Source organism: Astatotilapia calliptera, chromosome 20, assembly GCF_900246225.1.
Source record: "Astatotilapia calliptera chromosome 20, fAstCal1.2, whole genome shotgun sequence".
Lineage (NCBI taxonomy): Eukaryota > Metazoa > Chordata > Actinopteri > Cichliformes > Cichlidae > Astatotilapia > Astatotilapia calliptera.
Window position 1 is genome coordinate 12,276,185 of NC_039321.1, and position 62,500 is coordinate 12,338,684.

The window sequence follows — 62,500 nt, forward strand, 5'->3', positions numbered from 1 at the left end:
TGCTGTATCATGCATGTCATTTTAACTTTGACACTTTACAGAATCTAAATGCCAACTAAATTTTACACAACCTGAATATTTATTATTATATTAGGTTATTGTTGTTGTTGTTGTTGTTGTTGTTGTTGTTGTTGTTGTTGTTGTTGTTACACATTTTCCCAAGTTTTCCAAAATATAGATAAACAGTTTTACAGGATGAATATAACAGCACCGCAGATGCCAAGAATTTGATCCTGAGACAGAAAACTGATGAATCTGTGAAGTCATTAAAACAGGATGCTGTTGCGCCACGGTGTGGGCAAGCGTCAGAAGTCTCCCCCCAGAACAGGAATTAAAGCACTTTAATAATAAAGGCGTCATTCACGATGAATGAATGTGTATGAATTAGCACCACAGGAGAATATGCAGATTTTTTAAATTCCTTTTCTTATTATAAAGAAAAACAGCAGAAGAAAAAAATAGAAATAGACTCCATCCATCCATCCTCATCCGCTTTGTCCGGGGCCGGGTCGCGGGGGCAGCAGCCTAAGCAAAGAAATAGACTCGTTTGGCATTTTTCTATTCTTACTGAACAATTTACACTACCAGCTTTAGCATATCTCCTTCACTGTATAATTCTCATGTACATGGCTAATTTACAATGACAAGTTGAACTAAACAGCTGTGGGATGAAGCCAGGAGTGCCTGTAGGAAACCCACAAAGGTACAGGAAAAATCCACAGAAAAAGGGCCCAGCTGATCAAGAGGTTCAAAAACTTTTTTCCTGAGAGGAACTAACCGAACCCCACTGACTGCATGTCTTTGTACTGTGGGAGGAAGCCAGAGTGCCCGGAGAGAACAGGGGGAGAAAGGTGGAGTCACACTCAGGATCTTTTTACTGTGAGGCAACAGTGCGACCCACCGGGCCACCTGCTGCCCATGTAAAAAGATACGCAGACAAATGATCAAACAAAGACTAGACAAAGATAACCTGCTTCTCATCCTGTGGTAGCTGGGAAAGGTTTTAGCCCTCGTGTGACTCTGATAGGTGATTGGATGGACAAAGTAATTGACATATGCCATCCTGGAAAGCATCACAAAGCCATTTCTAAGGATTTGGAGCTCCAGCAAACTTTAGTGAGATTCATTTGTGGTTCACCAATCTCACAGATGGAGAAAACTTGGAACAGTGGTGAAACTTCCCAGGAGTGGCTGTTCTACCAAAATTACTCTGAGTGCATAGACGAATCATCTGGGAGGTTATAAAACAAGCCAGAACAACATCTAAAGAACTGCAGGTATCACTTGGCCCAGTGGAGGTCAGAGTTCATGATCCAACAGAACGAAAGAGACTGGAGAGTTCCACGATGAAAATCACGGTTGGCCAAAGAGCATCCTGATGATCCAAGACTTTAGGGAAAATATCCTGTGCACTGATGAGAAGGTTTGAGTCCCATTATATTATACTAACCGGTCAAACATGGTACTGGTAGTGTGATAGTCTGGAGTCACTTTGCTGCTTCAGCACCTGGATGACTTTCTGTAACTGATAACAGTGAATTCTGCTCTTGATCAGAAAAAGTCCAGCCATCAGTTTGTACCCTGGAGCTCGAGCACATTTGTGTTATGCAGCACGTCCACCTCTGAATGCCAAAAAACCCCCAAAAAGTTTTACACTTCTTTATTCAAAACTCAAACTTGCATCAGAATCAGAAAAACTTTATTAACCCCAGAGGGAAAGTGAATAAATTGCATGACCTTAAACAAGTGATTCATGAAAGAAACCCTTCAGTGTGGATGAATTAGAACAATTCTGCAAAGAAAAACAGACCAATGTTGCTCCACAGTAATGTGAATGACTCAGTGCCAGTCAACAGTTGATTGCTCTGTCAAGGGTAACACAACCAGTTCTTGGGTTTACAGTGCAATTACTTTTTTCTCATAACAGAAGACTATTTTCTAATATTAACATTTGTTCTATGACTTGAAATATGTAAGTGTGCAAATGCAAAAACTAAAGAACCTGCTGCAGATCTCTTCTAGTTAAGAGTTCCATCCGATGACTGGGGCTCATGTCTAAGTTTGGAATGACTGCTGCAATCTGCTGCTTTGCTTATAAAGCTGAAGGATTTACTCATAAACTTCATGTTCTGGGGGAGAATAAAGCTTTTAATGCAAAGTAGGGTCACAAAACTTTAACGCAACAAGAGTAACGATCAATTAAATACCTGTACATTTGCTTTCTTCAATGTGAAGTATAAATAACACAAAGTTTTTGTAATTTACATGTTAATGCTGAGTTCATGATACATACTCCAGCCAGCATAAGTCATGTACTGGTTAAGCTTCACATAAATGTTTTTTTACCCCCATTTTAAAGTGTTCTCCTGACCACACCCAGTGGTCAAAGCATCCCAAGAACAGGAGGTGGAGCAGGTCATCTACTGGAAGGTTGGTGGAGCTAAATCCCAACATGCTATCGGATGCATGTGTCAGAGGATGGATGTTAGACAGAAAAGCATAAAGCATGTTGTACAAAGTGCTTTGAGTGTTCAAGTAGAATAGAAAAGAACGATATAAGACCCAGTACATTAACAGTGTTTTATAATCCAAGTGAATTTAGAATCTATGAAGCCAGTAACATCACAGCAAACAGTCGTCCAAGGTCGGGACAATTCAAAAATCCTTCACTCTTTTTTATAAAAATACGTTTTACAAAAATCCTCAAGTCCTGAACTTTTCTTTAAAAAAAACAAGCATTTATTATCAAACTAAACAATCTTCCCTGTGTGGAATAAACAGACAGACGTGATACATATTTTATTACGGATGAAATATACAGTCACAACACCTGTTCAGTTTCTAAATGGAGATCTATGGATGTCTTGAATGCATGAAATGGTGTGGAAAAGGGTTCATAGGCCTTCACCTCCACCTTCAGTCCACTCCAAACTGAAGCCCAATCAGAAGCCAGACGAGGGAGCAAACAGCCAGGCTGTATTTCACTGCTTGCTGGTCCTGCTGGTCCCCGTCCTTCCTCTTTACCTGCTCTGGCTGACCTTTATCATCATCATCTAGCTTGGTTTGCCTCCTCGGAATCGTCGGCAGTGGCTGCCAAGGCGTCGACAACACTGATGGTGCCAACGCTGCTGTTGGACAGCGGCGCCCTGTGTGGTGGCCAGCCCTGCAGCGTCACCAGCTGGAACTGAGGTCCCACCAACTTAACGAAGGCCCCGGAGGCTGCTTGGCTGCTGGCCCCAGCTGCCCCTTCCTGACCGGCAGCAGTGGACAAAACTGTCAAGTTAGAGCCATCAGCTGAAAGCTCTGACCCACAGAGCGAGGAGGTCAGGAGGGTGTACGCGCCAACATTGGTGCTGGGCTGGGCTCCTGCCACAGTCAGCACCTTCCCCAGTGGGAGGCTGGTCAGCTGGCTAAGAGGCAGGGTGATCTGGGTGGGTGCAGCATTGACTGCGGCAGGACCGGAGACAGCACGCGTCAGCCGGGGACGCTTGGGCCCGGGAGGCGCAGGCACCGGCGTGAGGGTCATCAGGACGTTGTTGAGGTGCTGTGATTTGCTCTTCAGCTCCTTGGCTCGCTTCCTGTGCTCGTCACACTGCTGCTCCAGGGCTACAGGGGGAGACGGTGAAGTACCACAAGATTGCTGTTACTCCTTCATGCAGAATGCAGTCATTTCTACAAAAGTTACACCAAATCACACGCACAAGGAGACCACTTAGGATTCTGCACTGACCGGCTAGCTGCGAGTGTACTGCTCTCTGTAACGGTCCATCTGGCTCTTGGACTTGCCAGAACCTTTTTCACAAGGTCCAGCATTCCAAAGTTCTGCACTATGTTGTTGAGTAAAACAGCATTGAGAAACAGAGCAGTCACGCTGCGTCATTTCACGATCAGTATTTTATTAGTCGTCTGTGGCAGGTGACTAACCGACCCACAACCTGTGTGTGTTTCTAACCTTTGACCTGCAGCGGTGGGTCACACACTCTCTCCTGCAGCCCCTTCAGCACCTCCTGCAGCTCATTCTGGAAGTCCTCTACCACCTCTTCCAGCAGCCCTGCCTCCCTTCACCGCACGCCAGAACGCGATGGAGTCCTCTGTGCACCACAAACACACACATCAGTAACATGATTACCTCTCTGAGTCAGGTGACTCCACTTGATGGTGTCTGTGTGTATGTAGGTTGTTGATCACCTCCGATGGCTGTGACCCAGCCTGAAGCTCCTCCATCACCTCTGGAAATGATGCTGCAGCTCCATTCACTACAAACAGAGACGGCACACGTGGTTGCAGTGCAGACTGTGGTGCTGGTTCAGAAGCTCCACTCATCTGTGCTGCGCGTGGCTTCACTTTATATTTATTTATAACAATGACGTACTCCTGGATGCAAAGTCACTCACACTGTGACTGAATTACTGCCAAATGGGATTTTTCACAGGTAACATGTTTCCCAGTCTTCACTAAAACTAGCTTGGAAATAACAAGTCAGGTTTTCTGTTTGCCTGTGACTATACTGCTGGATGAAGGTTTTAAAAAGCTCTTAAAACTGTGCTCACACTCGTACATGGGGCCAAAGCATCGAGCTAAATACTCTCATATTACACCTGAGACAGACTCATCATATTACAGCCCACGCTGGAAGGAATCATATGATGGCTAACTTGTGTGAAAGATTTTAAATATCGAGGGAAAATCGAGCCATCAGGCCAGATCCTGGCTAGATCTTTCATATGTAAGCGTCAACATGTCCGACCAGTGGGTGTGTTGGGATTCAAACCTGTGCACGATTTTTAGTGAAATCACCTATGCCGTCAATTTGAAGCTCCTACGTCGCCTCGTTTTCCAATTACTGCATTCACAAACTTAGGTGTCCACGGCACCCGCCCGCCCAGCGAGGTGACGACAGTACAAAGGGCTGATTTGAGATCGCAAACTAACACACAATGTAACACAATCAAGTCTGATAAGAAGTCCTGCACACAAGCACTCTGAAAAGGTTAAATACTGGATTCTCTCAAATTACATTGTGTTGAAAAATATACTGCACAGTGGGGTTTGTATCCACTACAGTTACCGTCTATTAATAACTAGTCCAGACCTGAGCATGGTGCCATTGGTTTTCTGTTTGCCTGTGACTATACTGCTGGATGAAGGATTTAAAAAGCTCTTAAAACTGTGCTCACACTCATACATGGGGCCAGAGCCGAACCTAAAATCTGTGTTGGCAGGATTACATTAAGTGAGGCTAATGCAAAAGATTACTGATTAATCTTCATGATTCTGACCTCATCATGTTTGCAAACCTGCACATGGAGATGTAACACACTCCAAGACTCTGCAAAGTTATTTTTGTTTTCAGTATAGTGTATAAATGGTAAATGGTCTGTATTTATATAGCGCTTTACTAGTCCCTAAGGACCCCAAAGCGCTTTACATATCCAGTCATCCACCCATTCACGCACTGGCGATGGCAGCTACATTGTATAGAATCTGTTAATTTTTACTGTTTAAAGTGTTTATTTTTGCTTCATCACAGTCATTATTTTTTATGTAGTGTATTTGATTTGCACCAAATCATTTTGTAAAAGGACTTACAATCAGCTGATGAAGGCGTGGCGGGAATCACATCGTCTGACGAATCAGTGCTGATGGACACTTTAGTTCCCACCAGGTCTATTTTAGTACTGCGGCAGGTGTTGGAGCAGACCTTTGTGTGGTGATAGAAGTCCAGTTCACCAGAGTCCATGATCTTCCTGTGAAATTAAATATGATGAAAGGCTGTTAGGCACAATTTGCTGTAACTGTCTATCATGTCTGACAGAAGAGTGCCATCGTGACGCAAAACATGTTGAAAATAAGTTACAATGCAAACCAAAGGCCAAAAAAAATATCTAGGGGAGAGTTTAAGTATAGACAATAAATAAATAAATAAATAACCAGAGAGCGTGGGATTCTCTACAAGTTTATGAATAAATTAAATGCAAACAGGGGAGGGAAGAAAATATACACACACAAAAAAAGTACATTTAAGCACTTTAAATTACTAGTTTGAATGAAAAAGTTCTTTTTTAATGCATTGCACCCAAGACTGTGAGACCACCAGGCCCTCTACTGGTTGCTGTCGGGAACAACAAGCCGGCTTGTCTCTTTTTTCACTCGTAAATTCTCAGATATCTACCGTCAACTTAACTCTGCAGGAGCTTCTGACTCTGAAGTAGACTTCCTGTTTCCCCCACTGTCTTCCTCACAGTTATTTTCAAGCTTTACTCTTCCCTCCATAACTGATTAGATTAGATTAGATTAGATAGAACTTTATTAATGTATCTAATCTTATTAAAAAAATCTACATCCTTCACCTGTCACCTTGACCCTCTTCCCACTGTGTTAGTTAAAGCCTGTCTTCTGGATTACCAATGACCTTCTGATGGCAGCTGATTCTGGTCTCCTATATATCCTCATTCTTCTTGACAGCGTTTGATACCATTTCTCACAATATCCCCACATACACCCCCCCCCCCCTTGCTTGGATAGCCTCGTATCTCTCACTCAGTTTATCCAATTGAAATCACGCTCTTCAAGTCTCTATCCTGTTTCTGCTGGTGTGCCCCAGGGTTCAGTATTAGGGCCTCTTTTATTCATTATTTACATGCTCCCTCTTGGACATATATTCTGAAAATATAATATACATTTTCCCTGTTATGTCGATGACACCCAGCTCTACATTTCTTCTAAACCCAATTCATCCGTCCCACTTACCTCCCTCTCAAACTGTCTTATCGAGATTAGATCCTGGTTCTCCTCCAATTTTCTTAAACTTAACAGTAATAAAACTGAAGTTTTACTCATTGGCACGGCCTCTATCTTAACCAAATCCCACAGTTTTTCCATTAACATTGAACGTTCTCCCACCGCTCCCTCCCCTCAGGTTAAGAGTTTGGGTGTCATACTTGATAATACTCTTTCATTCCAGCCTCACATTAGTTACATAACCCTGTCTGCATACTTCCACTTACGTAATAATAACCGACTCCGCCCCTTCCCTCCTACCCATGCTGCTGCCATCCTTGTCCATAGTCTTATTACGTCCCGTACTGATTACTGCAATTCCCTCCTATTTGGTCTCCCTAAAAGGTCCCTTCATAAACTCCAACTTCTAACTCGTACTCCGTCCAGAGCTCATATTACCCGAGTTCTTCAGCAGCTTCACTGGTTGCCCATAGAAGGATAAACTTTAAAATCTTACTTCTCACGTATAAGTGTATCCATAAATCTGCTCCTTCCTATTTGTGTGACCTGCTCCATATCATCACTGTTTCTCGCCCTCTCAGATCCTCATCTGCTATTCATCTTACTGTTCCGTCCTCACGTCTCAACACTCCGAGGAGCAGAGCCTCCAGCCATTAGAAATATAAACTCTCTTCCTGTATTTAAGTCACAGCTCCAAACACATCTGTTCAAACTGGCTCATTCGCGTTAGTGCTGATTTTTATCTTTTATCAAGTTCTGTTTTGCAATTTTAACTTTCTTTATGTATTTAATGACTATTGCTCCTTTTATTAATGTTGTTCTTTGTAAGGTGACCTTGGCTTTTTAAAGGCGCCCTCAAATAAAGTCTATTGTTATTATTATTTTTATTATTATTATTAAAGTCAAAGTTTTGCAGAAGACATGATGATGTTAAAGGTGGAGTAAAGAGACTTAGCCTTTGTATGGGTTGAACCCAGTTATGAGAGTGAGAGGAAGTTTAAGCCGCTCAGTGATGCCACATGATTTCAGGCAGCATTCATTTTACCTAAATACTCTCATATTACACCTGAGACAGACTCATCATATTACAGCCCACGCTGGAAGGAATCATATGATGGCTAACTTGTGTGAAAGATTTTAAATATCGGGGGAAAATCGAGCCATCAGGCCAGATCCTGGCTAGATCTTTCATATGTAAGCGTCAACATGTCCGACCAGTGGGTGTGTTGAGATTCAAACCTGTGCACGATTTTTAGTGAAATCACCTATGCTGTCAATTTGAAGCTCCTACGTTGCCTCTTTCTCCAATTACTGCATTCACAAACTTAGGTGTCCACGGCACCCGCCCGCCCAGCGAGGTGACGACAGTACAAAAGGCTGATTTGAGATCGCAAACTAACACACAATGTAACACGATCAAGTCTGATAAGAAGTCCTGCACACAAGCACTCTGAAAAGGTTAAATACTGGATTCTCTCAAATTACATTGTGTTGAAAAATATACTGCACAGTGGGGTTTGTATCCACTACAGTTACTGTCTATTAATAACAAGTCCAGACCTGAGCATGGTGCCATTGAGTCGGATAGCTCTCTTCCAGTCTTTCAGAGTGGATTTCCCTGCTAAACACACAAACTCCTTTGGGCTGATGAGCTGCTCATTGAACTGATCAGAGAGGAAAGAAAAACAAGTCAGTGTAGATTTAGGACAAGCTAAGTGCTTTAAAAACGACTGTGTACCTGGACACATTTCACATTTATCCCAGGGCAGACGAATTTCTTCCAGATCAGAGTGGCTTTGACGTCTCCGCATGTGATTGGGTAGAACACGTCAGCTTCCACATCCACCTCTTCACTTAATTTCACTGCAAAGACAGAGATGCAAACATCTTCATAAGGACACATAGTAAACTGTAAAGTAAACCATCACTTACACGTTCTTTTATTTACTTCTGAAAAATTCAGAAGAGTGAAAAATGGCACGGCAGTTTATTCTTTACAGAAAATTATGCAAACAAAGTGGAAAACAAGAAAAATTAATCCAGCTGAAGCTAATAAAGAAAAGTTCAGTTCAAATTACCAATGACTGCGTCTTCCTTTGCCAGTGAATCTGCTCTGATGGCCTCTGCTTCCATTGGTGCTACTGTGAGGACATTCTCCCTGAGGGGGAAAAAACAGCAAACTTCTGCATATCAGTACATCTGCTGTATGTGATTTCATGTACAATATGTTATTTTGTATATATATGACTGTCAAGTAAGTGGAGTTGGCAGTCCACCTACAGTATTTCTGTTCTTTATGTAGCTATTCTGCATCCTATTACAGTTGTTTGAGTTTATTTTTAATGTTGTATCTCTCTCACTTTGTATGACAGTCATTTTATTTTATTTATTTTCCATTTTTGTACATGTTCAGTGATTTTACATTTCTGTGTTTGTTGCATTTCTTTGTAGCGTGCACTTTTGCATATTTTTATTTTGTGTTTTTGTCGACATCTTGCTCATCTTTGGACCTGTTTGTCTCTTTATAGCAGTTTTGCATTTCTATCTCACTATTACTCATCTTATATCTTTCAGTAAATTTGCCCCTTCCCATTTATTTTACATTTTGACCACAAGGCCATGTGTGCAGTGAGTATGTGTTACCCGGTCTGAGGGGTCAACTCTGCAGTGACCAGCACTGCTTTATCCTCCTCTGCCACAGAGGGGAGGTCCTCGCTCCCCGACTCCGGTAAGGTGACGATCACAACCTCATTCATTTCCTGCATGTTTACCTCTGATGAAGCCATGAAGACTCGGAGGAGCTCACCTACAGACAGGTGACAGCAGGGGGTGGACAGATGTTACTGATTGTATAATGTTGTAAAAGATTTAGTAATTAGAATAAATGATCTCCTGACTATAGCAAAAACACACCATAGTTCAGAGAAGGGTGGGAATGTGCAGAATTATTCCAGTAATACTGGGAATGACTGCAGAGCGTCCGTAACTGTATACGGGGATAAATGGCTGCTAGCTGTAGTAAACACTGACAGCATCTACTGTGTACTTTGTCTACACTGGAAAAACTACAGGAGACATCACTATTTTGTGACGGAATTAAATTGTTGGGGTTTGAATTTGTTTGCAACAAACTAACTAACATATTGAAATGAACTGAACGTGTTTGCTTTCTTGGCCTGATCGAACAGGATGTAACGACGCTCCCGCAGATTAGAGTATTATAGAGGGAGCTGAATAAGCTTACCTTGGCCTTGGGACGTAATGTTGAAAACGGTGTGTTGGTGTCGTCCCGACAGAAAGGATGCTATCTAGTAAATCTGAACCTATTCCAGTAAATTACTGTCAAAATATAAAGCTGATGATATCCGTCTCCTTTCGTCTTCATACAGAAAACTGTCGCTCTATTTTTGAAGCCTAAATTTGAAAACAAATACAATTAAGATTTCCTGCTCGTACCCAGCTAGCATGAATAGTTTTCTGTATAGTTCTTCTTCCTTTGTTATTTTTCTTGGTGGTTGGCGCTCCCAGATGGTACATTACTGCCCTCCATTGGTGTGGAGGCTGAAATGCCACAAAATACAAAAAACAGAAGCTACCTAACAAATTAGGCTGTCTTAAAAATGAAATATAGCCTGATAGTTTTCACGTCTTCAGTTCTTTATAAATAAATCAATAAGGTCCAGTTTCATTTCAGTTTTTGGATCAGTTGTCTATGCATACCCTCATATTTTCAGCATTGCAATAAAACATGTTCTATGGTTCTCCACTGCAGACACATTTTCCTGTGTGGTATTTTTCTGTTTAAACCAGTGTGTCCAAGTCTAAGTCCAGATATGACTGTCTCCTCTCTGCTGTTCTTTCTTGTGCTTCTCGTTTCTCTGTTTTCCTTTGAATTTTGTAAAAGCACTGTCCCTTCATATCTTCCTTTCAGTGCTCTCACCACCTTTCCTATATTCCTTGTCTTGTTATGCCCTTCATCCTTGTCCTAACAGAGTCTGTTTGGCGAGATCAGCTGAAAGACTCTTTGTGGCTTCCTTTGCAGTCCTATCCTATGCGTGCGTGTGTGCGCGCGTGTGTGTTGTATTTTCTGTTCAGTGATTGCTCCATTCCCAAGGTTCTCTCTTAGGAGCATTACAATTAAAAAATAAGAAAGCTATCAAGACTTTTTACATGTTTCTATATTTACTAAGTTTCTATAAGTTTTTGTACAGCTAATTGTTCTTGCTAATAATAAGAAGGAAACAGTTAAATGCTATAAGCATGAGAACAAAAGGATTATTACTTTTCTAAAATTTATTTATTTATTTTGCAACAAAGCCAGATCACAGAGCCTTGCAATAGAAATTGGCAGCACACACTAGCAGCCATAGCAGCACAGAAGTTTCAGAAGTTTCTAAAGTAAGAGATTAAACAAGACATTTATGGGTGTTATCAGCAAACATAAATGAAATTAATTTGTTCCTGAAAACATGCAAGTGCATCAATCACCAAAGACTTAGCAGATTTGGGGCTTATTATCATTAGGCTAGGATAATGTTGATAACAAACAACAATAGGCAAACAACGAGGTTTGTAAGCATGTCTAACAACATCAGGGCATGGTCCTATTGAGACAACCAATGGAGTCCTGGAGTCTCCTCCCACATATGGACCAGGAAATCACTGAGCTCCAAAACAGTCTGAGGTGTAACCTGGTGGTGTTGGATAGACCAAAAATAAAGTCCCAGAGGTTTTCTATTAGATGGTATCAATTCCATCATCCTCCAGGAACTACCTTCCTGCTCTCACCACATAAGGAATATATAAATATATTGTGTTGACTGTCAAGTCTATTTTATGTACAGAGCACATTTAAAGAGGAGAAACTGCCCCCAAGTATTTTGAGGGCAGACACATTAAAAATCCAGGTTAATAGTTTTTTAAAAAGTTTTAAAATACACTAAAGGTTAAAAGGTGTGTTTATTGTGTTAATTAATTATTGTGGAAATCAAATCTTAATAATCTTTCAGAGGGGGCAACAAAGAGGAGGTGAGGAAGATCCAGGTGTTACTAAAGGACAAGATCAGAGAGGCTAAGGACAATTACAGGAGGAAGCTGGAGTGGAAACTCCAGCAGAACAGCATGAGAGAGGTGTGGAGGGGCATGAAGACCATCACTGGATTCAGGCCAACCAACAGCAGGGGAACTGAGGGAGGTGAGAATAGAGCCAATGTGTTGAATCTGTTTTTCAATAGATTCCACACCACAGTGTCTGCTCCCACCCCCACAACCTCACCTGCAGTCAGCCTGGAATCCAGAGCCACACCACTGTGCCAGCCTCTCTCTTTACATGTTGCCTCCTGTGAGATTCCTGACACCCCTCCCCCACCCATCACCTTCACTCAATACCAGATTGAGATGCAAATGAGGAGACTTCACTCAGGCAAGTCTGCTGGACCAGACGGAGTGAGTCCCCTTGTCCTCAAGACCTGTGCCCCCCAGCTGTGTGGAGTCTTTCATAAACTGTTTATGCTGAGTCTGAGTCTGCAGAGGGTCCCGGTGATGTGGAAGACATCATGCCTCGTCCCTGTACCAAAGACGCCACGTGGCCCCCAGGATTACAGGCCCGTGGCATTGACCTCCCACATCATGAAGACCCTGGAAAGGCTCATCCTGGACCAGCTGCGACCCATAGTAAGACCACACCTGGATCCCCTTCAGTTCGCTTATCAGCCTCGTCTCGGAACTGAGGACGCCATCATCTACCTGCTCAATCGTGTCTACACCCATCTGGACCAGCCGGCGAGCACTGTGAGGGTCATGTTTTTTGACTTTTCCAGTGCTTTCAACACCATCAGGCCGACCCTCCTGGGTGATAAGTTAGCAGCGATGCAGGTGGATGCTTCTCTGGTGTCCTGGATTGTTGATTACCTGACAGGAAGACCACAATATGTACGTCTCCCACAGTGTGTGTCTGACAAGGTGATCAGCAACACAGGGGCACCACAGGGGACTGTCCTCTCCCCCTTCCTCTTCACCCTCTACACCACAGACTTCAGCCACTGCACAGAGACCTGCCATCTTCAGAAGTTTTCTGATGACTCTGCGGTGGTTGGATGCATCAGCAGGGATGATGAGACAGAGTACCGGGCTGTGGTCGACTCCTTTGTCACGTGGTGTGAGCAGAATCATCTGCAGCTCAACGTGGCAAAGACCAAGGAACTGATCGTGGACTTCAGGAAGACCAGGAAACACTTGACCCCTGTTTCAATTCAGGGGGTCAGTGTTGACATTGTGGAGGACTATAAATACCTTGGAGTACACATTGACAATAAACTGGACTGGGTTAAAAACACCACAGCACTTTACAGGAAGGGCCAGAGTCGTCTCTATTTTTTGAGGCGACTGAGGTCCTTCAACATCTGCCAGAAAATGCTGAGGATTTTCTATGAGTCTGTGGTGGCCAGTGCGATCCTCTATGCTGTTGCATGCTGGGGGAGCAGGCTGAGGGTCGCAGATGCCAACAGACTTAATAAACTAATCCGTAAGGCCAGCAATGTTGTGGGGATGGAGCTGGACTCCCTCAAGGTGGTGTCGGAGAGGCGGATGCTGTCCAAGATAAAGAGAATGTTGGATAACACCTCCCACCCACTCCATGACATGCTGGTCAGTCACAGGAGCACGTTCAGTGAGAGACTGAGATTACCGAAAAGCACCACTGAACGACACAGGAAATCATTCCTGCCTGTGGCCATCTCCCTGTACAACGCATCCACTTAACACACTGTTTGCTGCTACAACTACACATGTTTCTTTTCCAACTATTTATTTATGAGTGACTTATGTATGTATGTATGTATATATATGTATATATTGTACTATTCTTAGTTAGTGTATTGTCTGTCTTGTCTTAATGTTGGTTTAAAATGGAGCACTGTAACAAAAAATAATTTCCCCCAGGGATCAATAAAGTATTCTGATTCTGAAATCAAATCAAAATTTATTTATATAGCACATATTAAAAACAACAGTGTTGACCATAGTGCTTCACAGTCAATAAAAACATGAGACAGTTAAAACAAACAATAGAAGAGGACAACAAACAATAGGTAACAACGCAACAAGCTAAAACAGCCAACTAGACAGAATCAAAAGCCAAAGTAAAAAAATAAGTTTTAAGACGTAATTTAAAAGACTGGATAGACTCGGCAGTGCGAATATGAACGGGGAGGTTAGTGGAAATAACAGTGACTTAGTAGTCATTATAATGTGTTTGCAAATTTGCAAATGTATGAAGATCATGGCTGCTCTCCTCGAAATAAGCTGCCTTTATAAGTTACAGTATCAGTATTGATATGCAGGCCCTGTATCGGATCACTACCAAAATTTGCAATATCATTGCATAGCACTAGTGGGGGGGAGACCTCATGATAAAATGATGGCGATGAGATGTGAATGGGCAAAAAAATAAAATAAAATAAGAATCTTTACTTCAGTGACCTTTTTGTTGCCGTCATTTTTCCCGTTACCCAGCGGGTCAGTGGAAGTGCTGCCTGACAAGCAGATCTCAGGGAGAAATCTCACAACATCGGCTGTATCGTGGGCATGCGCAGTAGAGTGGCTACAGTGCTAGCAGCTGAGTTGTGTGTGCAGTTATTTAAAGACATTTAAAATGGATAGTTGTTCTTGGGCAGAAAACATACTCCAGCTCCTCCGTAAAATGAATAACTTTTATTTACCAGGTATGCGGGTGACAGTAAGAGAAAGGATGAAACGGATGAAGGCAGTTTGATAAGTAACCACGTCTATATTTCTCTCCACAGGTTCGTGTCGTTCAAGCTGCTTTCGTTTTGAGATTGAAGGAGCCCAGGTCGGCTGGATACCTCCTCACGTAGCTTCGCTTTTAGCACGCTATCCAGACGTGTTCAGTCCGCCACACCAGGGTGCAGTGACCCTCTGCCACGGCCTGGACTCGTACGAAAAGAGATCCGAGGCTGTGAGTCATGTACTGCAAGCTCTCAGACAGGAGCCCTCTTTAACCTGCCTTAAAGGATGGAGAGATGAGGTGAGGCGCGCAAGTCAAACGTGTCTTTGTGTGGTTTTTCACTGGAAGCATTACATACTCTTTACCCGTGGCCAACTGTATCACGAGTTGTAAAACCAAGCCTGACCCCCAGCCCTGTGCCAAAGTCAGAATTTACTAAAAACCTTTCAACTTTGCAAGCAACGTTCCCTCTAATTTTTCATGTGTCTGAGCGAACACACAAACTCCCTGAACGGTCCCTTGGACCACTGTGAGCAACAGCAGACATGTCTACTGTGGTCACGCCAGCATCGAATCCATCCAAATTATATGGTTTATTAAAATAAGCAAATTACAGCATTTACATTTATGTTAGACTACTTTTAATTAACTGCTTTAGCCCACTTACACGGGCGCAGCCAGTCACTTACTAACACTGCAAAACAGAATTGTTAAGTTTCAATTGTAATTTTTTTTTGTGCGCAACGCAGATTTTTTGTGTGCAGAGACCGCGCCAGCAGTGCGCAATTGCGCACGCGCGCAGCTTAGAGGGAACATTGTTTGCAAGTGTGTCCTCACTGCAACATCTGAGACTCAAGTACGCGCAAATGTAGAGGAAGTAGTGTTTGTAGGAACTGAAGGGTTCCTACAAACCTTTGGCGTTGTGGGTGGATTACACTGTCCTCTGTTTTGTGATACAATTTGTCCTGTTTTCTAAATCCAACATGAAAGTGAATTTTTTTTAAAATTTTGTGACTCCAATTCCAGCTATAAAGTGTGTTTTGATTTCTAGGCCTATGCCCTACAATAAACACTGCTTTGAAAACGTTTTTGCCACCTTTCTTAGCATTAGTTTTTATGTGCCTAGGCCTAAGTGAAAGTGTGTGTGTGTGTGTGTGGGGGGAAGAGTCATATTTCTGTTCCACTAGTACCTACTTGGCTCCACTTGGCTCGACTCGGTTTTTTGGGTTTTCCATTGGGTAGTAGTTCCTTATTCCAGGTACTTTTTTACTATCTGTTGGGATTCCAAGTGAGCAGAGTCGATCCAAAAATGTGACATTGGTAGACTGCATTCCACCGATTGCCAGTCAGTGACATCACTCAGTGCTGTGGGGGGGCTCCCACGCAAATCCAAAGCAGAAGATGAAGCATCGCCAAACTAACTTCGTTCCAAGCCAAAGACAAGAAAATATGATGAACAGCCCCTGCTGACTTCAGCACATCCAAGGAGGAACAGTTCATTGATCTAACCTCTGATTCAACAAATAGGCTGCAGTTTAGGAGGCTGTGCGAAGATTTTCTTGTAAAACAAAGGAGCCTAGTGAAAAAAAAAGTTTGGGAACCACTGACTCAATGTCACATAAAAGCAAGTCCTTCACAAAAATCAAACCTGCCATTTTTGTAATTGGGGAAGTGTCTACGCAAAAACCAATACCTTAGACCAATCATGATATGCATATTTATTTGGTCTTGGTGACTGATGATAGCAGGAACCAGGCAGAACAACCTGAAATGAGAATGTGTACCAGGAGATCTGTGAGCTGATGGCTGCTCAGGGATACCAGAGGACGTACAAGAGCAATCTCAACAAAAACCTATCAAATATAAAAGCGATTGCAGGACCATCAAGGACCACCACAGTCAGAGTGGTTCGATTGGAAATGGTTCAATCAAATGGACTGCATCTGCAGGCACTGACCGGCAAGCAACAGGAGGAAGATTGGGCTTGACTCGGCTACAGCATTGTTGGAAACCATAATGAGGATGGTGAGTTCTTTATGGGTTAATGCGTCTTTTATGCTAATTATCCTCACTTTGAACTCACAAGAATATTTTAAAGGTAATACCATTGTCTCCTATATGCAGACAATAACCTAGATGGTTAACTATCAACTCTAACTCCAAGTAGTCACTTCCAAGAACAAAATATTTTTAGCTCCAAGTGCATTTCCACAATATTGTTTTTAAACTGGCTTTCATTAACCATCTCCCATTTCTGCCTTTCGCAAGAGGAAGAGGACCCACACCAAACCGGACCTGACAAGTGTACTTGAAGAGATGCATGCTCAGTGTCCTAAATCTGGCCCACCATGAACAGCACAATCGATTTGCTTCTCAGTGAGAGATGTAAGGCAATGGAGCAAGAAGCCATCTTCCAGAGGAAGGAGATTACAGAGTGCTACCTTCATCCAGGCATTCCTCTTTGTGCTGGGTGAGCTTGTACAGGCAATGAGTTGCCAGCATGAGTGACATTTTTACCCCTCAGCTATGAAAGGCTGATGTGGTATCGTCGTCACCCTGTTGGCGAGCGTGCAGCATGGACTCCTAATTTTGTAAATGTGATAACTCAAGAAGGAAGTCACGTAGGACATTTAAATTGAAACCATAGGTGCAACTACTAAAAATCAGGGACAGGTTTAAATCTCAGTGACCTTGACTTGAAAGGTCAGAGGTCAAGTTTTCTGAAAATCTTGTGAAAGCAATAACTCAAAAATGTAGGATTTTGAAATTAATACCATAGGTGTGGCTAGTAGGAGGCTGAGGGGTAGCACTGGCAGTCACCAGTATTTTTACATCATGAATGCAATAAATGTATATAGTTTAACTTTTCAGCCTTCATTTTGCACATTGTAAATCGTTTGGATTTTGCTGCTGACTATAATAAAGAATTCAGTGACCATTGTGTATGTGAGTTTTTTTTGTTTTGTTTTTTTTTTTTGGGGGGGGGGGGGTTGTCTGTTACAACACCAGTAGGAAAAAAGTATGAACCAAACAATTATCAGTGAAATTTTGGTGCAATGACAGCTCATTTGTAATAAAAAGTAACCAAAAGAAATAATCTTCTTCGCCAGGTAAAGTCATCACAAAAAACACTATATTATTGGATGCGCCAATGCAGAAGATATTGCACATTTTAGTTATTGCAACAGTATATCAAGAAACTGTGTCATACTGGTGTCGGCATTTCCTATAACTCTGTTAGTGTTTAATAGGATTTAACATAACACAAACAAGTTAAATGTATCTTTTAACATTTAATTTGTATCACTGAATCTTGGTCACCAGGAAAAATAAAACTTAGAAACAAAGATGGAGACAGAACACAACTTTATTGTCAAAATTCATAGTGACATTAAACAGGAGTACGTTTGTGGGGACATGACTAGGAAGGCAACGGCACCTTCCCTTCAGTCTGCTGAAAGCATTATCAATAACCAGCCATGCTCAAATGATTTTCTTTTTTAAATGTCCAGTGTCATGAAATGGTTTCAAGAACAAGCTTTGCAAGGGACAAGCTGTGTCTCCAAGGATGTAATAGCTACCACACAAATGTTCTTGATGTGAGCTGGTAAGAGGTTTTCCCAGCTAGCTAACTCCCACAGTGTGAACATATTGGTATGGTATTCAGTTATATTGGAAAACAACCTAATCCAAGTTGAGTCTAGTTGAGTTGACTCAAGATGAGTAGGTACTAGTGGAAAAGAGGTTCATTTGTCCTCTAAACCTAAGAACTGGTTGTGCTACCCTTGGCAATGAGAACTGCAGTGCAAACCATTTGTCATGACTTGCAAGTGTATTAGAACATTATCATGCTGTATGGGTTATACAGCAGGATCATGCACTTCAGTTTCAGAGTACTATATGATATAGCAAAATAGTATTTTTTTTATTTTTATTTTTTATATACACACACACACATGCAACGGCAAGGGGGGAACAGCCCACCTGAGATTGGGAACTGACCTGAAAAACAGGAACATTGCAAAGCTTGAAACCTGGACTCTCTGTAGCCGATTACCAAGACTACGTAAAATACCCTTTGAGGATCTACTAGGTGATGTGAATGCAGCACTATGGACCATACCTACTGCAACCATCACCGAAACTAACCAGCTGATCTACATCATGGCAGCAGTGATCAATGAGGTGCTTGGCTACAAGTAGAACAGCCACAAGGAGCAGTACAGTCCATGGAAAAGGAGGCTAAAGGCCAAGATCAAGGAAGCACGGAGGAAAGTTAGCCAACTATAGGAGCTGCAAAATGGTGCGATGAAGAAGGTGCCTAAGAAGTACAGCACGCTGTCTCTACCTGAGGCCTTGGAAACTACCAAGGAAAGACTGACAGCCTTGGCCAGCCGCTTTAAGAGGTACACCAGAAAGATAGAAGGCAGAACCATCCAAGGTATACAGAGACTGAGCAATACTGGAAGAGCATATGGGAGAAGGACACAACACATGACGGCAATGCTCAGTGGCTAGTGGATCTAAGAGCAAACCCCAGCAACCTCCCTGAACAGAGACCAGTAACCATTACAGTGGCAGACATCCAAGAAAAGGTCTCCAGTATGAAGAGTTGGACAGCACAAATGAACCAGCTGCTAGTGGATGAGAGACACCCAGAATGGTTAACCCCCAGAAGGAACCGGTTCCATCCATCTACCGGCCAATAACCTGCCTCAGTACCACATGGAGACTCCTGTCAAGCATCATAGCAGCTAAGACGAACAGACACATAGCTCGATAGCGGGGCACAGAAAGGGATTGGCAAGAGGAGGAGCCAAACGCGAGCTATTGGTAGACAGAGCAGTTGCCTGAGACTGCAAGACCAGGCTGACCAACTTATGCACTGTCTGGATTGATTACAAGAAGGCCTGTGGCTCGATGCCGCACACCTGGATCTTGGAATGCCTAGAACTATAAAAGGTCAACAGGATCCTAAGAGCCTTCATTCACTTGCTCAATGAATACCTCAGGCAGCAGAAACCCAAGAATGCAGAGAAAGAGGAGGCACCATTATGGAGGGACAGGCCTCTGCACGGTATGTACCACAGGCAGATAGAGGAAGTGGCTAACATCCAGAAATCCTACCAGTGGCTGGACAAAGCCGGACTGAAAGACAGCACAGATGCACTAATCATGGCAGCACAGGAACAAGCTCTGAGCACATAGAGGCTGGGGTCTACCACACCAGGCAAGACTCCAGATGCAGGTTGTGTAAAGATGCCCCTGAGACAATCCAGCACATAACAGCAGGGTGCAAGATGCTAGCCGGCATGGAGCACCATAACCAAGTGGCTGGCATAGTATACAGGAACATCTGTGCCGAGTATAACCTGGAAGTCCTCATTAGTGCCTCTGTGCTGTCTTCTAGTCCAGCTTTTTCAGCCACTGGTAGGATTTCTGGATATCAGCCACCTCCGCTATCTGCCAGTGGTACATACCGTGCAGGGGCCTGTCCTTCCATGATGGTTTCTCCTCTTCCTTTACTTTCTTGGGTTTCTGCTGCCTGAGGTATTCACTGAGCACGCAGTCAGGAAGATGGCCCCCTTCTTCCTGATGTATTCATGGATGTTTGTTGCCTCATCCTGGACTGTGGACACTCACTAGTCCCCGGCCTCCTTCCCTACGCTTAACATACAGCCCCAGGGTGCTGGACTTGGGGTGAAACCCTCCATGCATGGTCAGAAGTTTCCTGGTCTTGATGTCAGTGGCTCCTTTGGCCAGCTTATTAACCGAGCAGGGTGCCTGATCACGGGGTGTTGATAGCCTGGATCTTTTTCTTACCATTCAGTTGACTCCTCAGGACTTGCCTGACCCTCTGCAGGTACTCAGTGGTTGCAGCTTTCCTAGCGGCCTCTTCATGGTTCCCATTTACCTGTGGGATCCCCAGATACCTGTAGCTGTCCTCTATGTCTGCAATGTTGCCTTCTAGTAGTTCAATCCTGTCAGTTCTGGCTACCTTCCATTGTTATCATCAGACTAAATTTCTCCAGTCTTAACAACATTCCGATGTCGTTCCTGTAGATAGATCCTGGTGGTGTGGATCAATGAATCAATGTCACGTTCACTCTTGGCATACAGCTTAATTTCATCCATGTAGAGGAGGTGGCAACAGCTCCATTCTGTAGCCAGTATCTGTAGCCAGTCTTGTTAACGGTGTCACTGAGGGGGTTCAGGCCTATGCAGAACAGCAGTAGATCCCGCACTTGATGTTAACTTGTGATATTGGCTTGAAGTTGGGCTCTAGTGTGAATATATATATATATATGTGTATATATATATATATATATATATATATATATATATTAGGGGTGCAACGATACACAAAATTCACGGTTCGGTTCGGTTTGATACTTTGGTGTCACGGTTCGATATTTTTTCGATACAAAAAAATGTTCATGCCTTTTTAATTTGTCATTTATTAAAATTATAAATATATATTTTAACTCAAAAGTACAGTTTTTAAATTTAACCCTAACCCTTGTGCGTGTTTTTTATTTTGACAGCGAATGCGCACCTGCGGACCACTTATGTGCAGCCCTGGTTATTTAGCTCGTCATATCGCAGCCACAGAAATTCTTTTGTCCATGAAACCATAAAGCTGCACTTTCTTTTTGCCTTATAGTCTGATTTGTCATAACTTCTCCGTTTTGTGGTAAGCTTTTCTTTGGCTGTCACTTCTTCACCCTGACCTGTCTTATTTGGCTCAGCAGAACTGAAATGCTTTTACACACGCACTCACATAAGCTCAGCGATTCTCTGCGCGATCATCCTCTCACATGTTTAAGCTTGCTGCGGGAGATTTCACTTGTCATGTTTGCGTAGTAAGCTAACGATTAATAAGACGATGTCAGAGGAATTGGTGCACAAATTATCATCACTCACAGATCAGTGCTGTCGCTCTCTATACACAGTTCGCACGATTGCAAAGTGAAAGCAAAAAAACAAGCGCAAATTCAAACGCGACTTCAATATGTCACATATTGACAGTGGCTCACCGATGCCAATGACATAAATACCCAGCTACATTTCTTTTTTTTTTTTTTGAAAATATTTTTATTGAAAAAAGAAAACAGTACTTGCAGTTACCGAAATACAATCAACCTTTCTTAATTTTCCTAATTAACACACCTATATATATATATATATATGAAAAGAAAAACAAAAAAAACAAAACACAACGCCCCCCCCCCAGTCCCACACAGATCAACACAACCATCAAACATATTAGAGGAATATAACAGTAACAAAAGTAGATTTAAACAGGCAATACCTCTAGACTAGCAAAATAAGAGATAAAGGGTTGCCACTTGTGAAAAAATTTGGCTGTGCAACCTCTCAAAGTATATTTAATTTTTTCAAGTTTTAAAAAAAACATGACATCTTTAAGCCACCGGGAAATAGTAGGACACTTAACAGACTTCCAATGCAACAATATTAGACGTCTCGCTAATAGGGATGTGAAGGCTATAATATCCCTTTGTGTGGAATCAAGTGTAAGTGAGCGAGCAGGAATCCCAAATACAGCAATCAAAGGACAAGGATGAAGAGTTACCCCAAGAACAGTTGACATAATAGCAAAATACCTTGTCCAGAAACCTTGTAGCTCAGGGCACAGAAAAAACATGTGGCTAAGGTGACAAGGAGAACCATGGCATTTATCACATTTATTTTCCACTTCTGAATACAATTCAGAAAGTCTAGACTTAGAGAAATGCACCCTGTGTATGACCTTAAATTGAATAAGTCCAAGACGAGCACAGGAGGTGGAAGATCGTACTCTCGCTATAGCCTGTTCCCAAGACTCCTCATGTATTCGAAATCCCAGTTCTTCTTCCCATGTACGCTTAAGCTTAACATTAGAGTGGTTACTAAAAGACAGAATAGCATCATAGAGTTTCGAAATGGTTCCTCTGTGATGAGGAATAAATGATAACGTAGTTTCCCACTGCTGTTCTGGAGGCAAAGAGGGGAAATTTGGGAAACACTTAGCAACAAAATTTCGAATTTGAAAATAGCGAAACAAATGGGTAACAGGGAGATTGTAACGAGAAGACAAGTCGGGAAAACTATCGAAAACACCATCCACATATAAATGTTTGAACTGTTTTATACCCTTGTCACACCACACTGAAAATGTCGAGTCCAAAAGTGAAGGGGGAAACAAATGGTTGTCGCTTAGAGGGCCCGAGGAAGACGGCATTACAAAATTAAAGTGACGTCTAAACTGAAACCAGATTTTGAGTGTGTTAAGAACCACCTGATTATCAGTGTACAGAGAGGGTCTCACGGGTAAAGAGGAATAGAGCAAAGCCGGTAAAGAAGAGCCCTTACATGATGATAGCTCCAATTTACACCACGAGGAACCAGAAGATCTTAGCCAGTAGCAAAGTTTATGGATGTGAGCGGCCCAGTAATAGACTAAAAAATTAGGTAATGCAAGTCCTCCACTAAATCTGCATCGCTGCAGCAAAGTTTTAGAGACCCTAGGTGGCTTCCCTCCCCAAATGAAAGAACCAATAATCTTGTCCAGTGAAACAAAAAAATGTTTCGGCAAAAATAAGGGAATTGACTGAAATAAAAATAAAAATTTTGGTAAGATGTTCATTTTAACAACGTTAATCTTACCGATTAAAGAAAGGGGGAGATTACCCCATCTTTGAATATCAGATGTGACCCTAGATATAAGAGGAGACAAATTTGCTGATTTAAGGCCAGCTAGAGAGCGAGTCACGTTAATCCCTAAGTACTTAAACCCAGACGGACTGAGACGAAAGGGTAGATCGGACTGTTGAAGTTGACGTGCTGCCGTATTAACAGGAAAACACTCACTTTTCCCCAAATTCAATTTATAACCTGAAAACGAACTGAAGTTCTCCAGAATACTTAAAACAGCAGGGATGGAGCATGCGGGGTCAGTCATATATAATAACAAATCATCCGCATACAATGATACTTTATGTGTAATTCCATTACGGATGATTCCCCTGAATACAGAAGAAGATCGCAATGTAATAGACAGAGGCTCGATGGCAATGGCAAAGAGTAAGGGAGACAAAGGGCAACCTTGACGACAACCACGACCCAGCGCAAAATAATCAGAGTAAACATCATTAGTATGAACACTGGCTTTAGGGGACGAATAAAGAAGCCGAATCCAGGAAATAAATTTATCACCAAAACCAAATTTCTCTAAAACTGCAAACAAGTACTCCCACTCCACCCTATCGAAAGCCTTTTCAGCATCTAAAGAAATCACAAGTTCAGGAAGTTCAGATAGACGCTTTGAGTAAATAACATTAAAGAGTGTACGGGTATTAAAAAACAATTGCCGTCCCTTTATAAAGCCATTCTGCTCTTCAGATATAATTCGAGGAAGCACATCCTCAAGGCGAGATGAAATTACTTTAGCCAATACCTTTGCATCGGCATTAAGCAGAGATAATGGCCTGTAGGAACCACAGGAGGTTGGGTCCTTGTCATTTTTGAGAAGGAGCGCTATGGTTGCTTGTGTGAGAGTAGGTGGTAATGAACCGGTTTCCAAGGATTCGTTAAACACAGACAAAAGCAATGGTGCCAATTTACCAATAAATGTTTTATAGAATTCAATTGGAAACCCATCCGGGCCCGGGGCTTTATTAGACTGCATAGCTGTAATAGCTTTTAATACTTCTTCAACAGATAATGGGGAGTCCAATTGCCCCGCATCATTAGCACCAATAACAGGGTTTGAAAGATTATGAAGAAATGCATTCATTTTAGCTTTATCCGTGGGAAATTCGGACCTGTACAACAAAGAGTAAAATGTTTTAAAGGTAGAATTAATTTCCAAGGGATCTGTAGTAATATTGTCATCAGAGTGTTTAATAATGGGGATCACACGCGAGGAGGCCTGACGTCGTAACTGATGTGCCAACAAGCGACTAGCCTTGTCACCATATTCGTAATATGAGCCACGACTGCGTAGTAATAAGTGCTCAGCCTCTTTGGTTGACATAAGATCAAATTCTGCTTGCAAATCAAGGCGCTGCTTCAGTAATTCTGGAGAAGGGTTCAGTGTATAACTTTGATCAAGGTTACTAATTGCAGCTATAAGTTCTTTAAGCCTGGCATTAATCTTTTTATTAGCACGGACAGAGTAAGAAATAACTTGACCTCTCAGGTAGCATTTAAGAGTCTCCCATAGCAGAGAATATGAGACAGAATCATCCTGATTGAAGGACAAGAACTCCTCAATAGAGCCTGAAATAAATTCACAAAATTCTTTATCCGCCAGAAGGAGAGAGTTAAATCTCCAAAGTGGAGGGCTACGTTTATGGGTAGAAAGATGAACATCCAATAGCAGAGGAGAATGATCAGATATTACAATACCAGAATAGTCGGAAGAATTAACACATGAATTAAGAGTTCTGTCGATGAAAAAATAATCAATCCTGGAATAAGACTGGTGGACCTGAGAGAAGAATGAAAATTTTTTGATTGAAGGGTTGCGAAATCTCCATGGATCAACAAGATCATTCTGTTTCATAAAATCTGAGAATGTTTTAGACATAGATGATTGAGTCAAATTACGAGGACTAGATCGATCCAAAATTGGATCAAAAACACAATTCAAATCACCACCAAGGATAAGCAAATGTGTATTCAGAAAGGGGATGTTACTCAGCAATCTATTAGCGAATTCAGCATCATCAAAATTCGGGGCATATACATTTACCAACAAAACCTTTTTCTGCATTAGGGTACCAGCAACAATGATGTATCTACCGTTCCTATCAGCGACAACATTGGTCAAAGTGAATTGAACTTTCTTATTAATGAGAATGGCCACTCCTCTAGCCTTCGAATTAAAATTTGAGTGAAAGACCTGACCTACCCAAGGGCAATATAACCTATAATGATCCTTAATGCGAAGATGAGTCTCCTGTAAAAATACTATGTCAGAATTTAGACGTTTCAAGTGAGTAAAAACCTTAGATCTCTTAACAGGGTTACCCATACCTCTGATATTCCAACTAATGAATCTAAGAGGCATACCTGACCCAGCAATGCTGGGGTCTATATTTCCATTAACCATTTACAAAAAGGAAGAGGAAAAAGACCAAACCAAAATGCCAGTGGCCATGAAGAGCCGAAATGGGACAGCCCCCCCCCAACCCAACCCTGAACACAAATACACCCCCAAGTCTCCACAGAACAGAACAAAGGAGACAGCAGTGTACCCCAAAGTAGCAAAAATGATTCACCGAAGTGACTGGACTAATTGTTGTCTAAACAAAAATAAAAGCGAGAGAGGGAAAAATAACCTCTCACCAACTTCTCTACAGCATAACAGTGTGCGCGTAACAGTAAACATGTTTTTTTTTTTAAAAAGGAAAAAAATAAAAAGGAAACCAACCAACCAAAAAAAGATCACAGTACAAAATATGACTTCCTCAGAAGGAGAACTTTCCAACAAATCACCGAACGTGCATAAAATGTAAAAAAACAAAAAACAACATACATAAATAGATAAACAATTAAAACAAAAACAACCAAACAAATAAATAAATAAATAAAAATGTAACAGAAACGAAAAACAACTCAGTCCTATGCAAATCAATGCAGCAAGCTTGGAGAAGATTGTGCCGGACTGGTCCGAAGTTCAAGAGTATATTATATGATCCAGTTTCAATAAATAACAATGAAAATAAAAGGAACCAGCACACCAACAGTACAATAACCAGCACAATGGCCTAAGAAAACAATGCACAGGTGGCGTTAAACCTAAGGAGAGCGTGAACCCTTAGCAGCATTACAGTGTCAAACTGAGGAGCTAACGAGGCTCACCCAGAAATCAAAGTTTTGACATAATCACTGGCCTCCTCTGCCGAAACAAAGTCCTTCTCGACACCCTTATATGTGATGCGGAGTCGCGCTGGATGAAGCAGGCCATACCGAACACCGTCAATGCCACGGAGTTGCTGCCTGACCGTGTTGAATGCAGCACGAGCCCGTGCCACCCTGGCGGTGTAGTCGGGGAAGACTGAAATGGTCCGATCTCCAACTTTAATCTGTCGGCGTTCTCTAGCACGTCGTAAAATGTCGACACAGTCAGTGTGGTAATGAAACCTGCATACAATGGCTCGTGGACGGTCGCCAGGCTTAGGTGCGGGTTGGAGGGTCCTGTGCGAACGATCCAAAAGCGGCTCCTTCCCCAGATCAAATGCTTCTTTTAGCAAGGAAGCTACGGCGGCAGTGGTGCACGTGTCAGGGCCCTCCGGTACTCCCACTATCCTAACATTGTTGCGCCGCGATCTGGACTCCAAATCTTCACACTTACTTTCCAGCTTGGCTACATGAGCTGTGAGACCCTTGATAGTGTTTTTCATCTCAGCTATATCATCAGAGCAGACAGTAAGTGCGTGCTCCATCTCCTTCACCGTACCTTTTAGCTCAGACATGGTAGCGTCATTTGCAGCTTTATCGATCGCCAGCTGCGTCTTCACCGCCTGCAGGTCGAACTTAATGGTAGACAAAGCATCACCCAGAGTATCCTGAAGTTCCTTTTTAAAGATGTCGGCGATATCTTTCCTCAGCGAAGCCAGCAACTCGACCTTGAGAGCCTCAATATCAGGATTAGCTTGACATGTGGGGGGCTTTGCAGGAGACGACGGCTCACTCGAGGGTGTGGTCGCGGTTTGCAAACTAGGCCTCAGTTGTGTCTGAATAGTACTGCGGGTTTTAACATTTTTTGCTGCCATTTTACGCCGGCCCGAGTAAAACTTCTCAACAAGACAATCCACAAACCAAAACAGGACTGAAAATACGGCCAAAACGCGCGAATAAATAACAATTTAATCGAAATCGGCGGGAGCTCCCAGACTCGCGTCCTACTCCATCAAAGCTCAACCGGAAGTCCCACCCAGCTACATTTCTGAAAGAATGCAAAAGCATTGACATATATTTTTCCTACAATAGCCCGACGGGCAGGGAAGAGATAGATTTTGGTAGCCCGACTGAAAAAATCGCTAGCCCCGGGACGTCGGGCTAGCGATATTGCGAGCCCTGTATCTGATTGAGGAATCACTCATCTTTGGAAAAGAGAGTTTATTACAGAGAAATGGCTCTTTCCAAAATAAAAGCTATACTATCCGCTTCTTCTGGGCTATATTCTCAGCAGCATAAGGAGAATCACGTGCTAACAGCTGTCTAAATGACTCGGCTAAAGTTAGTAGCATGCTTGCTTTTTGTTGTCTGCTTCCACTTGTCTTTGCACTAGGATGATGTCGGCGTAAATGTGCAGTCATATTCGTTGTGTTCCCACTAGTGCTTTCAGGTTAATCTCGTTGAAATGACCTTAACGCCACAACACGGCAAATCTCCGTTAACGAGCTACCACCCATCGCTCCGTGCATGGGGCTAGACGGCCAACACGTTAATGAGCTAACTGCGCTAACACACTAGTTCACACCAATGTAATTGAGCATTGCATGGCACATCCAACATACTGTTTTACTTTAGTCCATGACTCGCTTACCTTCAGGGTCATATGTCACATGAAAACCAAAATAATTCCAAACGCCAGATCTGAATGAGGTTCAATTTGCCTGTTGCAAGGAGAGCTTACCTTCTGTCTCGCTAGCTTGCCCTGCGCTCTTCCTTCTGACTATGCTGTCTGTGTTGAGCGCTCAGTGGATCAGTGCAGCCTAGGCGGAGTAGTCAAACACAGATTCACTGAGCGCTCAACACAGACAGCATCGTCAGAAGGAAAATTGATAAAATAAATTACAAATGTTGTATTGTTCGATACATATGCGTACCGAACCGAAAGCACTGTATCGAACGGTTCAATATCGATACGAATATCGTTGCACCCCTAATATATATATATATATATATATATATATAGATATATAGATATATATATATACACACATGCATATAGTGATTAGATTGCTCAGATAATAATAAAGTATAATAGTCCAGCCTAGAATTAATAAACATGAACACGCTTTTCAACATCACTCTGAGAAATGATGTTTCTAATTTTTTGCAATATCTTGCAAATAAAAAAAAAGCACTCCCACATATTTTATTAAAGTGCATGTTAAAGGACATGTGCTGGTCAAATTAGCTCCAAGATTTAGCACAGTGTTAATGAAGGCAAAGGTAATGCCTTAGCAGTATTTGATTAAAAACCCTGCTTATGAGGATTTAAGACCAAGTAGAAAAGCATCAGTTTGATCTGACTGTAGGAGAAGAAAATTACACAATTACACAATCCCACACAACATCCAGCCCATAAAGGGCTGGATGTTGTGTGGGATTATGGGATTATGTAAATGTATCTATTTAAATAATCCCACTAACTGCATGACTTTGACTAGTGGAAGAAGCCGGAGAACCTGGAGAGAACCCATGCAGACACAAGGAGAACATGCAAACTTCATAAAGAAAAGCTCCGCCAGATGGTGGAGTCAAGCCCAGCAGCTTCTTGCTGTGTGGCAAGAGTCCTAACCACCATGCTAACCAAATTGCATTGCATTACATTTTGGCTTTGGGTTCAGTTGTTTACTTCTCTGAATGGTTATAAGCAGGTGGAATGAAAAGGGCAAAGCAAGATAGTTTCACTGTCTTAAATATAGGTGGAAGGTGTGAAAAAATGTTCAAGGTTAAATCAACTTACATGTTCTCACTTATAACACTAAAACATCTGTTCTTTCAGAAATACAGTGTAATGCCCAGATTTTCAGACTGCCCTTTGATGTGGATGGAAAGAGCAGCTACAAGTAGGTTTTGGAGCACCGTCTCAGGCTTTTATATTATACCTGTGTTTGAGCTGTATGAGCAGACCATGCTGCTACACTGCAGGTCTCTTTGGGGTGAAGCGGTATGGAGTTCATATCAATGGCTACACTGTCAGTGACAGTCAGGAGGTTTGTATGTGGTTGGCACGGCGCTCCCACACCAAGCAGACGTACCCTGGGCTCCTGGATAACATGGTAAGAATAGACTGAAACACTGACATACGAGACAGTGTGATGAAAGCATTGGTGCAGCATCTCATGTCAAGCTATTCCACTTCAGTTTCTTCAGCGTATTGCTTGTATCCTCAAAGGCAGCAGGTGGGCTGGCTGCTGGTGTTGGCATCAAACACACTCTGGTCAAAGAGTGTCAGGAGGAAGCCTGTGTTCCAGCAGCCATAGCTAAGAAGGCTCGTCCAGTTGCAACAGTAAGGTGAGCTTGATACACTGCTAAGAAGAAGGGGGTTAAAGAACAACGCTAAGGGTAGTCTACACTTTGTTTTCTTACTGACATATCTCCCGAAAAGACTCCAACTAACAGTGATTACACAGTAACAGATCAAAAGGCAAAAACAGAGCCTCCAGATCCCCACATAATAAGGGGGATGGGGCTGTGGAGATATATATATATATATATATAAAAACACCTAGCTCACCCTCTGCGGGCGGTTTATCCTTCAAGCTCGGGTCCTCTACCAGAGGCCTGGGAGCTTGATGGTCCTGCACAGTATCTTAGCTGTTCCCAGGACTGCGCTCTTCTGGACAGAGATCTCCGATGTTGTTCCCGGGATCTGGTGGAGCCACTCACCTAGCTTGGGAGTCACCGCACCTAGTGCTCCGATTACCACTGGGACCACCGTTACCTTCACCTTCCACATCCTCTCGAGCTCTTCTCTGAGCCCTTGGTATTTCTCAAGTTTCTCGTGTTCCTTCTTTCTGATGTTGCTGTCATTCAGAACCGCTACATCGATCACTACGGCCGTCTTCTTCTGTTTGTCTACCACCACTATGTTTTGTGGTGGTTACCCACCACCATTTTGTCCGTCTGTATCTGGAAGTCCCACAGGATCTTAGCTCGGTCATTCTCCACCACCCTTGGGGGCGTCTCCCATTTTGACCTCTGAACTTCCAGGCCATACTCGGCACAGATGTTTCTGTATACTATGCTGGCCACTTGGTTATGGCATTCCATGTATGCCCTGCCTGCTAGCATCTTGCACCCTGCTGTTATGTGCTGGATTATCTCAGGGGCATCTTTACACAGGGATGGGTACCGGTGGCACCGGTTCTGACATAAACGGTAGTAACCAGACCGAAAAGCAGCGCACATTTCGGTGCTTTATTTCGGTGCTTTTTTTTCCTGAGCTGTGATACACTTCTAGCCAATCATTTTACGTTTCCGAGGATAGTAGGCGGGGCCGGGTACGTACGTTCTGTTAGAGCAGAGCTACAGATTAAAAATGTCCAAGGCGAAGCGGTCAAAAGTCTGGCTGTACTTCACAGCAAAATAAGCAAACGCAGCAGCCTGCAACAAGTGCTTTAAGCTGATACTGTGATACTGTGCAAAGGAGGTAACACCTCAAATCCGATGAAACACCTGGCGACGCATAGCGTTTTTTTTAAAAAGCCCAGAAATGCGCCGTATTTGATAGCTTGCTGCGAGACCTCACACCGTGCACGTCGGGTGGGTTGCCAGTTATCGGACCCAGAGCAACATCCCCCAAAAACCCGAAGAATAGAGTCCTGGCCCCTAGCCCTGCCAGTGTAGCAGAAATGATGACGGATGATGATGCAGCAGCAGCCGTTCTTCTCTGCGTGAGTAGCTTCATGTTGTTTGTGTGTAATTTACGTTGAGTAGGCTAACCACGTTATTACATTAATGCATGTGAGGTGAACTAGCAAACATCATCATAGCTACATGCGGCTGTCTTCTTGTTTGATGGCAGATACTCCCTTCACCCTGGCCAAAAAGGCTAAAATGACCAAAGAAAAAGTGGGAAACAGTTAAACATGAGAGGTTTTTGGACAAAGTTTGTGTTTTTTCCATTGATTAAGCACTGCTTCCAGCCAAGAGTGATGCCATATATGCCACATAGCTGCAGAAAAGGCACACATTGTTATCTTTTTACAAAAAAACCCAGCTGAACATGAGAGGTTTTTGGACAAAGTTTGTGTTCTCCATTCTTTAAGCACCGGTTCGAGCACCGTTTAAGCACCGGCACCGTTTCAAAAGTACCGATTTGGCACCGGTATCGGATAAAACCTAAACGATTACTATCCCTACCTCTATGTCTGCAATGTTGCCTTCTAGTAGTTCGATCCCCTCAGTTCTGACTACCTTCCCTCTCTTTGTTATCATCCGACTACACTTCTCCAGCCCGAATGACATCCCGATGTCATTGCTGTATATCCTGGTCGTGTGGATCAGTGAATCAACGTCTCGTTCACTCTTGGCGTACAGCTTGATGTCATCCATGTACAGGAGGTGGCTGACAACTGCTCCGTTCCATAGTCGGTATCCGTAGCCAGTCTTGTTAATGATCTCACTGAGGGGGGTTCAGGCCTATGCAGAACAGCAGTGGGGACAGAGCATCTCCTTGGTAGATCCCGCACTTGATGGTGACTTGTGCTATGGGCTTGGAGTTGGCCTCTAGTGTTGTACGCCACATCCCCATTGAGTTCCTGATGAAGGCTCTCAGGGTCCCATTGATCTTGTACAATTCTAGGCATTCCAGTATCCAGCTGTGGGGCATTGAGTCATAGGCCTTCTTGTAACCAACCAGGCAGTGCACAGGTTGGTGACCCTGGTCTTGCAGTCTCGGCTGACTGTTCTGTCTACCAGTAGCTGGTGTTTTGCGCCTCTGGTATTCTTGCCAATCCCTTTCTGTGCCCCGCTCATGTATTGACCCATGTGCCTGTTCATCTTAGCCGATATGATGCTTGACAGGAGCTTCCATGTAGTACTGAGGCAGGTTATTGGTCGGTAGTTGGATGGGACCCATCCCTTCTTGGGGTCCTTGAGGATCAGGACCGTCCGACCTTTGGTTAGCCATTCCAGGTGTCTCTCGTCAACTAGCAGCTGGTTCATATGTGCTGCCAGATGCTCGTGGAGGGCAGTCAGCTTCTTCAGCCAGTAGGCGTGAACCATGTCGGGGCCTGGTGCTGTCCAACTCTTCATACTAGAGACCCTTGCTTGGATGTCTGCCACCGTGATGGTTACTGGACCCTGTTCAGGGAGGTTGCTATGGTCTGCCCTCAGATCCACTAGCCACTGAGCATTGCTGTTATGGGTTGTGTCCTTCTCCCATATGCTCTTCCAGTATTGCTCCGTCTCCAGCCTTGGTGGTGCTGTTCTCTTATTGTTCCCTTGCCACTGAGAGTACACCTTTGCTGGTTCTGTGGAGAACAGCTGGTTTATTCTCCTGCCTTCTATCTCTTGTGTACCTCCTCAAGCAGCTGGCCAAGGCTGTGAATCTTTGCTTGGCAGTTTCCAAGGCCTCAGGTATGGACAGCTTGCTGTACTTTTTTTATGCACCTTCTTTGTCGCACCATTCTGCAATTCTGTTAGTTGGCTAACCTCCCTCCGTGCTAATTTGATCTTGCCCTCTAGCCTCCTTCTCCATGGAGGGTACTGCCCCTTGTGGCTGTTCAACTTGTAGCCAAGCATCTCACTGATCACTGCTGCCGTATTGTAGATCAGCTTGTTAGTGTCGGTAAGCGTGGCTGTAGGTATCATCCGTAGTGCTGCATTAACATCATCTAGCAGACCTTCTGAGGGTACTTCACGTAATCTTGGTAACCGGCTACGGGGGATCCAGGTTTCAAGCTTGGCCATGATCCTATCTTTCAGGTCAGTTCCTCTCGCACTCAACGATCCTTCTCCTATCGCACTTGGGGCTTTGTACCCAATCTCCCCCCTGACCTGGCGTCCTGGCTCCCCCTTGCCGTAGCATTTATGTTGTACCTCGTCAATCTCTAGCTGTGAGAGTAGTCCCTTCTTTCGAATGTTGGAACACTGAGCTACTAGTTGTTTCGCCGTCATTGTGGATGTTGGGTATCGAAGAATCCATAGGTCCCTCATCCTATTCATGTAACCAATTCCGCCAGGGTTACTTGCGTAGTAGCATTCCAACAACGCCCTGTTTTCGTCTCTAGTAGCCCGCTTCTCGTCAGGGTGCCCTGGTTCCTCAACACCTGACGCGGACCTCGTTGATCCGGGCGACGACCAAGCCGGCATGCCTTCATATTTATGTGTCTCGCTCATGTCTGCAGTAGGCTCACTTAGCATATGGGGTCTAGCCTTAGGACCCTTACTGGATACAGACGCCCCAGGCGGGGATCGAACTTGCGATCCTCTGCTCCTATATATATTAGGGGTGCAACGATATTCGTATCGATATTGAACCGTTCGATACAGTGCTTTCGGTTCGGTACGCATATGTATCGAACAATATAACATTTGTAATTTATTTTATCAACTTTCCTTCTGACGATGCTGTCTGTGTTGAGCGCTCAGTGAATCTGCGTTCGACTACTCCGCCTAGGCTGCACTGTCGAGCGCAGATCCACTGAGCGCTCAACACAGACAGCATAGTCAGAAGGAAGAGCGCAGGGCAAGCTAGCAAGACAGAAGTTAAGCTCTCCTTGCAACATGGACCTCCCCCACCCTCATTCAGATCTGGCGTTTGGAATTATTTTGGTTTTCATGTGACGTATGACCCTGAAGGTAAGCGAGTCATGGACTAAAGTAAAACAGTATGTTGGATGTGCCATGCAATGCTCAATTACATGGGTGGGAACTAGTGTGTTAGCGCAGTTAGCTCGTTAACGTGTTGGCCGTCTAGCCCCATGCACGGGGCGATCGGCGGTAGCTCGTTAACGGAGATTTGCCGTGTTGTGGCGTTAAGGTCATTTCAACGAGATTAACCTGAAAGCACTAGTGGGAACACAACGAATATGACTGCACATTTACGCCGACATCATCCTAGTGCAAAGACAAAAACAACAAGCATGCTACTAACTTTAGCCGAGTCATTTAGACAGCTGTTAGCACGTGATTCTCCTTATGCTGCTGAGAATATAGCCCAGAAGAAGCGGATAGTATAGCTTTTATTTTGGAAAGAGCCATTTCTCTGTAATAAACTCTCTTTTCCAAAGATGAGTGATTCCTCAATCAGATACAGGGCTCGCAATATCGCTAGCCCGACGTCCTGGGGCTAGCAATTTTTTCAGTCGGGCTACCAAAATCTATCTCTTCCCTGCCCGTCGGGCTATTGTAGGAAGGAAAAATATAGGTCAATGCTTTTGCATTCTTTCAGAAATGTAGCTGGGTATTTATGTCATTGGCATCGGTGAGCCACTGTCAATATGTGACATATTGAAATCGCGTTTCAATATGCGCTTGTTTTTTTGCTTTCACTTTGCAATCGTGCGAACTGTGTATAGAGAGCGACAGCACTGATCTGTGAGTGATGATAATTTGTGCACCAATTCCTCTGACATCGTCTTATTAATCGTTAGCTTACTATGCAAACATGACAAGTGAAATCTCCCGCAGCAAGCTTAAACATGTGAGAGGTTGATCGCGCAGAGAATCGCTGAGCTTATGTGAGTGCGTGTGTAAAAGCAGCAGGATATATATTTTAGTTCTGCTGAGCCAAATAAGACAGGTCAGGGTGAAGAAGTGACAGCCAAAGAAAAGCTTACCACAAAACGGAGAAGTTATGACAAATCAGACTATAAGGCAAAAAGAAAGTGCAGCTTTATGGTTTCATGGACAAAAGAATTTCTGTGGCTGCAATATGACGAGCTAAATAACCAGGGCTGCACATAAGTGGTCCGCAGGTGCGCATTCGCTGTCAAAATAAAAAACACGCACAAGGGTTAGGGTTAAATTTAAAAACTGTACTTTTGAGTTAAAATATATATTTATAATTTTAATAAATGACAAATTAAAAATGCATGAACATTTTTTTTGTATCGAAAAAATATCGAACCGTGACACCAAAGTATCGAACCGAACCGTGAATTTTGTGTATCGTTGCACCCCTAATATATATATATATATATATATATATATACACATACACATACATACATATATGTATGTATACAAAATGTGGAAGTTGAATTTGTTATTTTTATCAGTATATTTGTTGCTGGACAGTAACAGGAGTCACTGTGGAAAAGGCTCATTCTGCTGTGATGTACCACAGAAAACAGCTTCTGTCTATAAAACCAGAACTATTTTTATTTGCAATATCTTTTTACATTTCTACATTGTATTTTTGATTGTTGATTGTTTGATTGTGATCTACAGATCTGTCACTTCAAAGCCTGCGCAGCTGCTTAGAACCTCTCAGCAGCTGCAGCTCAATCGTGTTGCTATAACAGGCAGAACAAACACAAGTCTGTGAACACTGTTTTTGCATTAATTGGAATAGTGTGATAAAAATGAATTAAATACTGGGTATAATAAAACATGCGTTTTAGTAGTCAGAATGGTAGAAGGGCACCGGTACTGATGTTGATATACTGCAGCTTTGGTGTGGCTGGATCACAGCCTCACAGTGACACCTCTGGAAGAACCTCCTGTTCTGGAGAATCATTGCTTTATGAAACAGTTAGTTACATAATTGGATTTTCAAAGAGACAATTTAGCTGCCTTTGTTTTATTTTATTTTCAAGCTACACATATGAGGATGAAGAGGGTGTGTTTCCAGAAAGCCAGTTTGTCTTTGATTTGGAACTTCCTTTGGAGTTTAAGCCCATAATAGGGGATGGAGAGGTGCAGGAGTTTTACCTCCTCCCCATAGATAAGGTTAGTGTTTTTCTCATACTATAATTTGGGAATTCAGCTTCTAGGAGCCAGTACTGCATGGGTTGAGATATAGATGACACAAAGATATAAAATATAGCATCTTGTTTCAGGTGAAGGAACTGCTGGTCACTGATGACTTCAAACCCAACTCTGCCATGGTAGTCTTGGACTTTCTCATAAGACACTCGTACATTGACCCTGACACAGGTTTGTGGGTGTTTGCAAAATATCCAGTCAAAAAACCAGCTCACTGCCTTAGTTCTCTTTTTGTTATCATTTCAGAGCCGTACTATCAGGACTTTGTGACAGGACTCCACCAGATATTATAGAACGAAGATGAAGATTACTCACTGTGCCTGAGGCACCATATGTCATGTGGTGCCAACATTGTTGTTCACATTTACAGTTGCAAGAAACATCATAAAAATGTGAACTTTTCTTTAGTGTTTCTTCAGAAACACTAAAGAAAAGTCATACACTTTATTGTACAACATGTTAATATTAAATATAGTGAGTTATTATATTTCACAGGTGTTTTTCATGCAGTTTTGTTCAGTGGGTTCAGCCTGATAACTGCAGGTGAGTGGTTCAGAGGATGGCTGAACCACATGAGTGCTGGATCTAAGAATGACATGTAAGAGTTATCATGCACAACACTTTGCAGGTGTCATGCAGACCTCAGAGCAAATATGCTCTATATTATCTATAGTCATAGTACGACCTTTTAAGTTCAAAGTGCAATTTCAGTTTCTGCACTTCCACCCATTAAATGCAGTAATCATACTTGATTCAAATCTAGTCATCTCCTTATATACTGCAAGTCTATAGGATAAAAATGTAGAGAAGAAAAATATGTTATGTTATTCTTTTGAGTATGTAGAGCTCAAAGAGAAGATAAGCAACCTCATTAGAGTAAAGCACACATGGATATTTGCTGTGTAGGCGGGTGGTTTGTGGGATCCAGCACTGGTCACATAAACCTGACAGAGCGTGGAGCTGTGTTTGGTACAGCTGAAAAACTGTTTACACAGTGATATATACGACAATATACACATATAACACTCCAAAAGAAGAATGTTTTGAGATTCCGCACAGCAATAAAGTGGAACTTGCGAGTTCATCTTTATTTATTGGTGCTTTCTGTTGTAAAATCTTAACGAGTGTTCACTGGACCAGTCTTCATCACAGGTTTTTCTACAGTTGCTCGTGACACTTGCACAGTAACGAAGAACAACTTTGGACCAGTCCTTCTGCGAGGTGTTTCAGTTCATCAACAGTTATGGAATATCTTGATTATAAAATATCATCGCATCATGCTACACCACCTCATGTGGGTTAAGCACAGGCCTCCCTGATTTTTTTTTTTGAATAATTCTGATATTAATTTACATCCATGCTTTGGGTAATTTATCTTATTTCATCAAACTGTCCTAAGATTCAACTTGTGAATCGCTCGCTAGATCCAGTGCAAATAATCAGACTCATTGATTCAATTTATTGTTCCTTTAATGACTGTAAAGCCTCAGATGTACTTCCACTTGCATGCCCACTAGTGTCAGACTTTAAAGTAATGACTCCTCGGGGTCTCCAGTTGTCTGTGTCCACAATGGAATATATTTGAGGATGAAGAGATCAGGTGTCGATCCCAAAACATGCTTCCTCCACCATATGTCATTGTTGGGATGAGGTTTGATGTGCAGTGCATTGTTTTTGAAAAAACAGCAACAGTCATTTTATCTGCTGAACTGCTAAACTGTCAGGTTTTTAGAATGGCTTTCATAACCTTCTCCAGCCTCTCTGCATCTCTCTGCATCTAAAGCCCTTAAATGTGGGGCTCACACACACTTACATCATAAGTCTGCCAAGTGTTGGCCAGTAATTACACTGTGGTTTTTATGTTATTTTTCCTTTGTGAGGCAAAACTAGACTCATTGCTTATCTGGAATACTTGAATATTATAACAGTTGAATGTTTGCAGTATGGAGTTGGGATTAAACTTGGCTATTGATGAGGTTATAGCATCGATGGGGAATATGTTCCTGTTATACGTTTGCAGACACATGGACATCTACACAGACCATCATGCTCACCATCTTGAGCCAAGACTTGGACACTCTTAAGTGGGTAAGAGGACAAAACACATGAGAAGTGACACACACAGCAGATTTGGTCATTCTCAAATGTATTTCCTTTAGAAAACTTTACAAAAGACTACTGGATATAAAAGAATATTTTGCTTACAAATAACCAATCCTATAGAAGATCCTTGCATTTTGCATTTCAGAATTTGGACATTGTGTGTTTTTATATGACACAGACATTTGAAGCTATGTGCAAATAATACAAAAGTAAGCTGATGGAATATCCCATAGTTAAAATAGCATACAATGGAATGCAGAGCAGGAAAGAAAAACAAAACATATAGGTACACTATAAATGTTCAAACTTGTACTTAAATAATGAGTTACATATTAGCCTCACAACATGCTTTAAAGTAGCATAATGTAAATTTCCAGAGCCCTAATTCCATCAGTACAACACAAAGATATTAGAAGAGAAACACTGTTCTTTACCAAGTGTGTCCAGTCTTAAAAGCCTTCTAGTTACAGTCTAACTGTAGCACTGATGGAATTAGTGTTGTAGAAATTGTACATTATATTAACTCTTCAAGACAGCAGGTGAACAAGACCGGATCAGAAACATGGAGGTGTGGCATTAAAACTGGAACTGCTCGACTCGAACACAATCCTTTCTTCTATAAACATCCACTCCTCTGTGTCAGAGGTACACCGAGGCCTCTTTAATATCTGACAGTTAACAAAAACTCTGTTCAGGATCATTTGCCTTTGTTAGCGCTTCTATAGCCAACTACATACAGTGTTAGACAGTCCACATCAGTTTAATGACTTGAAAAACAAAATCGAGCAATCAAATTTTGAAAAGTTGTACAAAACACTGGTAATTTAATCTTACACACAAGGTTTGGCATCACACAAAGTCCTTGTTTTGAAAGAGAAGCGCAGACTTTTATTTTGAAAAACAAAAAGTCAGAAATGAACCACAGTCTATGACTACATCATACACAACTAATGTAATCATGCATTACTGTAATTTTATTGGAATACCTGTATTGGAGTAGAAAGGCCGATTTTTAGCACACAGTGTTCCAATGGCATGTTGTTACTAATTCAAGTTTATCATGTTAGAATGTTAATTCATTACATTTTTAAACTTTTAGCTAGCTGAGTAACTGAAACATCATCCTTTGTGTGTTCAACCATAATGTGCTATGAAAATGAACGCTATTGCATGCAGGAAACTGCCCAGAACATTGTACACAATATTATTCCCTTTATAGAACAGCCCAACTGAGCAGCAGGCCAAATACATGAGTCTGCTGTCTGAGAACAACACCTGTTAAACACTAAACAACAAGAGCTGAGAAGCAGATCAGGAATGCCTGCTTAAAAACAGTGGGGAAAAAAGAGACCACCTTATAAAATGAATAGATGGGTAAAGGTTTTGAATCCATTTTAAAATTATTTTGTTTTTAATTCTCTTAATGGTTTTGCCCCTGAGCTGCTTCACCCTTACATGCCGTCACATGCTCTTACATCAGCTAACCAGGTGCTTTTATAAATCCAAAGGAGACCCAGCTTCTGCAGCTTTGGCTCCCAAAATGTGGGATGAGCTGCCTCTGGAGGTCAGGCAGGCTCCATCCCTCACTGTTTTTAAAACCCGTTTAAAAACACAACTTTTAACTCACACACCTGGCTTTTAACCCAGTGAGAGTTGTCGTCTTCTTACCCTTTGTATGTACTTTTACTGATTTATTCTTTTGTTCTCTTATTTTCTGTACAGCACTTTGGTCAGCTGTTATGTTGTTTTTAAAGTGCTTTAGAAATAACGTGGGGAAAAAAGAACAGATGTTAGACAGAGGAAGTCAGGGAGAAAGTTTTATGAACAGATAAACCTAACAGAGGTATTTGGGTCAAAAAGAATATTTCTGAGACAAAGACTGAAGGATCGTGGAGGTGTGCCTGCCACCTGTCAAGTGGCACTTTGTAAAAGTTTTGGAGGTCTTTGGGGTGAAGTGGGAAATTCTGGGAAATTCAGGACAACATCGGATCCTGTGGATGCTGACTGACTGCAACAGCACAGTGAGCCATAGAATGACTAAACTATACAGAAGCAGCTGAGAACCCAGCACAGTCATTGGATCTCAGTCCACTCTCACCCACATTAAACTGGGAGCTTCTGGAAGAATGAACTAAAATGTCAGCAAACTGATGGTAGAATGCTGGAAAGACTCAATTATTTTTGCAAAAATCATTATTTCTAACTTTTTAATATCAATAATAAAGAATAAAAGTGTGATTTTTATTGAATTATTTAATTTGACATTTGGCAACTTGTACTTTTGAGCGGTAGTGTGGATTTTGAATGTGAACCTGCAGCGACAGGTTACTTCATCATCATAAAGGAGGAAATCAGGTCTGTATAGAGTTGGATGGTCATTGCAGAGAAATAAAGGAAATGACAAAAGTACAGACTAATAGGATGTTAACTGAAAGAAACGCCACAAGCCAAGTCCTCCAGAAACTTGTTCATATGGTACACAGCTGTGAATGTACTGAACACCTGGGATGGATCAGTTCTAAAGATGGGCTCGTGTACAGACCATCAGGCTGCAATTTAGAATAACGGAGACCACTTCATAGGTCTGGAAATCCCAACGCACCTCTTTAAGAGAGATGGTTCCTTCTTTCCATGTTCTCTTGATTTTAGGTTTGATGAATCCAAAGATATGATTACAGATTAAAGGCAGATTAAACCTTGGACATGAATGCTTACACTCCCCTTTTGACCTAGTTTGATTTTCTCCCTTATTCCTGAAAAGGACCCATTCAATTCTGCACAGCATGGTGACAACGTAGAAACAGGAGGAATGATTTTGTTGGCAAGGATCCTTTCCTCCTGTCCTCCCTAACCTGTGTAACTTGACACTCTATAGCAGAAGGCAGCCACTCTTTCTGCCTCGTTTCTTGGCCTGTAGCGCCGCCCTGGTGGCCATCTCAAACACCTCCCTCACACCATCCTTCGTCTTGGCTGAGCACTCCAAGTAACCAAAGGCATTGATCCGGTTGGCCATTTCTCTCGCCTCCTCTGACTTCACAGGTTCCTGTTTGGGAAGAACAAAACCATGAAGGAAAACCAGCTCAATCCAATGAAAAAGAAGAAGTGAAATCATTATTCGACCCTCTGTGGGATTTATACGTTTGCTCACTTAGAAGAAATGAACACACTCTAATGTTCATGGTAGATTAATTTTAATGGAGATCAGTAAGAGTAACCGAAGGTCCAGAAACAAAAACATAAAAGTAATCTTGATTTGTTTGTCATTGAGTGAAATAAGTCTTTGATCCCTCCCACAGATTGGCTGTGAGCACATTTAGCCCACAGATTACAATCAATCAATTCCAGACACTCCCCATCTGAACTCTTTACTGTAAATGTATAAAGCACACCTGTCCACAGTATGGTATATGCAGAAGCCTGTCTTAACTTTACCAGCAAATCATCAAGCATGCCGGAAGTAATTTCTGATGTGATCAACACGGTGGAGCTGCTCATGACCGAGTTCATGTTTGGACCTTTGATTTCTGTTTTGGGGGGTTTACAGGTTTTTTTTGAGGTGTGGACCTAAACTTTTGTTCAGCTGTAAAACAGCCTGTTTCCGTTTAAATGTTGTTTTCAAAAATAATTGTTTTGTCTCACTCCCATTTCTTCATGTTGCATATTGAAGCTCTACTTGGAACCTTGTTAAGATCCAACCATGCAAAATATGATTTTTTTGCTTTGTTGACAGCGCTGCAAACCCTTGGCCTTCTCTCAGTGAGCTTCATGATGTTGTCACCTGACATGGTTTCACTTCACAGGTGTGCCTGTCAGGGTTCATTTGTTGCCTTCTTAATGAGGTTGGGACCATCAGTTGTGTTGTGCAGCAGTCAGGTTGGTACACAGCTGACAGCCCTATTTGACAACTGTTAGAATTCATATTATGGCAAGAACCAATCAGCTAAGTAAAGAGAAACAACAGCCCATCATTACTTCAAGAACTGAAGGTCAGTCAGTCTGGAAAACTTTGATTGTGTCCCCGAGTGCAGTCGCAAGAACCAAACGCTATGATGAAACTGTCTCACATGAGGACGCCCCAGTCCTCTGCTGCTGAGGACACATTCATCCGAGTCACCAGCCTCAGAAATCACAAGTTAACAGCAGCTCAGATTAGAGCCCAGATACATGCCACACAGAGCTCCAGTAACAGACATCTCTCTACATGTTCAGAGGAGACTGTGTGAATCAGGCCTTTATGGTCAAACAGCTGCTAAGAAACCACGACTAAGGAAAAGCAACAAGCAGAAGAGATTTGTTTGGGCCAAGAAACACAAGGAATGGACATTAGACCAGTGGACATCTGTGCTTTGGTCTGATGAGTCAGAATTTGAGATGTTTGGTTCCACCCGTGACGCAGAAATGGTGAACAATGGTCTCTACATGCATGCACTGTGAAGCATGGAGGAGGAGACGTGATTGTGTCAGGGGGCTTTGCTGGTGACACTATTGGAGATTTATTCAAAACTAACGACACACTGAACCAGCAAGGCTACCACAGCATCCTGCAGCAACATGCCATCCCATCATTGATTTTTCAACAGCACAGTGACCCCAAACACACCTCCAGGCTGTGTCACGGCTGTTTGACCAAGAGAGTGATGGAGGCCTGGCCTCCACAGTCACCTGACCTAAACCCAGTGGAGATGGTTTGGGATGAGATGGAGCGCAGAGTGAAGGCAAAAGGACCAACAAGTGCTCATCATCTCTGGGAACTCCTTCAAGACTGTTGGAAACCATTTCAGGAGACGACCGCATGAAGCTCATGGAGAGAACGCCAAGAGTGTGCAAAGCAGGAATCAAAGCAAAGGGGCTGTTAGGAAGAATCTAAAATATCAAATATGTTTTCAGTTATTTCACACTTATGTGTTCATTCATAGTTTTGATGCCTTCAGTGAGAATCTACAATGTAAACAGTCATGAAAATAAAGAAAAACCATTGAATGAGAAACTGTGTCCAAACTTTTCACTTATATCACACTTTATATCAAAACAAAAGTTAGTAAATATATTTGTCTTCATTATCAGTGGCTGCAGCCCTATAAAAAAACCTAATGAATGTTAGTGGAAACTGTAGTAGACTAAAGGCTGACACACAAAAGTTATGGACATTTTTGTCATTAGTTATGTTAGTGTAGTGTTTGTGTGGTGGGATTAATATGAAACTGTATGAGTGCATGCCGTCACTGACCTGTTTCATTTTAGCCAACTCTCGGCGTGTGTGCTCATCATTTCGCAGGTCTTTCTTGTTTCCCACAAGAATAATGGGCACATTGGGACAGAAGTGCTTCACTTCTGGAGTCCACTTCTCCGGAATATTCTCTGCATCAGGTACAATGTGGACAAGGTAAACATGCAGCAGATATAAAAGAGTTTTTTCATTTTTTTTAATGAAACCAACAGAACCAGACTCACCTAAACTGTCAGGGCTGTCAATGGAAAAGCACATGAGGATGACATCTGTGTCTGGATATGACAGAGGCCGCAGTCGGTCATAGTCCTCCTGACCTGCTGTGTCCCACAAGGCCAGCTCCACCTGCAGGGGAGGGACTATAGTTAATTCCTACTACACACACCAATCCTGCTTAGGGTCCTCAAACACAGGCCCATTTTTATCATGTAACAGCATGCTATGAAGACAGGTGGATGGAAGCCATTCAGGCATGTATGTAAGTGCATGAGGTGTAAATCATTGATTAGTGTTCTAGCTTACACAGAGTCCTAAAATCGAGGGCATGAGCACTCGACTGATGAAGGTGCAGACAAACTTAAGGGGGCGACAGTAGAGAAGAAAAGAGCAGCACAACCCACCAACCTCTTGGTGACATCTGCCCCCAAGATCCTTGTTTGAGACATTCTCTCAAGATTAATGTGATCTACAAGTAATTTCTATACCGAGTAATGCATTGATAATTGTTTTGATTTTGCATTCATAGATAGTTTGGATGGACAGACCTCGCTCCAGTTTTACAACTGGGAGGGAAATGGATTCATTTTTGTTTGTTTTCTTGCTAAGCTGTAAAATTATGACCCGGCTCCAGATCATGTTTTGCTTGATCAGTCAATCCAAAGCGTGAGCTGCACAGATACTGCAGGTGAGATGCAGTATTACAGAAATTCAGTTTGAAAGGGTATGTACACGAGTATGTACAGTTAGATATAAACAGAGATTTAAAACTGGTAATAGGAGGTGGTTAGTTTGTGATGTGCCTCATTATGCTGAACTAGAGCTAGGCGATAGAACGATAACGATATGTATCGCGATATAACTTTTACTCGATAGAGAAATTAAGCTATCGCGATAGACTTCGCCGCTCTTGTCCTCTTAAAAAAAAAAAAAAAAAGGTCAGCCAATCCAAATTAGGTAGCGCAGAGCCGAACCAATCAGGGCCGCAGCGTCACGTCGCGTGACTTGTTACGTACAGCACAAGTGCCAAGCCGCACGTGTGTTTGTTTGGGAAGCAGCCAGCGGGTAATGGAGCCAGCGCATAATGGAGGAAATGAGTGTGCCGACTAGAAAAATCAACCGAGCGTGACCGAAGAGAAAACAGATGATGGTTCCAATGCCGGAGAGATTGTCGAACGGAAGAGCCATAGAAGTTCCGTAGTTTGAAGGTATTTCGGCTATTTCAAGTCTGACAAAAAACAGCAGCGTGCACTGTAAATTGTGCCGAAAGCAAGTCTGGAAATACAATAAACTGGTGCATGCGTCACACTGTGCGCCACGTTATTGTTTCGGTGAAATGAATTTCTACAATACTGTTACTGTTAATTCTACTCTCTGCAGTGTTTAAATGCTTACATATACACACAGTTACTGTCCCTCCACACATACTACTCGGCTCTGCTTCTATGCCCCAGCTTTGTTTACTTTTTCCCACCGAGGCTTCTAGACTTCTGATTGGCCAACATTTCTGCACGGTTAGGAATCTAGCGCCACCTGCTGCTTTGGCATGTTCATAGCAGCGTTTTCCTTCATTTCTGCCTTTATGTGTGGACGGGATTATTTTTTAAAACGGAAACGGAAAATCTCCGTTTTCAAAAATACCCGTGTACGTGTGGACGTAGCCTCAGTCTCTGACTGGAAGCGCTAATTCGTCATTCGGCTTTTGTCAGACTAAAGTAACTGTTAAAACTGTTTGAAAAGCTCAGCTATACAACAAGGAGAGATTGAGAATTTCCTTTTAGTTCTCAGTTTATTTGATACTGACAAAAGTTAGTCAGTTTTGTCTGTTCTTCTGTAAAACAAACTAAGATTTATTTTTAGAATTAATATTTTGTTTCTAAGTGGAATTGACAATTTAGTCTGTTTCGTTTGTTCTATTTTGAAACTTAAACGCTTTAGCGGCTGCCTTTTGTGTAGTTTGCAATATTTGCCTTTATTTATCTGAAAAAGTCTCATGTTCCTTAAGTACATCTACCCTGTTGAACTTATTATGGGAAATAAATATTTAAAAACAAGCTGCTGATTATTTCACATTTTACTTGTGAGCAATGGCACATTTAAATCTTACAAATATAGTTATTTGGCTTATATCGTGATAGATATCGTTATCGCCTGAAATGAAAAAAACATATCGTGATATGAAAAAATCTCATATCGCCCAGCTCTATGCTGAACTAAATTCATTGCTCTTGTATCGAAGTTTGACTGGCCTTAACACTTTGCATACAGCAGGTAAAATAAGTATCAAACAGGCCACCAATTTTCAAATTAAATATATTTCTAAAGTTGTTATTGACAGAAATTCCTACCAGATGTTGGTAACCATCCAATCCACACATACAAACAAGTCAAACCACTGATGTCCATAAATAATGTATATAATGTAAAATAAGCTCTTTTAGACCTTTGCAACCATACTGATGGAATGGGTTACAGGAGAATTTCTAAACTACTGAAGGATCCAGTAAGTACTGTTGGGGCCATGATCTGGAGGTGAAAAGAACATCATTTTACCATCAACGAGCCACGACCAGATGCTCCCCACAAGACTTCAGACAGAAGAGTGAAAAGAATTATCAGAAGAGTTGTCAAAGAGCCAAGGAGCACTTATGGAGCTACAGAAAGTTTGCTGAACAACATTTAAACAAGCCTGTGAAATACTGGGAAAGTTAGTCTGGTCAGATGATACCAAACTTGGTCTACACACCATGCTGGGAGGTCACAACATATCGCCTCACAAACACCATACCAACACTGAAAATTGGAGGTTGGAACATCATGGTGTGGGGATGTTTTTCAGCATACGGCACTGACACGCTTCATGTCATTGAAGGAAAGATGAATAGAAAAATGAAGCGAGACGTTCTTGATTAAATCTGCTGCCTTCTACCAGGATGAAGGTGGATATTTCAGCAAGACAACACTGTCAACGAACCTGTCAACTGGTTTCAAAGAAAGAAAATAAAGCTGTTGAAATGGTCCAGCCAGTCACCTGACCTGAACCCAACTGAAAATCTTTGGAAAGAACTAAAGGTCAGAGTTCATAGAAGGGGCCTATGTAACGTTCAGGACTTGAAGACTGTTTGTGTGGAAGAATGGACCAAAATCACACCTGAGCAATGCATGTGACTAATACTATCTATTAGTGGTAGACTGCCATGTTAAAATTATTTATTGTTAAGCTTTACTCAAGGTGTACTTAAAGTCAACTCTGAACTTATTAACCACAGAAATCATCCGTGTGGCTGCATTTTGTGCAGGTGGCTGACCAAAAAGTTAAAAGCAAATTTTGCAGTAATGAATATCACAACTCTATCAGCTATATCTATATTAACATTCATAAATCTATCCAAGATAGAGAAAATAATTAAAGCTAGTTTCAGCTTCAATATTAACATACATACATCAATCAATAGTTACAATATAATGTGCTATTTATGAAATTGGCTAGTGTTAAAGTACTTTAGATATGTCCCGTCTTAAAACTCTTAGCCTCACACATAGCACACACACTGCTATGCTACTGTGCTACAATAAATATAAAACAATCTGACATTTATTGTTAGAATGAACAGCTTACCTGTTTACCATCCACCTCAATATCTGCCACGTAGTTTTCAAACACTGTAGGCACATAGACCTCAGGGAACTGATCCTTGCTGAACACTATGAGGAGGCAAGTCTTGCCACAGGCTCCATCACCGACTATCACCAGTTTCTTTCTGATTGCCGCCATCTGAAAAAAGTCAAAGTACAGAATCCATCAGCCAAGCTAGAGATTAAAATTAACACAAAGGTTTATTGCCAAAGACAAACTTGTTAGGGAGAGTGGTTTGAGCTCTTGTGAAAACACAAAATCAGGGAAATAAGAAATCTGAAAAGGTGAGAAAATACTACGTAAAACTAAGAAGAAAATAATGTGTGCTTGGACAGAGCTGAAGCAAGGTCCCTAAAATGTTTGCACATTTCTCAACAATCACAAAATAACTTCAACTGTAATGTTTCATCACAGCTTATTTTGAACGTTAGGCAAAACAGTTCTAGCTTTTGTCAGTTGTGGTTATTTCCTGTCTTTGCAGGTAGAGTGCCTGATGAGGACATTATTAATATCCCTCTGTAACTAAACCAGACACAACTGTATCAGAGAGCCACTGCTTTGCCTGAAAATGGAATGCAGGGATCTGAAACACATTCTTTTCTATTGCTTGTGCCGCAAAATAACGGTTTCCTGCAGAGTGTGAGCACTCACACATGTCATGGTCAATCCTCAACAGTTGAGCTTTGAAAACCGTGCGTTGTGATGTATGTTTGTAACACCAAAAAAAAAGAAAAAAAAAGTGTACAGCTGCATGAAGTTCAACCACACAATGAATGAAAACATGGAAGAAAAGTTTATCCAAGTTTGAGAATTATATTCCAAAACATCCTTTAAGGGTCCCAAGGAGGAAAGTGGTGCTGAATCATATTTTCCCTAAATTAGGCACAACACAGGTTTGTTAAAAAAATAAAATAAAGAAGCTTGCTGTATCTAGGTAGGTGGACTAGTTTTTAAATACAGCAGGTAAAATAAGTATTGAACATGTCACCAGTTTTCAAAGGGAATATATTTGTAAAGGCGCTACTGACATAAAATTCTTCCCAGATGTTGGGAAACATCCAATCCTTTGTGGATCGGATGGTTCCCTGCAGGAAAAGACTTATCAGAAGTGTCGTCCAAGAGCCAAGGACCACCACAGAATTTGAAGAATGTTTGTGTTGAAGAATGGGCCCAACTCACACCTGAACAATGCATGTGACTAGTTTTTCCAGACAGGAGGCATATTGAGTCCCAACTTGACATCCTGCTATTATGCGTTCTGTATCTTAGCTGTTCCTAGGACTGCGCTCTTCTCCTGGAAAGAGGTCTCAGATGTTGTTCCTGGAATGTGCTGGATTCCAGGAACAACACTCACCAGGTTTTATCCTGGTACTATGTGTTTCACAGTTTCCAGGGTCCCTTTGCACAGTCTGTAACTTGGGTCCTGTCAGCTGTGACAGCCGCCTTTATGGATCTGGTGCTTAGATCCATAGAGGCATGTGCCATGATCACAGCCTCTGTGCTGTCCTGTAGGCCGGCCTCTTCTAGGAACTGGTAGGATTTCTTGATGTCATCCACTTCCTTCATCCTTCCTTCATCCGCAGGGGCTCAGTCATCCATACTTCCTCTTCCTCATCACTCTCCATCTTCAGCTGTCTTAGGCATTCTTGGAGCAGCTAAACTCAGGAGGTCATCTTCCTGATGTATTTCGAATGCGTTGTTTCATCAAAGATTGCAGTTCTGACACTTACTAATCCTCACCTTGCCTGTTTCCATTGCTTGCAGAGGCTCGAAGAGCTTGACTTCAGGTGAAGACCTGCAAGTACTGTGAGGAGTTCTTGTTATCAGTGACATATCTTCTACTGCGGCTACCTTACTAGTGGAGATGGGCATTAGATGAATAGTTGGCGATGTGTATTGATGGCTTGGATGTTACTCATTTTGGTCAGCTAGCTTCCAAGATCCGTAAAAAAAAAAAAAAAGTATTTATTTATTGACTGATTGATTCATTTGCCTATGAGTAAGTTTGCTAATAATGATGGAGCTAATAGAAGCAGTCAACAGAAATAAAAATAATAGCGCTGCTTTAACAGCACCCTCATTCATCTGTGAGCAAATGCCCCTTCCTCAGAGTGCGCCCAGATGCTTGTTGATGGAGCTGCAGAAGCTGGTGATAGCCTAGCATACTCAGCCGGATGGTGGACACGTACATGCTCATGTAAGTTAGCCGTGTTTGAGCACTATACGTCTGCACAAGCGGCACACCGCTTTGGTTACATCCTTAGGTTTACCTCTGTCATCTGGTTTAAAGCCAAAGAAATCCCAAATTGGCGACTTTATTTTTTTTTTTTAGTGCTGTCAGCGTTAACGTGCCATCATCACGACCAACGCGATGAACAATTAACTCATCTGGAGCGCAGACTGAATTAAAATCCCTGAAATGTCTCTATCAACGCATTTCAGCAGTTAGTCCAAAGTTTGTTCATTCTGCGCTCCAGATGGGTTGAGCGCATTCAAAATTTTAATCGCATTAATCGTGATGACCGCATTAGGGCTGACAGCCCTAATTTTGGGGGGAAATTAGTTTGTCCATGTTTGGCCTTCTTCTGTATTTTAAAACATGCAAATCAGTCCATGATTACATTGCTCTGCCCATCAAAAAGTCTGTGCATGTGCAAATATATCGCCCATTGTCAATTTTGGGAAGTTCACCACTGTTCCAAGTGTTCTTTATTTGTGGATAATGGCTCTCACTGTGGTGCCCTGGAGTCCCAAAACCTTAAAAATGGCTTTGTAAACATTTCCAGACAGATGTCAGTTACTTTGTTTCTCAACTCTTTTTGAGTTTCTTTAGACTTTGGCATGGTTTGTTACTTTTTGAGATCTTTTAGCCTACTTCACGTTGTGACACAGGTTGTATTTAAGCAATTTCTTGATTAAACTGGCCTGACAGTAATCAGGCCCTGTGGTGAGTGAAACTGAATTCAACTCAAGGGGGCCAATAACTTTCCCCCCACAGGGCCAGGGAGTTTGGTTTTTTTTTTTTTTCCTTGATAATTGAAATTATTAAAAACTAAATTTAATTTTTCAACTTTCCAAGTTATTTTGGACCAAGCTGCCTTTTTAGAAAAATGAATCTACTGAACTAATCTCTTACATAAATAATTATGAGTTTTGCTAAAAGCATTAGTGGACATCTTTTTATTACATATGACAACCATGTCAAAAATGAAACTTCTTATAGTATTTTTGGTGTGTGTGTGTGTGTGTGTGTGTGTGTGTGTGTGTGTGTGTGTGTGTGTGTGTGTGTGGCAATAACACTGAACACATCACTACACAATAAAGTACAGTTATGATAGTTAAGACCAAATTTCTGTCCTTTTGACTAAATATGGCACCCAATATAAATATGTTGGCTCACAAATGCCACAATTTGGCTTTTAAATTGTCTCGATAAACCCATTCAAGCGCTGTGACTCTTCTTTATCCAAAGCAGTAATTTCAGGATGTATTTCTGTGACATCACTATTTCCTGAAGGTTCAGACGTCCGCTCAAACGCAGTTCAGTAAAGGCAGACATATTTTGAGTACATCGATCTCCTAACTAACTTTACAGTTATACTATAAACGACTAGTCTTTTCTGTAAATACCTATAAGAACCATTAACTACTTCACAACAAGATAGTTTACCGTTATACACTGCTGAGAGTTTAAGCCTCGGTTATCTGGGGATTTTGTAATATTATGCTGATTTAGAACTTCACTTCCTTAATGATACGTGCCTCCGATGGAGGGGCACTTGTAACTCAGCTCAACGCTGGTGAAATGAAGTTACATAAAACTTGGCACGCTAATGTTTCCTCAGTTCTGAAGTAGCCCGTTGACCTCTTTAGGTCACCAGAGTGTCGGCTAACTTCTACCTAGCTGCAGTTTCCCTTTCGTCTACGGAAGCTAATCATTAGCTTGCTAACTTTGCTTACTTCTTCATGATAGCTGGCCTCTTGTCGACCTAAACACACACACTTTAGAGAAGGAAGCATATTACTTGATACCAGTTTCAACGCTAAGAATTTTAAAAAGCAAAGGGAGATTCTGAGCAATCAGAGTTTTACCTTTTTCCTGCGAGATACTCGCCTTTCTTTAGTTTTCCTGTCAGAACTAACAGTCCCGCCCCCGAAAGCGCTACGAGGATTGTCCCGGCCAAACCACATACTTTCAGCCAATAGGATACGTTGAAGTCATGAGTGAACGGCAACTTAGCCAACCAAAATAATATATTATGAAAAGTCATTGTTTAGCACTAACCGAGAGGCTGAAGGTTGTGCCCCTGAGTACAGCCTCCCAGGGATGTTCGTGTTTAGAGCGCAGTTGGTATATAAAGCATTTATCTATTAAATTATATGAAACAAGGTTAGCTGACACCCACAGTATCCCCTTCATCATTTCTGAAGTTCTATGTTATTGATTCAATATACCGAAGGGTCACCGCTGATAGCTCGTGTTGCAGATGTATTACCCTGTATATTACCCACACAAGTTAAAGAGGCAGGGTACACACTGGACAGGTCGCCAGTCTGTCGCAGGGTTAACACATAGGCAGGAACAAAATCAGTCGTGCATTTCATTACTTTATAATTTAGTTGTGTGGGTTTATCTGTATGTGCTATCATACACTGACATCATGATGTGTAACTGCAACGTTTGCTGATTTTTTATTTATTTATTTTTTGTTCCATCATTTTTTTGCATTTTTTTTTCCTTAGCTGATGAATGTACCCATTTACACTGTTTATAAGACATAAAAGTTTGGAGGAAGAAAAAGTGGCTGCCTATTTAACGATCTTTAAGAGAACGAAAAGAAAGTCACACATTAAACATTTCTACTTTTGGATGATTCAGTTTGTGACACTGAATTTAACAACTTGTGGGTGTGTATTTCTAAAAAATAACAACGTATATTCAGTATTATGTGGACTGGAGCCGGCGTATTCAAAATTACACACATCACTGTACAAAATCACGCAGATTTTAAGTTTTGTGATTACGTGGTTACGTAATACGTTTTTACATTGCATAAGCCAATAAGTGACAAGTTGGTGAATACAACGTTTGTCATTGGCTGGTTCAAAACAGTGGCAAATTTAAACGCTTCCGTTGAGCGCTGCGCGGCTTGTTTGTTTTCCCTTTTAGTCGCAGTGAGCAAAGACGGTGAGTTTTTGCAGTCATTTACATTATTTATTGCTGCCTTATTTTCAGATGTAGTTTTTTAGCTCACTAAAAATATATAGTGTTGCATATTGTTATGTGTATAATGGAGTGAGTTTATAGTTGGGTTTATGTTAATAGTACCTTCTCGTGAAGACGTATGTAACGCTAGCTCGGCAGTTGTTTCCTTATCAGCAATGTTACCGTTTATATTCTGTTTCTATGAAGAAAAAGCGACTCGGAACCGCAATTGCAAAGCTAACGTGACATTACTGTGGGATAAATTCTCGTAGGAGACGAGAAGTAAATGCTTTTGACCTTTTCCAGCCAGTTTGGTCTGTTGTCTTGGCTAACACGGCCAATAGTCTCCCATGAAGCCAGAATGCAACCTAGCCGTGGTTTATGTGGGTGCAAGTCACCTCAGTTTGGTTGTTGCAAATAAAACTGTTTTTTGGCTGAAAGATTGATAATTTGAAGTTTGCAATCTTCGTAGTTCCCTGTTTAGTGAGTTGTCGAAGAAATAACCTGAAAACATGGCCGAGAACGAGTCCGGGGATACTTCGGAGCGCTACGAGTTTGATGCCCCGTCCCACGTCGTTGACTTCAAAGAACTAGTGAATGCTGAAACCGACGACAAGTGGTTTGGTAAGTGTCCTCTGCACATCTTTATCCAACAATATGCATTTTAAAGGATACCCTGCTGGGCATACAGCAAGTGGGTGTTATGGAGGGCTACAAAAGCGGATCTAACAGGCAGCGATCACTTTTTGAAGAAGGCTTTTTGGTGACTTGTTTCACAAAAACTTGCGTACGTCATTCCTACCATTTTCCAGTATCCTTTATCTTAGGATGTTGGCTAACAGTTTTAACCAAAGTGTCCACTCGCAGGTCATATTGTCATCTCCAAGTGTTTTGAATGTAGAGAGAGAGTTTAAGCTGAGGAGGTAGAGCAGGTCATCTTTAGTTAGAAAGTTGGTGCTCTGATGCTGGGCTGTTCCAGTCTGTTTGCCTAATATCCTTGGGCAAGATGCAAACCCCGGGTTGCTCTCTGATGCATCCATTGGGGTACTAATGTTTGATATTTGTTGCTTGTGTGAATGGTTGAATGAGGCGGTTTTATAGAATGCTCAGAGCAGAAAAGCGCTGTATATGAACCAGTCAGTTCCTCATTTTACCATTTTACTATTTAATTTCATATTTACAAGAGCTTCAGTGTCCCTGCATATTTATTTTAAGAGTGTTGTATTATATATATATATAAAAAAAGATCTGTTTTGTAGCCTGTGTGTATCTTTTACATTGAAAATGAGTTTTATTGAAATTTAGTCCAGTTTTTTAAAATTCAGATTTGTCATGTTGGGTATTTGGTGACTGTGGCGTTCATTTACCTGTGGGATTCCCAAGTACTTTTAACTTTCCTTGATATCTGCAATGTTGCCTTCTGGTAGTGCAACCCACTCGATTCTGACTACCCCCCCTCTCTTTATTACCGTCCAACGACACATCTGCAATCTGGATTATATAGCTGTGTCACTACTGTAGATCCTTGTTGTATAGATCAGTGAATCAATGCCACGTTCACTCCTTGAATACAGCTTCGTGTCCTCCATGAAGCGAAGGTGGCTCCATTCTGTAGTCTGTATCCCTAGCGAGTCTTGTTAATGGTCGGGCTGAGGGGGTTCAGGCCTGTGAAGAACAGCAGTGGGGACAGAGCATCTCATTGGTAAATCCCACAGTTGATGGTAATTTGTGCTACAGGCTTGAAGTTGGCCTCTAGGTGCTGTTTGCCACATCCCCATTGAATTCCCGATGATGTATATAAACACACACCAGTGATTGTTCTTGGAATGGCAATGCATTGTGGTTTGTTGCCTCATAATGGTTGCAAAACCAAAACAAAGACATCAACAGGGCCCTATTCCAGGAAGCATGTTCAACAAACTGTCACAACTAACTGTGAGATTGGTAACTCTGGCATTCTTCTGCAGAGTAGGGTCTCCATTGTAATCCAGAGGACTAGGGAATATTACCACGTGTTAGTCCTGACTGCGGTGTTTTTTAATTGTTTTCTAAAAACATTTTTTGTGCATTTATGCCTCTATTGGATAGATGAGCAAGAAAGTAGAGAGTAGGGGTGAAGACATGCAGCAAAGGGCTGCAGCTCAAGCATGCGTCGCTGCACTCTGGCCATGTGGCCAATGGTTTGCTGGTCTCTCACTGAGCTAACCAGCACGTCCTGACTGTGATATTTAAAATATGAGGGAGGAAGAGTCGTTTTTAGCTTGGGTCAGATCAGCAGCACTCGAGGTCAACAAACTACTATAGTGTCTTTTTGTTTAATGGAGTTTGATCCTCTATTTCACGGCTATTCAACTAAAAAGTTATTTGGGCTAGATTATTATTATTATTTATTTTTTTGTAGAGATATTTTTGCAGCCAGTAGCAGCAGATCATGATAAATTTCAAACCAACACAAATGTATTGGAAAAACAAGTAATGTTTATTCACTTTGTTCCTTTTAAATCTGGTGACCGCTCACAAATGCACACCTAAAGGTCCATAAAAAAAACATTAAATGATCTATAACTGAATAGCGTCTGCAGTAGTAGCAATACTTTTTCTTCACATTTGAATTTATAAAAAAAAAACAACAGACGTTTTGATAATTCCCTTTCAAAATAAAATAAATATTTTGGTGACTCAGACACATCTTAAAGAGCATTTAACAGAATTTAAAAAAAGAACAATCAATCCTATCAAATGCACAAACCATAGCAGTAACACATATGAATACAACATTTACTGCTGCACACTGAGGGAATACAGGTTTGTTTTAAATCAACACCTGTAATTAAGCATGGCTTGTTAGACATCCCACATTATGTTGATATGTAGGCTACAGTTACCTCTTACATTATTAATGGGAGATGTGACTTTTTTCTGAACAAGAGCGGCAACTTTTGGCTCGTAAGATGTCAGTGTAATCCAAAGGCAGTGGTGAAGTGTCAGTCAGTGAACAACGAGAGCTGCTTTTTATTGAGTTCATGTGTGAAAAGCTTGATTCACATGTGTACGTTGACCCAAACAGAGGATGAGGATGACGACTGCTACTTTCTTAACATTGGGGAACTGGTGCCATGATAGCTTAATGTTTACAACATCACGCTGCATTGTGGGTTGAATGTTGCTAGCCTACTAGGAGTGTTGCATTCACAGTCTACACTATGCTGTAAGAAAAAAAAAAAAAATTCTGCCAGGACCACAGGCAGGGACACTCAGAGGTTGCTTCTGGGCTGCATGTAGCCTGTTTGCCACCATTTGAATAGGCTTGCTCTATTTGATCGTCAGTCCTGAGGATTTGACTGAGCGTTCCATTTAAAGTCAGACTTTATTAGGTTAATGTTTTCTTTTTCTCCTAAACTGGAATGGCCCCTCAGGTGGGATTTCTAACTAAAAAAGTGGGGTTTTACAATCGAATCTGTAGTGTACTAGTGACCAGAATTGAAAAGTTTTGACCATCGAATCTCTCGTGGGCAGAAATGCACGCTGTGGGAGAAAGTGATCATCTTATCACACCTTCGAGACCGGACCAGCTGCATCTGACAAGTGATGAGCCTGAGCATGTGATGTTGTCTCAAACAAACACTGACGGTGACTCTGGTTAGTCAACACCCCCGTGCATCTTTAGTCATTATTTTCTGTCCTTGTAACTTGGTTAATGTGTGACTATCTGTAATTGTTTTTATGTTCCAGGTCCCAGCATATCGGCATCTCCACCTGCAAACATTGTGACGTCCTGGGGTGCTGAACGTCGCACACAGAACGATGTCCGTTCAAAGCAAAGGCCTGTTATTAAAGTCCCTGCACAGCCACGCAGGTACAGTTGATGTAGTTGTTACTTTTGTGTAACCATGTGAAACTTTCACACAAAAGGTTTCTTTCCCACATGATGCACTCAGTAGAAGACTTGTTGGGTTTTGCCAAAGGGGCTGTACACGAGACGGCACTCATGAAATTCTGGCATCCAGTCATTCATTGACAGTTTCCTGTTGTATATCATTTGTATTAAATAGGTTCTACACAAACCCTACATGATAAATATGGACAGATAATTTATTGATCCCACAAAGAAAAGTGTTTTGTTACAGCAGAACGATAAAAAGTAAAAATAGTCGTCACAATAAAAGTGCCACTGGTGCCGAGTGCAGGAAGGAAAGAAGGTGAAAATGAAGCTGGTTCAAAACAGTAAAAGTAAGACTGACATTGTGGAAGAGACAAGTGTAAATACATTAATAAATACTTAATAAATGTGTGGCATTGCATGTATGTATTGGCAACTCCTCTAAGTGGGTGTGCAGTACTCTTTGTACCATGCAGAGTCCAAACCTTAAACACTGCAGCTTCGCTGTCTGATCCAGCCCCTGCGTAAAAACACGATGGTTATAGAACAGCATCTGTGTGTAATCGGTTCAAGTTTGAGAACTGCTTCTGTTCTAATTTATTTTAGAGTTTCAAAGCGTAAAGACATGACCAGCGGTCCAGCTGCACCACCATCAAAGAAATGCAAAGAGTGAGTATTAGAAGTATCCTGTCATCATTCTAAACCTGAAAAAGCTGAGAGTCCAGCACATGCACACTTTCTACCAGTTAGAAAGCTAAGAAACCATCTCTTCACCTTCAGCTTTTTTCTTAGAGTTTTCAGTTACAGCAGTTTAATGTAGATGTCCTGTTGCCCAAAAATCCAGGAGTGAGCAGCTGCTTTCTGGGTTTGGTCCCCGCAGGAGTGAGCGGCTAAATTCAAAGAGAGAACATCAGACCCACGCAGCAGCTTCCACCTCCACACTCACAGAGTAAGACTGTGCCTTACACCTTTATCTATCCTTGAATGTACAATGAGAAAGAACTTGAAATTAATGTTAAAATGCTCTCGGCTGGAAATGTTCAGCATTTGTGTAGAATGATAAAGTAAAACTGGCTCATATGTATTTACTTCATGGTAGAGCGAGCGGTTTTAAGACGGCTAAAAATAAACGGCAGGTTCCAAGTTTGTAAGCAGGACGGAGGGTGAGCTGATACTGGTAACAGAAGGAAGGCTGGAGAGTATAAAACTAGAGAAAAGGATGAAAATCAGATATTTGTTAGTCTTAAAGTGGTTATAAACAGAGAATCTGGACTTGTGAGAAGTGTGTTCAGTTTTCAGTCACATGACCCGACTCACTACCCTCGTGGGTAAAACATTATTCATGACTGTAAATATTAGACGGACTGCTTGGATCATCTGTCCATGGAGGGAAACTTTTTCGGGGGCCTGTGATCATACTGTGCAGCTTTATTTGAATCCCTGAAAGTAGTGATGTCTCTGTGAGAGTCTCACCAGTTTGGTCACCACCATGTAGCTTGTAGAGCACCCCTCACCTTACACTGCTGCCAGGATTAAAGCTTTGAAAGCAGGGACAGATACATGCATTTTGGATCTGGCTGGGTAAATAATGGCGCCGTGTCGGAGGGGAACAACAAATTGTTCATTGTTAAAGCAAAGGTAAGCGCTACATAATGGCTAAAAGACCCACCATACATTAATCTTGTGTTTTGTTACAGTGTATGGCCAGAAAATTTGCATTTGTCACATTAGTGTCGTGTCATAAGTATTTTTCCATTGTCAGGTAAATCATTCCCACAGTGTAAATGAGCTGCTACTGACAGCCTGAGTTATTGTGGAGAAACGGGGATTTGTGTGATTTGGCGTGTGGAGTGGGGTTAGAGAGTTGGTTGGTCTCCAGCTGTTTGAACTCTCCAGCCCGGTCGTTTTGCTTACTGCTGCAGTATCAGTCACTCCTGTGTGCGGCTGTTGTTGAGGCACAGGTAACCGCTGCAGAGTTCTCCTCCTCATGGACAGGTATCAGGCGATACAGCCACATCAGGCCTCACAAAAACAGGTGTTTATATAGTTCTTCCTGCCTTTGGTTGGTTCTTAGCAATCTGTGACATTCAGGAGTCGCCTCATTGTTTTGAAAAAAAAAAACAACAACAAAAAACAGATGACTACACTAAATGTCACAAACCCCTCACATCAGAAAGCTCGCCCTGTGTCGCTCTGCATCCGTCTGCTGCTGCCAAGTCACTTCTAAAACATTCCCTCTTCCCAAACAGCCAAATGCCACAGACATTTATTTTGTGTCAGAGTAGAGATTTTATGTATACCTTATTTGATTTTGACCTTTGACTGTTCTTTGACTGACATTTGTAAAATGGAAACCAATGAGCAGTTCATTTTAAACCCTTTTTTCTCTTTTGATTATTGCTCATAAGTAAAAATAATTTCTTGTCTGATTATGTGATTAATTGACAGGATAGGATGCTTAATAATTACGATGATCAATGGTTGCAGTGCATGAAGTGCTTGAATTTCTCTTGTTCAGGTTTGTTCTGAGTACTGGGCTGACCTCCAGTACTCACATTGTAGGAATCCTTCTTTAAGACAGTACCCCACCCAAACATGTGGGAAGGTGGATGATGGTAGCAGGTGTAGTGTCTGGGATTTGGTGTAAATGAGTCCTTGAGCTTGAGCCAGTCGCCTTTTTTTTTTTTTTTTTTTTTTTTAAGTAGTAGGGTCATGAAGAGAACGTTGACATGTTGAGCCTCTAAATGAGAGACGGGGGTACAGATGTACCTTTACTAAAGATTAAAGTCTACAAAAATCTGTGACCCGCAGGCCGAGCACCTCTGAGGAGCTGGAGCTGGAGCGCATCAGGAACCTTCAGAAGGAAGTTGCTCTTCACCGGAAGAAGAATGAGGCCAGCTACAAGGCTGCTCTAGCTGGGAGTGAGTACATGTTTCAGACTGTGGTGCTACAGCCAGTAGTAACACTCTAACTCTAGAACTGCCAACGGGTACGTTTGACCCTTTGGCATTTACCGTAAACAAAACGAGCTGTGAAAAATAAAACCCCATCATTTTTTTTTTTTTCATCAGCCTGTGTTTCCAGAAATATTCCTAAAATTTGTTTGTTTTGTTTTTTTTGGTGAATTTGTTTTTTAAGAGGGGAGAAATAGTACGACCACTCATACTCTGAACTGTCAAAGATGTCATTGTGACCTATAGAGACTAAAGTAAAATGAAAGTGTTGCTAGGCATGCTGGGTGAACTGAGCAGTCAAGTGTGTGGAGAGAGCAGTCAATCAGATGGTGAAGCAGATGTGTCAGAACTGAGCTGCAGTGTGGGTGGTGCTTCAGGTCCAATCAGCAAAGACGATGTGAAGGAAACGGATGAAACTTGACTGTTTTACTTTTTATAGAAATTAAATGTTTCTTACATTTTTGTAACCTGCTCTGTGGTTAAGTTTACAATGCAGACAATGAGTTGATCGGTCTGTTTAAGTGTTTTCACACCTCTATTTCAGCACATGTACTACCACATTTTTCACTTTTCATAATGTTCTTATTCAAGTAAATTGTTTAGGTGTCAGTTTTATGTGTTGTACCCTTTGTTTATTGGTTTATTCTCATGTGCATTTTTAAAGGATCTGAGATGACCCAGAAGCGCTGTCTTTGCCATTACTGTTGTTGCAGGTCAAAATGACTCCTGTTAGCAGTTCTGATGAGTTTAGAGTTCTGGGGGTTAAAAGTGTTCACTTTACTTGTTTGGTTTAAAAAAACCAAACCAAACCACTGTCATTTCAGATCCACCACCAAAGAAGACGTTCCTGTCTACAACTGTGCCCAAAGACTTCCACTTCAGTACAGATACCCGTGTTAAGTCCTCCACTTCATGCAACACAGAGAAGGAAGTGGACTTTGTCAGTCAGCTTCGCAAACCGTCCTCCCCAGTAAGTGACACAACTTGCTTTATTGCCAGTTCATTGCAGCCCACTATAAAGTTCATCTTTGTTAACAGCAGCTAAAAGAAACTTGATGAAACATCTGCATATTTAAGCTAAGGTGAGATGGGGGAAAAAAAACTGATTATACTTGTTTTCAGGCAAAGGCTCGGAAAGGTGCCACAGTGCCCAAACCTTTCAACCTGTCAACAGGCAACAAGAGAAAGGCGGAAGAGGCGAGCGCTTATGTGCCCATGGCCCAGCAGATCGAGCAGTTCCAGAAGCGAACCCCCACCCGCTACCATATGCACAGTCGTAGAAGTCAAGAGAGAGGTGTGGTGCATGCTGACTCTCTGTGACACTCTTCAGATAAGGGTTAAAAAAAAACATTATTGCAGGTTTTCATTGTATCTGCATCCTGTTTCAACAGGACCCGCCACAGCAAAGGGGAACCACCTGAAGCTCACTCAGCCCCACTCCCCATACCTGATGACTCGTCAGAGGAGCCGGCCGCCTACTGTTAAGTGCTCTGCTGAGCTGGAGGCTGAGGAGGCGGAAAAACTTGCAAAGTGAGAAGCTTGGCCTTTTCTGGTTGGAGGTTCTTGTAATGTGCCGTCACTTTGTGTTGGGAAACGTGGTTTCACAACAGATTTCTGGTGTTTTGCAAAAAACGTTGTATTTAAAGTGTTCGGGTGACCTGATCCAGTGCTAACTATAAGCAAAAAGGAAAGTTTGAAGCCTAATCTTAAAAGTAGAGAGCGTCTGCCTCCTGAATCCAAACTTGTGTTTGAGGGGAAGGATTTTAAATCAGAATCTGGAGCCACTAAAGAGAAGCCAGTGTGTGCTCTCTTACTTTCTAGTCCCTGTCAGTACTTTTGGTGCAGTATATTTGGCATCAACTGAAGGTTTTTCATGCAGTGTTTAGGACAGCCTGACAATAATGACTTACAATAGCATAGAAATAATAAATGCACTAAGATGTTTCAGATGAGCCATTGTAAACCTCCTCCTTTTGCTAACACATGGAAAATGTGGCATTGCAGGGTTTCTTTAAGGACTGTTATTATACAAAATACAGCTGATTATTTAGGAATCATGGATCAGTATGTGCATGGCTGCAGCTTCAACAGTTACAGAGGCCAAAATGCTGAAATGTCTTGATTGATGTGACGTGTTTTTGCCGCTACAGTTGTAGTTTGTGGCAGAAGCTACGTTTGGGTCACTTCACTGTGACAGCGTTACATTTTGATCTAGTGACCATTGACTAATGTTGGCTTTTAAACGCAGCTTTAAAATCAAGGCGCTGGAGCTGAACAGGAAGATACTGGAGAGTGCAGAGGACCTAAAAAAGCCAGCAGTGAAGGAGCCCACCGTACCCGAAGGCTTCGAGCTGGAGATTGAAAAAAGGCTCCAGGAGAGGCAGGCCACAAAGAAGCCCCAGGAGGATGACGAAAAGCCCCAGAACTTTAAAGCCAAGCCTCTGCCCAAAAAGGTTCTGGAAGGAGTTGTGGTGAGTTTAAACACTGATGAGTTTCAAAGTTGTTTTTTCATTGCAGAAAGGCAGATTTTACTGTGTGGGAATACTGTTTTAAGAATCCTCTCATCAACAGGGACTGCCAGAAAAGAAAGTTGCAAATCCGACTGTTCCCGAGTCTCCTGCCTTTGCCCTCAAGAAGAGAGTTCGACTAGATCGCAAGGTCGAGGAGGTAAGGACGTGTGTCTTTGCTATGGCTCTGTGCACCATCTACTGCAGCTATACCCATAAAACTGTCTTTGTCAGGTCAAGCAGCCGTCACCAGTTAAGGCCCCCCCAGTGCCTCACTTCGGCCTGCCCTTTCAGCCCCGGCTACCTGAGAACCACCGTGTGGAGGTCTGTCCTTTCTCCTTTGAGCAGAGGGAGCGTGAAAGAAAAGCCTTGAGAGAGAAAAAGTTGGAGGAAAAGCGAAACGAAGAGGTAGTCTGACTTCCAGTCTGTCGTCGAGAGTTTCACAGTACAGAGTTACTGAGTGACTCTGTCGCCTGAATATTTTCCAGATACCACAGTTTAAGGCCCAGCCGCTGCCTGACTTTGACAGTGTGGTCCTGCCAGAGAAGAAGAAGCTGGAGCCTACCAAGCCTGAGCCTTTTAAGCTGCTTCTGGATGAACGGGG

At 42.0% G+C, this 62,500-nt stretch overlaps 3 protein-coding genes and 1 pseudogene across 6 annotated transcripts in view; 2 read left to right on the plus strand and 2 right to left on the minus strand.

Annotated features, from left to right (window-relative positions):
* Positions 1-2,916: 2,916 nt before the first annotated feature.
* Positions 2,917-10,290, minus strand: LOC113013754 (glucocorticoid modulatory element-binding protein 2-like; annotated as a pseudogene).
* Positions 10,291-14,289: 3,999 nt separating this feature from the next.
* On the plus strand, positions 14,290-36,658 carry tpk2 (thiamin pyrophosphokinase 2). The gene is made up of 8 exons (XM_026153146.1): positions 14,290-14,462; positions 14,544-14,785; positions 29,232-29,295; positions 29,378-29,508; positions 29,625-29,743; positions 35,998-36,130; positions 36,241-36,337; positions 36,413-36,658. Exons 1-8 carry the CDS (start codon positions 14,393-14,395, stop codon positions 36,457-36,459), a joined length of 903 nt encoding a protein of 300 aa, XP_026008931.1. The 5' UTR covers positions 14,290-14,392; the 3' UTR covers positions 36,460-36,658.
* A 960-nt stretch (positions 36,659-37,618) lies between these two features.
* On the minus strand, positions 37,619-51,524 carry rhoaa (ras homolog gene family, member Aa). 2 transcript variants are annotated; one of them, XM_026153148.1, is made up of 5 exons: positions 51,442-51,524; positions 47,332-47,487; positions 43,721-43,841; positions 43,497-43,627; positions 37,619-41,312 (listed from the first exon to the last, which is right to left on the minus strand). In XM_026153148.1, the coding sequence occupies exons 2-5, from the start codon at positions 47,485-47,487 to the stop codon at positions 41,139-41,141; spliced, it is 582 nt and encodes a 193-aa protein (XP_026008933.1). In that variant the 5' UTR covers positions 51,442-51,524; the 3' UTR covers positions 37,619-41,138. The 2 variants fall into 2 exon arrangements, with proteins under 2 accessions (XP_026008933.1, XP_026008934.1); XM_026153149.1 differs by having other exon boundaries at positions 51,464-51,514.
* Positions 51,525-52,454: 930 nt separating this feature from the next.
* The window catches only part of tpx2 (TPX2 microtubule nucleation factor), a 12,854-nt gene continuing 2,808 nt past the window's right edge, over positions 52,455-62,500 (plus strand). For 2 of the 3 annotated variants that reach the window (XM_026154708.1, XM_026154709.1), the window contains exons 1-14: positions 52,455-52,537; positions 53,028-53,179; positions 56,072-56,194; positions 56,288-56,411; positions 57,042-57,104; positions 57,280-57,384; positions 59,247-59,356; positions 60,214-60,359; positions 60,512-60,683; positions 60,781-60,919; positions 61,638-61,860; positions 61,961-62,056; positions 62,131-62,304; positions 62,385-62,500. The exon at positions 62,385-62,500 is cut by the window's right edge and continues 31 nt beyond it. In XM_026154708.1, coding sequence (XP_026010493.1) covers positions 53,068-53,179; positions 56,072-56,194; positions 56,288-56,411; positions 57,042-57,104; positions 57,280-57,384; positions 59,247-59,356; positions 60,214-60,359; positions 60,512-60,683; positions 60,781-60,919; positions 61,638-61,860; positions 61,961-62,056; positions 62,131-62,304; positions 62,385-62,500 — 1,703 coding nt within the window. In that variant the 5' untranslated portion in view covers positions 52,455-52,537; positions 53,028-53,067. The remainder of the gene's footprint in view (positions 52,538-53,027; positions 53,180-56,071; positions 56,195-56,287; positions 56,412-57,041; positions 57,105-57,279; positions 57,385-59,246; positions 59,357-60,213; positions 60,360-60,511; positions 60,684-60,780; positions 60,920-61,637; positions 61,861-61,960; positions 62,057-62,130; positions 62,305-62,384) is intronic. The other variant, XM_026154710.1, reaches the window with a different exon arrangement.

Excerpts from the sequence above, each read along its gene's own strand:
- tpk2 (XM_026153146.1), top strand. The coding sequence starts at position 14,393 with ATGGATAGTTGTTCTTGGGCAGAAAACATACTCCAGCTCCTCCGTAAA. Across the intron at positions 29,509-29,624 it reads CTGGGCTCCTGGATAACATG|GCAGCAGGTGGGCTGGCTGC; the intron begins GTAAGAATAGAC and ends GTATCCTCAAAG. Across the intron at positions 29,744-35,997 it reads CGTCCAGTTGCAACAGTAAG|CTACACATATGAGGATGAAG; the intron begins GTGAGCTTGATA and ends TTTATTTTCAAG.
- rhoaa (XM_026153148.1), bottom strand. The coding sequence starts at position 47,487 with ATGGCGGCAATCAGAAAGAAACTGGTGATAGTCGGTGATGGAGCCTGT. Across the intron at positions 43,842-47,331 it reads TTGAGGTGGATGGTAAACAG|GTGGAGCTGGCCTTGTGGGA; the intron begins GTAAGCTGTTCA and ends CCTCCCCTGCAG. Across the intron at positions 41,313-43,496 it reads AGTTGGCTAAAATGAAACAG|GAACCTGTGAAGTCAGAGGA; the intron begins GTCAGTGACGGC and ends CTTCCCAAACAG.